This window comes from Scatophagus argus, chromosome 11 (assembly GCF_020382885.2).
Source record: "Scatophagus argus isolate fScaArg1 chromosome 11, fScaArg1.pri, whole genome shotgun sequence".
NCBI lineage: Eukaryota > Metazoa > Chordata > Actinopteri > Scatophagidae > Scatophagus > Scatophagus argus.
The window spans coordinates 5690480-5762361 of NC_058503.1; the positions used below are offsets into that span (position 1 = coordinate 5690480).

Here is a 71882-nt window from a genome sequence, read left to right on the forward strand (position 1 = left end):
GCGTGGGCTACTGTGAAAGACAACCATGAAGACTATAGACACAAAACTGAAGGCAGCGGTGGACAATATCAAACAACAAAGCAAGTGATATATGAACCTAAGAATGTACCAAGAATACACAGACACTAACTGCTGACACTATAGCAGTTTGTCTTCATGTGACGACCAAATAAAGACAGCCTTTTTTCTGCAAAACGTTCTGAAGGAAGACAGATTGGCTGAATAGTAGCTGCAAGGGACTGACATGCGCGCGCATGCACTCACACACCCTGCAGCTCTAAGATGGCTATACTTTTTCTTTCTTTCCCATTTGCGCAATAAGCTACATCATTTGCTAAAAACAATACATTAAAACTGCTTTGTTCTAAAAAGAAATGTATTGAGTGATATTTATTGAACTACTGGGCAGACTTCTGATGTTGTCTCCTATCAGTTCTGTCATGTTATGCGAGATAAGATGTATCAACTATTTCACCACACAGTTAATTATTTGAAGTGATACCCGTCATGCGAGCTGTTAGAATCGCTCTTTATGTCACATGACACTCTGTCAGATATATACGATTGTGCAATACAATTTATATAATGTAGCTCCTTGAAAAATATCATCACTTCCGCAAAAATAAGAGGAACCCATCCGGTGGCAGACGATAGTAAAGAGGAGGAAGGTCCATTGCTTCTTGTTTGACAGAGTTCTCTATAGCGACACACACACAGAGACACACACACACACACACACACAGACACAGCGTTCATTTTCCGGTTTGTCACTGACACTTTTTTCAGAATAAAGTTATTTAAGTGTCTGCAGTAATGCGATCTAAATCATACAGCAGTTGTACTGACATTCTGGTAAACTGAAGTTTAAGATTTTATATAATCTTTTACCACTGACATCCCTATAAAACTATCAAATTATATATATATATATATATGTATCATTATACAATATCGCCATAGCTCCACCTTTTGATTGATAAAGCAGGTATTTTTTGCTGATAGTGTCTCTGTAAATAAATTACAAACGTAGAAGTTTGAAAATTGAATCACAATTCTTGTTTGAGATGTTAAACAGTGTTTTTGTTTTTTGTAGGCATGGACTTTACTTGTTGTGAGGGTTCTGACAATTTCTCCATGAAAATACATACATGTACATAACTATAACAAACTAACCTCAATTATGTCCTAATTATTATTTTGACATCTTATTGTTCTCTTAATGTTTATAAATGTGCTACAAGTGTAGTTGTTTCTCTATTGTTCTCCTACTATAGTTGGTCCAAACATCCTGACCTTAAAAAACATCATAAAAAACGTACTATTTTTCACACCTTACTTTCGCCTACCTTGCTTGTTAAATACCTTTATTCTGAAGTCCACTCAAATTGTAACCGGAATAAAATTTCCGTTGTGTTTAGTGGGTTACTTGAGGTGTTTTCAGACGATGGGACCAGTGTCATATTGTTTAACCTGTTGATATCAACACAACACCCTGAAATATCCTTAAAGATAATATAAGTCTTTGTTTCATGTTAACACTTTGCTTGGATTAAACAAAACATAAGAATTTTAGTACAAAATCACAACCGGAAGTGTCATGTTTTGTTGTCAGAAGAGTCTTGATTATCGTCCGTCAGTAAAATGTGTGAAGTTACGAGAACTAACGTCAGAGATTTCAGGTTGTTTGTCTTCAGCCTAAAACCACCTAAACGTAGCGACTGCATGTGCCATGTATAATACATTGAGTGGGATACTGTCATAGCTGTTACTTTGTGACTTAGAGTTTAGGTTTAGGTTTAGTTTGGGTTTACATTAGACAAAATGACTAGCACAACAGACACATATTTGCATAAAAACTCATTAAATGTGTCTCTTCTAATATTAAACTCACCAACTCTAGCTAATAAAAGTTTCACGGAAGGGTGTCTTTCTAGAAATCTATAATAATAATGAGCTGCTATTTAATAACATTGTTCATTTGATATTCTGCTGCATGACATTTTAAAACGTTATAAACTATGTCCATATTTCATTGTATTACCACCAAACCTAATCATGTTATGTGAAAGTTGATGTAATGTTTGCGTTTCAGAGGTGACGCTTTTATTTTGAAAATATCATTGTATATCATTGACAGGAAGTCTTATTTTCTTAAGGGGAAATGATTGCCTTCTTGCTGTAGGCGAGTGTGTGTCTGTATTGTCAGCTGACTGGCAGCATCTCCAGTAGCCGTCACAACACCTTGTGCTCCCTGCTGACACCTAGCTAGCAGCTCTTAGTCGAGTCTCTGCCGTCGGACTGGGTTGGGTTATGTTTCCCGGAGCCAGAACCGTACACGGAGGTTTGTGCACCACCAAGCCATGGCGGCCGAAATTCAGCCGCAGCCGCAAGCACGGAAGCCATGTCTACTGAGCAAAATCGAGGCTTTTCAAGATATTGTGAGCGCTGCGGTCATCATTCCCAAGGAAGACGGTGTTATCAGCGTGTCTGAGGACAGGTAAGCTTTGAGCTGCACGGCGGCTATATAACAAATTGAGCTCCAAATTCACATTTTATAACTGTGGGCCACCTCGTTTTGTTTTCCGCTCGGACGCTTATTGAGCTCATGCTCCGGTCTGGTTTAATAATTTGAGAGCTGTTTGTATGGAAACAGTGCAACCGTTTATGGTTAGAGAAGAAAACACCCCTCACATATCATGGGTCAGCCGACAGTCATTTGAGCGCATTATTATGTTGGTTAACGACCGTATTCCCTCTCTCTCTTTTTTTTAAACCAATGACTCATGTAGATCAGCACCATCTTAAAGGTATTTTATCCTTTAACTGCTGGCTGTTTGTGGTGGCTAACGTTAGGTAACTAGCTAGCTGGTTATTATGAAGGAGTTAGATGATTAACAAGAGTTTGCTGTGGCTGTCATGCTGACCTTTATTTCTCCAAAATTCATCTTGGATCCTTATTAGTTGCTTCCCCTGTCAAAGTTAATGACTGATTAGAAGATGTGAGTTGGGGTGCTTGAACTTTTGTAAGCCTCTGAACGGGGGCATGCCAGGAACAGTTTATGAACCACTGTAGCATAATTTTGCCTTAAAGAACAAAGTTTCTCAGGTTTGGGGCTAGTAGATCTGCCCTCATTCTCCCAGTTTTACACTTGCCCAGGGGATGTGTGCGTCTGTCTGTCTGTCTGTCTACTTTTGTTGTCAAGTGTGTGTGTGTATCCAATCTATTGACATCTGCAAATGCCTGAGGGTGGGCGTGTGGCTCTGCGTGTTCAAAGGTTGTATGTCCTGTAATGCCTGTGTCATCCCGGTTACTGTACCCATTACATGTAGGTTTTCTTTAATCACTTAGATAGACTCATTTATGAGTACATGTGAATCTGTAAGTAAGATAATTTTATTACAATTACATTTCATCCAAAATGATGTTGGGTGTGTTTATTGTCTTACCATGGGAGTGTTGACTTGAATTTATTAACCACAGCCCAGAGTGACGGGAAAATGCAGCACATCGAGGATTTAGTTTTACACCTGAGATGCCTTGTGGGCTCTCAGTAATGAAAGTGTCATGGTTTCACCTCACAGGACGATTCGGGTATGGCTGAAGAGAGACAGTGGTCAGTACTGGCCCAGTGTCTATCACACAATGTCATGTGAGTATTCTGGTTACTTTTTGCTGATATGTGTTTATTTTTTGTGTACATACTGTTTGTAACTGCTTGATAGATGCCATAACTTGAAACAAAGATGGTGACTGAATAAGCCAGTTATTGTTGTTCAGTGTAATCAAATTAGTCGTGGGTATGACTATGTAACTTTGGCCAGAAAAGTTGACATCTGCTCCTTGGAACAGGCTTGTTGCTGATTCCTATTTTTGTTAATTCTTCCTCTGTGTTTGTTCTCATACTGTGTGAGCGTTTTCCCCTCATTACCATGTACATAATGAATTACACAGTCCACAGTCCACTTCTCAGAATGACATGAAAGCATGGAGTTTAATTGCTCCTGAAATTAGATTCAGCGTCCAAGCTCATTCATTCATCACTTGCTCTCCTCACTTCAGGACTGCAGTGCTGCATGTCTGTGACATTGTTTCTCCTTGTTTCCCTCCAGTTGTGCAACTGAAGGAAATCCCGTGCTACCATCAGCAAGATCTTTAGCTTACAAAAGCAGTACCGGAGGCTGCATATGTTTAACACTTAAGTTTACTGATAGAAAAACTGAAGTTAGATTGCAAAAGACAATACCATAATCACTACTTTCAGGGTTTACTCTTATGGCAATCAACCTTTGTTTTCATTTTTTATTTGAGTCAAAATCTTGACTGAAATGACTTAAAATTTGATAACATATAGGCAGAATGAATTGATTCCTAAATGAAGTTTAGATTCAGAGTTCTTTGGCCATAAAGGCATATGTGCTTCATCACAGTTTTTTTTATGTTTGCTGTGCTCTGGAAACTTTTGCTTGAGGTCATTTTGCAGGGACTTTGGTCCTACATTTATTATTCTAAACCTCGACCAATATATCCAGGAAATTGCGACAGCACACTGTTATCCAAAGTGGTTAAACGGTTGACAGAAACCCTGCTGCATTATAGATGATATACAGATTACTGCCCTGACGTTGCTAATTCAAATGCAGAGACCATTTCTGCTGCTCTGTAAGTATATGAAAATTGCAATGCAAAAAAGGTCGCCAATCACGCACAGGGCTGAGACAGTGTGACAGACAAACATTCAGGCTCACACTCGTACCTACAGACAGTTTATAGTCATCAGTTAACTGCACCTGCGTGTCTTGTGGTAAGAAGCTGGAGGAAACTCAAAGGGAGAGAGTTCAAATGTTTTAACCCAGAATCATCTTGGTGTGAGGTGACAGTGTTCTACACTGTACCACCATGCCAAAAAGACTGTTTCAGAGAGATGCAGACTTCCAGTACTCCACTAACAACAGAGCCAAAATGAAGCTTTGTAGATCACATCAGATAGGTGACGCACATCAAGCTCAACAATGCACTTTGAATCAGAACTCATGAAGCATGTGCAGTACTAGAACCAGGCTCTGGTTGATATCAGCAGATTTCGGCATATATGTCTGCTGATTAATGGCAAGAAAATGACACACATTACTGTGACTTTTGCAGAGCTTTCAGTTAAATCTCATTCTTTTGCACAGTGGAATATGTTTGAAACTTCAGTCACCGTAGCAAACTTCATCCACTGAGTTTGTATGTTGACCTTGAAATCATACTTTTTGTCAAACAAATCCCTCCAAGGTCAAGAATGATTTTGTTATAGGCAAGTGTTCCAATTTGTTTATAAAACTGTGAGAAACATGTGAGACATGTAAGTTTTTCCCAGAATAACAATAACACGCACACACACAGGCAGAATGTTCACTATTATTCTTGTATGTTTTTGTCTCCAGCGTTGTGCTCCTGTATGTCCTTTAACCCAGAGACCAGGAGGCTGTCTGTGGGGATGGATACTGGAAGTATCTGTGTAAGTCTAACCAACACGCTGCATCCCCTCCAGACACAACCCTCTGGCCTTACTTCCTTGTCCTCACTTCACTGAAGACTGCTTGCTTTTCATGCCGTTTCTGTAGCAGTCACCTGAGGGATATGTGTCATTCCAGTAGGTTGTGTTATCTTCACTATGTTGACAGGAAGATCTTGTGATATTTGCCATCTGCCTTTTGGCACACAAAGTGGAATGCAACTCTAATTGTATATGTTTTTGTGAAAGTGTTGGCTGCTGCAAGTGTAGCAGGAATGTTCTGAGTGAGTTTGTTTATTCAGTTGGAAAGAGAGTGTTGTCAGATCACTGTGAGTCACTGTGTCACTGGGAGAGAAAGGAAGCCTCTGAATTTTGTCTTGTACAGAGCTGCGTGGAGATGGTGCAGCACTGTCATTTTCAGAAAGGACAGAATTGTGGCTCACTTCTCTTAGATACTTCCTAATTTAGATCCTAATGCTCACTGAGGCTGATTTCCAGTAGTCTTGCGCCCATGTGTCATGTGTGTGACTACATTCTTTATACATGAAAAATGTGACCTGGTGATAGTACCAGCTGAGCAGCCAAGCGATGACCAATTCTTCCTGGGTGAACTTTTGTGTTTAGAGTTTTTGAGACAACAGTTGTTGAGAGACCTGATGGTGGCACTTAATGAAAAGCCAAGGGATCACCTAAATCTGTAGGATACTTTCTCTGGACACTGAGAATGTCTTAAAATAATTTCAGGGCAGTCTATTCAGCAGGTATCGAGGTAGGAGCCTTGCTGTTTGCGTGGCTCAAAAAAATCCCACTTAATACCCAAATCATGTATATTGAATTACAACATTTCTCAGCTCTGATAAAGTTTCAGAGTAACATTGATGTGGCTGAAGGTTGCCATTGTTGGTCACTCTGTTTGTTCATTCAGCATTTTGGTCATGAAATTTGACCAGGTCCTCAGAGGATTATTCTGAATGCTCTCTGTGACGCTGTGGTCCTTGACAAGCTATTCAAAAAAATAATGACTAAACTATCATGAAATGGGATGCAGCTATTCAAGTTCTTTTGAGAATAATACTGTGACCTTTACTTCCCTTGAGCCAAAATGTTAAATTTGCTCATGAGGTAATAGGCAGATTAATATACCAAGAACGGTCTTGTTGCTCAGAGCGTGATCCGTTCTGAATTTAATAACCCATTCTCTAGGATTTTTATCTCAAACAACGTTAACACTTCCTGCAGCTCTCTCAAGTGTTTTATTAATGGTGTTGGTCTGAGAGGAAATCACTCTGTCAGACTGTACAACTGTTCTTCTTTTTACAAACATATGCATACGCCTACAGTTTTTTTTTAACAAAGTAATTTGCATTTACATTTTAATAAAGTGAAGGTGCAAAGTATTTGTCTCTCTGCAGGAGGAAGGCCTGTGTTTCATATATAATCTGTTACCACTTACATACTGAAATTTTAACATATTTTTTTTTTTTTTTTTTAGATTTAGGACCCTTAAAAAAAATTTCGAAACACTAGTGAGTCAGTGTGAATATTTATCTGTGCTTCCTGTCTTTCAGGAGTTCATCCTGTCAGAAGACTACAATAAGATGACCCCAGCACGGACCTACCAGGGTGAGACCGGAAGAGTGTATTTGCGTGTGTAGGTTGTGAGTCAAGTAGTATCACACATGTTTATAAGAGAACTAAAAAAATACCATTGTCGTTTGTTTTGAAACCTGGAGCTTATTCTGAAGAACATTTTGAACTGGCACAAGAATAGTTAAAGAAAAAAATCAAAGCTTTAATTGTCCCTGCCATTTTTTAAATACTTGGACTTAAACACGCTAAATTAAACTAACTAAAACCTAGATGTAATACTGTAGTGTTGACCTCCATTGCATCACACATTCATGCATGACAACAAATGTATCTTTAAATTATGTTACTAGCCCCCATTGTGCTCATGACTTCAATTCTGTTCTTAATACCTTAAAACCTCTGCAGCCTGAGGAATGTTTGTTCTCTGGTGTTCATAAGTCATTCCTTTCTTTTGAGTGTAACTCACTCTGAAGTAACTCAAACCGAGCACCAGTGATCGATCTCCACATGCCTCCTCTAGAGCCTCAACTACATTCTGCGTTTTTTATCGCATGAAAGCACACACAAGCCTTGGAAAAATTGAGTCTTAGAGTAATATTTAAAGTTGACCTTTCTGGATATGTGTCTTGTGTGGCTGTGTATACTGTGCAACAGATATTTGAAAGATCTCAAATATCTCCACACCAGCGTCACTTTTCTTTTCATTTGTCGGATAAATCTTTCCTTATAGAAGGTAGTGGTGCTTTACCATTCTTCTGTGCTGTAGCAAAAGTCCTCTGCTTCTGTAAAAAGGGTTTTAAATGTGTATTTCTGTGCCATTTAAGCACAATAAATATGTTCATTATGATTTGAAATTGTTGACACCATCCTTCCCAAGATTTCAAGTGAGTGTGACAATTGATCTTGTGTTTTTCTGTGCCTGCAGCCCATCAGGGCAGAGTGACAGTAGTGTTGTTTGTGCTGGAGATGGAGTGGCTTCTGAGCACCAGCCAGGACAAAAACTTCACCTGGCACTGCTCAGAGAGTGGCCAGCAGCTGGGGACGTATCGCACTGCCGCATGGGTTTCAGGACTACAGTATCCTTTTAAGCCCCCCCCCCAATTCTGTTGTCTTGATTTGTTGGCTCCTTGGGTCTTAGAGCACGCTCAATGAACTTGACAACTAAGCTTCCTGCTAAATGGAGTGGAGTGGACATAACCAAGTGGGAAGTGACAAGCCAGCTTTGGGGCTTTGGACTGTGAAAAATCGCTGCCTTTTATTATGACAACACAGTCTATTTTAGGGCTGCAGCAACACAAGACAGGGCAATTGAGAGTAGCTTCCACTTAGTTTGTACTAATGGCTAACAATAGGCATCAGTCATGCTGTTGTCAAGGAAACGGTCTGAGTAGGTTCCTGTAAAGGCCAGATGAAAGGCTGTGAGTGCTCAGCAGCTACACTGATCCATACCAATGAGCCTGCCATGAGGTCAGTAGACTGATGGTATCTTGTGAACTTTTACGTGCTAACATGTGGAGTTAGCATGGCAAGAAATCAGTGAAGGTAGAGACACTGAGCACTGACAGAAACATGCTTTTGTTTGGGGTGACTTCAGATGTGATAATAAGGGCTGTTCTTGTCCTGACTGTTTAAAGAGAAGCCACACTGAAGAGAAGCTCGTGAGTGCTGTGTCTGTAATCAGCAAAAGGTGACAGGTTGAAATGCAGTTTACACTTGTCTCAACAGGCCCTCTCAAGGGAGGGGAGAGCCATTGCAGGCAGAGCAAATGTGACCTTGGGATATATAAGTACAGCAAGTCTAAAATAAACAGCAGAGATGCGTTTGCTGTGTTTTGAGTGTATTATGTTTTTTTATGCTTACAATTTCACTGGAATTGGGGAAGTCCTAACAGTTAACATTTCTTATTTGCAACATTCACATGTTATTTTCATCACACGTGAAAATTTCCAATTAATTTGCTTTTTTACTCATTTCCCAGTTATTGTTAATGTTTAATTTGTCTAGATTGGGGTAGAGGGATGTGTTTTCACTTGTAAATCACCCAATCAGTGCTCACTGGTATTGACACAGTATACTGCATAGAGAGAAAATTGAAAACTCCAATTGCTGTATTTAGCCTTATAATGATTTTTGGTTTTTAAGACAGAAGGGTTTAGTTTTGGTGGGATATTTAGGTTATTCCTTGCACAGTCGTTGCTTTCTCTTCTATGATGCAGACAGTGTTGTAATGATTTTGGTCTGTAGTGACTTAACCAGGTCAGAAGAGGACTGTGGCTAAATGGCCAGCGAGAGAGCAAAGAGTCATCCACTGACATACACACACACACACACGCCTTTGCTGCCACTGCTGAGGGTTTTGACTTAGATCTTACATTGTATAGTTTATGCAAGTTCAGTTCACTGTGAAAATTAGTTGTTGCGTTGAAATTGCAAATGTTTTTTGTTTGTTTGGTCTGTGTTTTTGGTCCAGTAACAGACAAAAATCCAAATGAATGCAGGACACAGTTTCTTTGACCTCACTCTTATCCCAGGTTTGATGTGGAGACCAGACATGCCTTTGTAGGGGACCAGTCTGGTCAGGTGACCATACTGAAGCTGGAGCAGGACAGCTGCAGCCTGGTCACCACCTTCAAGGGACACACCGGTACGCCACGCATACACAGTCTCCCAATAATCAATAATATAATCAACAGATTGATCTATACTGACTGTGCTGGTGAGTTGCAGCACTAGCGCACACATTGAGGAAGCTCTGAGGATCTTGCAGCCTCAGCCTGTTAAACACAACCAGAGCTACAAGCTGGTATTGATTTCTGCACAGTGTTTGTTCAGATGTTGTCTCTACGAATATAAATCCCCAAAATAGAGCTCCATGTCGAAGCTCAGATCATTTGTTGCCTCTGCACTTTCATACTCTCACAACCCTTTGCAGAAATGAGTTTGCAAGAATGAACAAGGATCTTTACCTCATGTGCCTCATGGGGTGCTGATGACCTCAGCCAATATGAGAAAGAGAAGCTGCTACTGGATACAAACCACAGAAACTTGAATTTTCTTATACTTACCTATAAAATTGCTCAAAGCTATGTTACACATGGTTTTACAAATAAGAGTACAACATAGTTTAAATGTATTAAATAATTCCAACTTTTTCAGCCAGGAACAGCTTTTTTTCAGAAGGGATAAGAGAAAAAGGAAGAGGAAAATCTTTATATCAATCTTTATACTGAAATTATTTCTTTTAATTCTGAAAAAGTTCAGGGTCAGCAATAACAATCTTGAATTTAGTGAAAGGTTTTCTTGTCACATTCAGGTATTCACTGACTGGTGTTAATCATTCACTCTCATTTAAAAGATCAGAACAACAGTAAAAAGAGAACCATATGTAAACAGATGATACTTTCACTGAGTTTGTTATGTTAACAGTATCAGTTCAAAAATAATCAGCTTTTAGGGTCAACACACAAAATCAGTTACTGAAGAAATATAGTTTTGAAACTAAATGAAACAAGTTATGAGAACCAGTGCATGTCAGCCCTGGGGACACCAGCCCAGTTCCTAAATTTATCGCTTCGAATAGCGTGATCTGCAAATCATAAACAATTCTGAGTGGACTCTGTGGTGATATTTTACGTGCCGGCCTTAGCCTTCATGTATGTCCTTGTGAACCGACCTTTGTGTGGGAGTGTGCCTTAGTGTTGATGGGTATCTCTCACATATTTGCCTTTGTGTGTGTGTGTGTGTGTGTGTGTGTGTGTGTTGTGCTTTGCTCCAGGTAATGTGATGGCACTGTGTTGGGACCCAGTCCAGAGGGTGCTGTTCTCTGGCAGCTCTGACCACTCCATTATCATGTGGGACATCGGAGGGCGCAAAGGCACCGCCATCGAACTGCAAGGACACAAGTAAGAATCACAACTGTCCACTCTTGAATGTGTCCCATATTCAGCTGGATGGACAACACTGAGTCGTACACTTGTCGGTTCTGTGCTAATAAACTGTAATGGTCTTTTTCTTTTGCCGTTTATTCTGTACTATTTTAGTGTTTTTGGTGTGTTGAATGATGAAAATTCTGTAGTTTTTTCAATGCAGAGACATGCACCTTCTTATATAAATGTTATGGCACTATTTCATGTTGTTCTCTAAATTTTATGCGCAGCAAGTACATCAGTCTAATGAACCATTACATACTGAGGAATAGCTAGCATAAAGGTGTTGACTCTATATTCTATTTTCTATATTCTAAGTCTTTATTTTGATTTCAAAAATTTTGCTTCACAACAATCCATCAGACCATCAGTCTTTTTTTCATCTCGTCTCATTCTTGCAAACTGTTCTTCCAACCACTTTTAATCTTGAGTCAGCTTTGCTGTTTTGCCCCATAATGACCCTGTTGTGTTTGTACAGAGAAATTGCACAACATTCATGTAACAGAGACCAATGTTTGCTTACCAAAAAGCCATCTCTTTAACAAATGAGCCCTTTTCAGTTACAGATAGGTACCAACAGGTCTCCATTATGTAAATGTTATGACTATATTCAGAGTTGACAGCATAGAAACAGTCACAATGTATGCACAATATTTGGTGCCTGGTATGTTTCTGTTCTCTCCCAGGTTGCATCAGTGATGAGATTTAAAACTTGTTTTGCCATTAAAGATTGAATGGACTCTCTATCCCTCTTTACAGATATAAAGTGATAAAGGTTTTAAGAGGATGTAACAAAACCGTGTGTGTGTGTGTGTGTGTGTTTGCATGTGCATGTGTGCGCATGCCCTCTACAGTGATAAGATTCAGGGCTTGTGCTATGCCTCACACACTCGTCAGCTCATCTCCTGCAGCTCAGATGGAAGCATTGTGATCTGGAACATGGACGTGACGAGACAAGAGGTGAGAGAGAGGTTGGAGAAAGATGGAAATGTTGTGTGTTTTCGTACCAATTTACACATGCACATAGCTGATAGAGATCAGTGTGTTGGATAAGTTGTTGGTGTTTGCTGTTCCTCCTACTCCAGAACAAATTATCATCCATCCGTGAAAGGTCACCAGATTGCTACAGTGTTCTTTCATTTCCACTCTTAGAAGAACACAGACTTCTGCTGCATTCACTTCTCTCTCTGTCAGCTCTCCCTAATCTTATTAGGGGTTGATTGCATCTTTATTTTCCTCAAGCCAGTTTCATGTTACCACAGCATTGTTCTGTTATGTCTTAGTTCCTCTTAGTTGGCCCAAATTCTCGATTATTGTTGCTTTTTCTAGAACTTAAGTGTCAGTCAGTTCATGCTTTAGAATGTAACTACCATGAAACGCCACTCCCTCTCTTCATTTGCTGTCTAACTAGTTCGAATTCTACTTATTGCATGTGGCAAATAAATTCTGCCCTGTGATTTGAATCCCCTCCAAAATGTAATTTTGCTACACCCTTCCACCAGGTTTCATGAAAATTTGGACATTAGTTTTTCCATAATCCTGCTGACAGACACACAAACAAACCAACAAACCAGACCGAAAATAGTGAAATAGTGGAGGTAATAACAGCTACTTACACCTCTGAAGCTCCCTAACATGACCACTAACATTTGTTCAGTTCATACATGAAATGTAAAAATAACAATTTGGGGTTTTAGGGAGAGTTAAGTGCTGGTATTGGAGTATTTTATGTGCGCAGCATCCTGAAATCTCTTTTTTGCTGTGAGGTTGCCAGGTTTGGTGCTATTGTGTCTTTGCAAAGACAAATCTGAAATATGTGTCCACCCCTTCTGTATTAGGGACCCTGTGAAATTGTTTCAGCACATGACTCTGCTGCAAATAGAATTTCTCTGTGGAAGTACTCTTTTAATCACTATGTCTTCCAAAAAATCCATAAATCTAATGAAAATATGTTTGCACAGACCCCAGAGTGGTTGGACAGTGACTCCTGTCAGAAGTGTGAGCAGCCTTTCTTCTGGAACTTCAAACAGATGTGGGACAGTAAGAAGATTGGTCTACGACAGGTACTGTCCTGATGTTTCTTTATTCATTTCACTTCTATACAAGCCCATCAGACATGAAAAGTAACATCACAGTTTAGACATCAGATATTTGATTGGTAGAGTCAGTTATGAGTAGCTCCACCACACCCTGAATTCATCTCTAACAGCTTTTCAGGAAAAATACACAACTCTGCCTTTACTTGAGGGCAGCAAACATCCTGCGGCTGTTTTATGGTCTCTCTGTGTGTGTATCCACGGTTTATGGATACAGTAATAGCCATTTTTTGACTACACAGCAATCTTCAGGGACATTCTGTAGCAAGAAGCAACACACTGTAATGTTGGTCTTTCTTGGGATGAAGTCAGTGTTTTTCTTTCATTTGCTCGTAAAAGGAAAACATTGAACATGCACAAAACAGCAGAATAAGCAGAATTCAGCTGATATTTCAGCTGAACTTCCATGTACATTAAGTTGTAATACTGTGAAAGTGGTCTTTGATCTTTTTATTGCTAAGTCATTTGAAAATATGGAAACAAACAGGAACGAACATGATCATGATAGCACAAATAAACAACAGTATTGTATGATCATGTACGTGTGTTTAAACAAGTGTCAATGCGGTGACTTTATATGTCGTTTTAGGTAATTCTTATCGCACTGGTGTTTGCTCAGGTGTTCATTCTTCTGACAGGTCTGGTTTTAATTCGTTATTTGATGCTATAAAAAGGGTTCATGAGTGACACCTGAGTGTTGCTTGTGATTGAGTCAGATTGGTGTATGGGCAGGAACTTGATCCTGCAGCTCCACTGCCCAATCACTACTGCACAGACTTTGGCTCACAAATGAGGTCACTAGTAGAAGATGGCAGCGCTCGTATCAGAGCTTCACTTTTGTGCAGTGGGAGGAAGTGGAGGTGCGTCGTCCATTTTTAGCCTCTGACTTGTGACTTCACATGCGCTTTCACCTTTTGACTTGATATTCCACCAGAACCCAAAACTGACATAAGTGTGCAGCAAAAAGGCTCTGTACTTCAGCAGTAGCCAATTACATTGCACAGAAAAAGGTGTGTTGGTTGGAACAGATCAGCAGAGAAATGATGCCTCAAATGATCACATTCACATGGGAACACTATACCGTTTGTTCTGTTTGCTCTGAAAAGTAATGAAGTTTGTTTAAAAGTAAAAAATAGAGTTACTGATTAATAGTTAATAGTTATTGATTTTAATTTTAAAATGGGATTCAGTTTGGTGAAGAGTGTATAATGACTGGCTATGCACTTGAAACAGGTAGTTGGACTGGATTTTGGACATTTTGGTCTTGACCCAGGATTTCATAACTAAGATGTGTGACTTGCAGAACAATGATTTTGGACCACCACTGACCAAAACTCTGCTACTCCTGGTAAGAAATGAGACCGTTGATAATCAAAACAGATATGTTAAAGTCCTCTTCTGTTCCTCAGCATCACTGCAGGAAGTGTGGCCAGGCAGTGTGTGGCAAATGTTCGTCCAAACGCTCCACCATCCCCCTCATGGGCTTTGAGTTCGAGGTGCGTGTGTGTGACAGCTGCCACGAGTCCATCACTGATGAGGAGTGAGTAACAATCAGCCTCTGTTGCTGTCATATACTGACCCTTTGTGCTCCCAGCTTTTTGGAGCGTTCACATAGAAAAGTAACCGGCATTCCCTTTGTGTCTTCTAGTCGAGCGCCCACGGCCACCTTCCATGACAGCAAGCACAGCATTGTTTACATGCACTATGAGCCCACCACTGGAAATCTGCTCACCTCTGGCACCGACAAGGTTATCAAGGTCTGCATGGGAGCAAACAGTATCTGTTCTATTTATGAGTCTTAGATAAGACATACAGGTACACACACTAACACCTACAAAATAAATGGGGTCACCCCTAGAAAGGCTGAGTTTTAAACAAAGACAGGAATGTTAGTTTTGTTTTTGTGTCTTTAATTTAGCATGATTAAGACTGGGGGGCCCTACTGCCACCCCTCTTGTATATTGTGTACATATGCTGTTGTATTACCTGTTAGTGTGGTACCTGTCAAATCAAGTGTCACATAGTTTATGGTGATTTGATTAAACACAAATTCATTCATTCAGATCCAGGAATCTTAAAGGGATTTCTTAACCTTGAAACACTTGGATTTTTGAACACATTCACTCCACACAGCAGACAGACATTGTTAGCGACTTGCTGGTGGACAAAGTAAAGAATTTAGCAGCTGAAGAATCAGATCTTTCTCTGAAGAGTTGTAGGAAAATAAGAACCAAAAGGAGGGCGAATACTGGATTTGCATTCATCAGATAAACAAAAACATGAATGTGATGATCATGTTGCTCTCTGTCTGGTGGTAGGTACATTTTTGCTATTATGTCAGCCACAGCTACTTAATATTGTATTACAAAAATCCTAATGCAGCTCCTTTCCTAATCCTAATCCTGCACCTTTTTTCTGTTTCTAAAATAATAAACTAAACAGAGTGTAGAGCCTTGGTGGAGGTATACACACTTCAGTTATGTTTTCAGAATATGTTCTATTTCATTACATACTGTATGTCAGCACCAGTAACCCCCATGTGGTTCATCAGGTTCTTCCATGATCGCAGCCAGAATGCAGAATTTTTGAGACTAAGCAGAAATGTCTCTTCATTGTCTTGTTGATCAGTGTCGTCTGTTTTTGTCAACAAACTGATTATGTCTCGTGTTTATCTGCAGCTATGGGACATGACTCCTGTGGTGTCCTGAGGTCTGTGGGTCACCAACAGTCAGCTTGAAGTTCCGTTCACCAAACTGTGATGGTTTCACTGCGGCAGTCACACGCAGAAGAGAAATCAATGTCATCTAGATAATATTTAACAGTTACTCAACAACAAGCAGTGGCTGTTGCACGTCCACAATGAGGACACTGCAGGCCAGTGAAGCCTGGGAACAGGAAGGCCTTGATTGACACAAGGTCACAAGGTGGTTGTGGGTGTTTATGTTAAGGAGCTGTCAGGCGGGGGATCTCTTTATGTATATGTGTATGTCTGTATCGTATCTGAGTGTGTGGGAGGGGTTGAGGCACTTGACTTTGTGATGAATTGACAGACCTAATTTACTTAATTTCCATGCATTCCAGCCATTTTCATACTGGAGACTCACAAAACATTAACCCTTAACACATTTCTGCACATGCCAGTGGGTTTTTTTTTTTAAAAGATGTGAAGCACGTCATGGAACTGGACCATACTTGACCCATAAACGTTGTAGTTTCCATTCTGCAGGCTGTAGATTCTCCACAAGAGGGAGACATATAAGCATTTCTTTGCCCACCAACCTGCACCACCTACAGGAAAAGAAAGCAGCAACAGTTTATGTTCATGTTGATGTTGCCTTCTACATGTGGTGTATGTTGAGTAATAGCTGACCCTTGCACCACCTACAGGCAACAAGTTTCATATGTGCTCTTTCCTCTGTGTTATAATATGATTTAAATTTGAAACTTGACCACCTGTTTTCTAAATAACACGTAAATATGATACATCAGTATCACAGTGATTATAATTCAGCTTGTGGATGTAGAACACCATAATATTGGAGTCACCTGTTGATAAAGTATTTCTTAGGAGTAAACAACAAGTATGTTATGAGTAACAACCAAGTTTTAATATTTTCAGCACCAAATGTGGTGACCCTATATTCTACTACTCTCTAATTTTATTTTTTGTCTATTTACTTTTCAATCTGTTGTTATTATTATTATTATTATTATTGTTAAAAACTGAAAATTTAAATCTGTAAACAGACACAACACCAGCTATGTAAAACTACAGTTGTAATTCACTGCCTGCAGATGGTGCTACTGTCACCACTGTAGAAATTCTTGCATTCTTGCCTGTAGGTGGCGCTCATGAACATATCTGCAATATGTTGAGGGATGCTTTCAGCTCTGATGCCTTGTTTGCACATAGCTTTGGAGACATATGTCAAACAGAAGTTCATTTATTCCTATGGGAACTTCCATGGTCTCTGAAGTGTTTAAAAACACACATAAAAACAAATTAGTAAACTAATTTAATGTAATACATTTTCCTCTAAGAGAAAAGTTTGATGGCATACATTAAACACACTAAAACTGTTAGTATAGCATACTAACATTAGTAGCATGCTAGCTGTATAACATGTAGAGTGCATGAATATGGTTCATATGTCTTTTCCACAAATATTTCACAAAACCAGCTACATACTTGATAGTTCATCCTCATCATGCATTAGTGGCCAGTTTTGTCTGTTATTCAAGTAATGTCCCATGCACACATTCCATTAGACTGGATAGTGAAAAAAACTGACAAAATTCTTCTCTCCCATGTCTGTGGTGTTTTTATCTGCAAAGAAGTGCATTTCCTTGTGTTGGACACTAGGGGGTGGACTCTGTACATTATACTGATTATGGATATAATTTAAAACTGTGTGGAAATGAGGCATTAAATGCTGTTACTTTTCTTAGTGGCAGACATTGGACTTACTGCTTTTTGGATGCTGGGTGATCCTTGTTTCATGTGCTTTACATCACTCATCCTGTGTGTTTCTGTGGTCATCTTCAAGAGGCGAAGAAATAATTTACTGTATGAATATGTAAAATTTATATCACTACATTTGACTGTAACAATAGTACAATCAAATGTAGTACTCCAACCATGTGACACAGAGGAAACTGTTCATGAAGTCCATGAATGTTACCACAAAAGCCATTCACATGAGTCTCTAGATGTATGTACCCCATATCAGCCACCAAAAGAGAGGACTTTAGGGAAGCAGTTTTAATTTACACAATTCCTGATCTTCTAGGTTTATATCGGAGGCTTGTGAAAGGTCATAAATGTTTGAAACTGAAGTTATGTTTCTTCTGTATTCACACTGGCCCAGGTGGGCACCACTTACAGTATAAAGATGAATGACATGTCTCCGTTTCCCCCCACTGCCCAAAAGTGAAGCCAGAATATACTGCGTATGAGTGTGGCCATCTTGTGCTGATGACTTAATTTGCAGCCTGAGTCTGTGCCGTAGTGATCTGCCAGTAGTGCCGCTGTATCACTTTCCTGACCAGACACCCATCTGATCCAGTCAGGAGCAGAGCTCAGCTGTCAATCATGATCTTTCAGAAAAATAAACACTTAATACATCAGTGAATAAGAACTATCCAAAATGTCAGAAACCATGTTTTATGGGTTTATGGGTTTATGACCTATACTGCAACCAGCCACAAGAGAGCGTTCAAGATGTTTTGGCTTTACTTTTGGGGAGCTCTCATGTCATCCATCGTTATTTACAGTCAACAGTGTACACATATAGGTTCAAGCTATGTGGATATCTACTGCTGGAGAGTTTGAGAAAAAGTGCATATGTGGCAAACCTCTTAGCCTCATAAAGATGGTGAATGACTACAAACTTAGCAGGAAAATACTGTCTGGATCTACAGAACTTTAAATTCTAGTAGAGGTTTTAAAGACACAAAATATGTTTGTCTGAAATTTGAGGAAATGCGCATACGTTGATCCTATTCGATTTAAAGGTAATGAATAAAAAATAATGTGAATGTTACTGTTTTTCATATGGGACATATCTGTGACACTTTCAAACTGTGTGGCGAAAGGTTTTGTTCTCTCAGTTTAAAGAAAACCTCATCAGTTTAAGAAGTAATATCATTACAGAGGTCATTGTAAATACACACACAGTTTGCCTAAATCCATAGTACACCTATGGCTTTGTAGGTTTTGTAATCTGTAAATTAACCAGATTCAGACTGCTTGCTGATCCTTGTGTGATCTCTGTTGTCAGGTGTTTTATGGGATTATTTATTATTCTGTGTTGTCTTCATGTTTCTGACATGCAAATACTCATATCATCGTCAAGCTAATCAGTGGCAGCACACATACATGTATCAGGACTGAAAGGAAACCAGTGAGCATGGTTGCTTTGATTCCCACCATTACTGTTTTCTACTGTATCCTGGCTTTTAATGTCAGTGCACTGGACTCAGAAATATGTCACAAATTGCTGCTGAAGAGAAAATATAAATCTGTGATTATCTTGTTTGTGCTTTAATGTTAACAGATGGTAACTAAGTTGAAATCCTCTAAGGTTCGAACCACATTAAATATTTTCCAAAGATGTTTGATAATTAGATTAGGGAGAGAAATGACAAATTATTGGCCTTGACTGTTCATGTCTCTGCTTTCACAGCTCCACATAAAGGAACATTTATTGCAACTCTTTACTCATGAATGTGAGCCTGTGGGTACTAACCCCTTAAAGGAACATACCAGTGCTTTTCTGAGTATTCAGCTACTTATTAATTAATAATGGACATTTCGGGTCTTTTGCAGACCAGTTTCAAATGGATGGTTTTTGGGGTGTATTTTTCCAATATTTCTCAGAAGCTGCAGATTTCTAGGTAACTCAACGGTCAAGCTGTGGTTGCCGGGTTAAAAAAAAACAAAAACAGAAACCCGACACCTGTGTATATGATTTAAATTGGCAAAAATGTGCAACCTTTTTGGAGTCCTTCAAGTAAAAAAAACAAGACAACACAGGATATAGAAAGCTAAAAAGATATAAACAATACGGTAACTTTGGTTAAGGCCAAAGGTAAATGACTTTTGTATTCAATTTTATTCATCTGAGGCCAGCGGCATATGTTTTTCTGTCACAGGAAAGATAAGAGACGTTGTATGTTTCAGTATGTCCATTAATATAACCATGTATGTATAAATGACATTAAAAGAGAAGGTTTGCCTATTTGACCAATTGTGCATCTCTTGTTGTGTTGTCTTGTTTATCAGATCAAAATCATTCTTGTAGATCTGCAGCTGTGAGCTGCAGAAATCAAAACCTCACATTTGAACAGTTGGATCGAGCTTAAGTTTGGTATTGAGAGATCCCATAAACCATGATTATTTTCATTAATTTAGTTTTTGCTACTTGAGTAGTCAGCACCGGGCAGTGAGCCCAGCTATTGAATGGCCTGAGGTAAACTAATTTGACTTCAGGATGATAATATATTAACATTAAACATGAAAGTGAAAACTACATTTTCTATTCCAAGTGCATATAATCTGGCCATTTTACTGAATTATATTATATATCTGCATACGTACTTTCCAGATGTGAAACACATGGATGCAGGTGAGGAAGAAAAATGTATACAAAAATTTAATTTGAAAACCTGAATCTTTTTTAAAAGTATTTTTTTTAGATTTTAGATTTTAAAAGTAATTTAAAACATCAAAGACACATTTCTCCCCATAGACTTAATTAATACAGCATTCAACATTTTATATTAGGTTAGTATAGGTTTAGTTGTGAACCTGGTGTGTAAAAGCTTCAACAACTGGACAAACTTCTTCTATCCTTTTAAAACTTCACTAAATGTTGAGTGTTTTTTTTAAAATGTCATATTCTATCAAGCATCAGTGAGAAAAAAAAATGGCTCAAAGAAGAATTATGTAAACATGAATAATTATTGAGTAGTGCATTGTTTTAAAAAGTGTTTATACAGATGTTAAGGTTTGAACTTGAGGGCGAACTCCTCCAGTGCAGTCAGAAGCTTCTCCTCCTCCTGTGGGGTGGACCTGGTGGAGGCCAGCGGCAGGTGTGTCGCCACCGCTTTACGATCTGAAAGAAAATATACGAAAATATGAGACTACGAGGGAGACAGTCAAGCTCGAAAACATGTTATGTAACTATCAGGGAGCTGATTACAGAAATCAGGATTGATTGAAATCTTAAAAAGAACGAGTTATCGCCGCCAAATCCTGAATAACTCATAATTATGTCACTGCACTCCCTTTACAGGAAGCATTCACCAATCTACATGGTTGGTGTCGGGTCTTGCATAATGTGTAAGCCTGCTTCTGACACACTAACGGTGAGAAATTTAAGGTTCCATCAGAACCAAACAACACAGGTTGGGCTTCAACAGTCTTGCCATGATGTATGTAGGTAGCATCATGGTAGCAGAGTGTGGCTGTTCCTCACCCAGTTTTAAGCTTCCCACACAGCTATTTCTGTTTAATTTAATGACTGTCTTTCAACCTACATGTAAAATTGATAATCATTAGTGCCTGTCTGGTATACCTGGTTGATCATACACCTGATTAAAATCCTATAACATCCCTGACTTTGTGTACCCAGAAGAATTGATGCTGTTTTGAAGGCAAAGAGTGGTCACGCCAAATATTAATTTGATGTCATCTTTTCTTTTGTTCACTCACTTTGCATTTTGTAAATTGATGAAAATAAACAATTATTATTTAGATTTTTGACAGCATTCTTAGTTTACAGTATTTTTTTACACCTGCCTGACTTTTGAAATGTGCACAACAGAAAAAGTCTGTACTGATTGCAGAACACTGACAAACAGGTTTTGAAAAGTTCTGGAAAGACTGAATGTGATTTGTTTCTGACCCTGGAAGAAGAGTCCACTTGGTTGCTTTATGGCGGCTGCAGACACAGCGAGCCACACCACAGTGTCAGCCCCCATGGCCTCCGTCCTCAGTTTGGACTGCATCTTGGAGTGGAACGAAGGCATGGACGTCTGGACAGCTACAGAGAGAGGAAAAAAGTAAACTGCAAACCACAGAAGCAACATGCACTCAGAGGGTATAATGCACAAGTTCTACTGTATAGTGAAAACAGGACATGCTGCTTAGGCTTACTGCTCAGAGTACAAAGTACAAAACACTAAGATTGTTTCACTGTAACTGGAATGTGTTCAATAATTAGAACTGATCTGATGAATTAGAACTTATTATGATATGGATATTCAGCCCTGTTTACAAAAAGGCCTGCTAAACTGCCACCAAAAGATTTGAAAAGAAGACTTATGAACATTTTCAATCTTTTGATAATGCGAGTAGCACAAATACAACCCATTTGCACCACACTGCACTTTGAGACTGAAATCTCAAAGTGTTTCCTCCCTTTCCTCCCTGCAGTGCTGAATGGAAACATCTACATGTTTCACGTGTCTGAAGAACTCCCATTTCCTCTGGCTGTTTAACACGTACTGAACGTCATCACCTTGATGTGATTTGACTTCTTTCAGTTTGTCAGACTGTCTACTGCACCTGTCCTGATATTGTACTCTACAGTCAGATAAACCTTCCTACACTGCTTTATTGCCCAGTAAAGTTGCATTCTAGCTCATGTAGAGATACTACAGCATTTATTGTGGGTACTTTCTACAATTTTCCAAAAATTTCATCATCTAAACATTTGCCAAAAGCAGACATAATTCACTCCGTGTACCCTGAATCTCACTTAGGTGACTGATCCATCTAGCTGACCAGACTGAAGTCACCTTGAAACTGCAGCGTAGTGAAAAACTAGTTCTGACAGATTTTTTCTTGTATTTTGCTTACCTGGTGTGTCGGCCCAGCCAGGGTGCATGGAGGAGAAGTGAATCTCTTTGTGCTGAGACGACCATCTCTCTGTCAGAATCACCTGCTGTCTCTAATGAAAAGACAACACAGAAACTCCTCAACAAAATGTGGATACGCGTCAGCTCTCTGCTGTACGGCAGTTGTATGTCGGTCTACCTTACTTTGTTCTGAGCGTAAGCCATGGTGCCGTCAAACGTCCCCTTCTCAAACTGGAGGTCGTCCACGTTCAGCTTCTGAGTGAGCATGCCGCCCGACGACACAGTGACCTGGAAGCAGGCAGAAGCAAATATGCATTCATTTACTTTTCGAAACTTAATTCTCTGTCATTATTTTTGATACGATGAGTGTTTTCTTTAGTCAAAATTTAACCCACCACTCTTGAGTCTTCAACATTCTTCAGCGCAGGTATCAATGCTGTGGTGAGGATGTATGTGCCTGAAAATAAAGCGAAGCACAGAAAGCAGTTCAGCATCATTTATCTGCACGAAAAACAAAACAATTCCGGGTCATACTTTTGATCCTCTCTTCTCATTATTTAACCTTATATTGCATGATTTAAACTTTTATTTCCTCACATTTATACCATACTTTGTTTAGGTTAAGTGCTTGCACACAGCTTTTGTTAAGACAGTAATTACTGAGATGGGGCTTAATTTGTTAAATAGGCAAGAAAGATTAGAAGAGCAAGTTATTGTCTGGTGTCATCAATATGTCTCTGATCTGACATCTCTGACTGAAATGTAGCACAAAGTTTTTGTTTATGCTAGCATAAAAAGCGTTGATGTCCATTTTAGGGAAACGTATTTACATCTGTCAAAGTGACGTACTGTTGTGGACTCTGTCCCTAAAGTCAGCAGCTGGGTTAGAACCAGTATCTAAAACATGTTACCGAGTGTATTTGTGGCAAAGTTCTTCTCCAGCCCCTCCTCGGTTACCTCTCTCTGGTTCACCATGCAGCCTGCATTGTTAACCTGGTGAACAAGCGATTCGGTTACAACACAGAACAGAGTGTTCATTAGAGATGAGCTGAAACATATCGACACACCACCTACCAGTACATGTACAGTGTTGTTTTGTGAGAAGCTTTGGGCGAACTCCCACACCTGTCTCGCACTGGACATGTCAACGACGTGGACGTGAACATTCTGGGAATACACAGGAAAAATGAATAATTGCTTTAAAGAGGACTTTATGCACATCATATTCTCGATGAATCTATTATTTTTTTTTTTCATGTAAGATCAAAACATGTGATGGATGGCCAGTACAAGTTCCCAGAACTGAGTGTGACATCTTATTGACGTACTGTTTACTGTAATCCCTCAGTATATTCAGTTTTAGCACAAATATTCAATAACACTAAAATGAAATGATTCCGAGGCATATCCATTCAATGTCTTAAAATACAGTATAAGCAGTCCTGTGAGATAAATATAACATGGGAAACTATTATCAATGAAAACTGTCAAAGAGCTAGCTGTACTGTTTGTACTGATGTTGCTCTGCTCTTACATCTTTGGTTGTATTAAACCACTGTAAGTTGTTTTGACCCAAACCATCAATAATGTAATGTGTTACAACTGTCCAGTCAGTTAAGTTTTTACATACAGCCCCAAATCACAAGTTTGTCTTCGTGTGCTTCGCAACCAGTACAACATATGACACCCTGTATCCTTTGACCTTTGACTTAGATAAGGAAAAATGCCCCCCCCCCCCTTCCTGAGGTTTCACTCGCAGAAAGAGCAACAGGGTGGTGATCTCTCCTCTAGAACAGACAGACACGCAACACATTTCTTACATGATTTTTACTCCGTTCCACGATTTCATCTTTAGCTGCGTCTCCTCGCACCTTGTTTCGACAGACCATGTGAACGGTTCCTCCTGCAGAAGCAAAAATAAACCGCATCAACAGACAAGCTAGCGTAACTTCCATCACATTACCCATACGACCTCCCCTTGTAACTGTTGTCAGAAACGGGCTGCACTGACAGGATGTCAGTGCATCAAGGCTTAATGGCAAACTTTTACAGTCAAATGACACAAGACAGCAGAAATATGAGGAGTACAACGGCTGGGAACAATAACACGCAAAACATGTTAATCAAACATAAACTATGAAAACATAAAATAGGTTAAAATTTTGTTTTCTCAACACGTTATAACAGATGGTCCAACATATGGAAGTAAAGAGGCTGGTGCAAAGGACCAGAGGTGGCTTCCTGGTTCATACATTAACGCCATGTGACACACGTATGTCGGCGCCACACCTTGTAGCTCCTACAGTTCTCCTTCTGTGGTCTCTGTACACACCTCTGTTGGCTATTTCCAGTGCTGTGGCTTTTCCTATCCCACTGTTGGCACCTGTTATCATGAAGGACCTCCCACTCAGGTTTACATCCAGGTCTGCAGGAGCAAAATGCTTTGCTGCAGCTTCATATCCACTCCTGTTAAATTAAGAGCAACACATTATATACACGGGAGCATCCATCAGTGATTTATGTAATCAGATGTGGCGACACAGATTTAAAACTGTGAAAAACTGCTTTTCAGCCATTTGCCCTCAACAGCGCTGATGTATATTTCATTCTTAATCTTACATGTGCAAATAAAGGCCAACTAAGCTGTTTGCAAAACAGTGAAGATGAAAACTGTTTACAGTTAAGGGACTATACAGTGATTTGTCTAATAACAAAGCATTTTCTGAACTAAAAGTATATACTCTACTTTGATTTTACAGAAATTAAGAGCGAAGGAAAAGCTTGGTGATAGAATTATGTTATAAGAGGGCCTTTGATTCACACAGCATGAATTTGTGTTCAACAAAAGCTGTTTCCTCCTGAAGACAACTGCAGGTCCGTCTTCATTAAAGTGCATAAAAGAAAATATAAAAATTGATGGTGATGGAAAAATTTGTGGAATAATCAACTATTCGTGGACAGCAATAGTTCTTCCTACTGGAGTGATCATTACAGTCACTGATCAGTCAAACACTGACTGCCTCTTGCTTCTCAAAAGTGACATTTTGCTGCTTTTTCTATGTAATATCTACAGTATGCTAAACATCTAAGTAAATAAAGATAAAAAAAAATAATATTATGATGTGGACCGTTAGTCACATAAAGCTAACAACATAAACATGCCACTTGAGCGCTGGGAGTGGACATCTCTGGTATTTTTGACATTTTATAAACTAGCTGCAGCACAACAGCAGCATTGTGTAACCACCGCTTGTTAACCAGTAACAGTCTAAAGACACTTCTCAAGGTTAAGACTACATAAGGAGGATTAGATTAGGTAAATGCTGTGCAGACCATAAAACTACAAGATATGACTACCTAAAGACGCAAGTTTTCAGTAGCAATGGTTCTCCACTTACTTCGTATACTCCTGGAGTCCCTTCACAAACCAAACGGCATTCCTGTAAATGGACATTTCTAACACAAATGTGCTTTCTCAGTCTGTCTGCGAACGGTGCACTGTTGAAATCCGTAAAGCGAAATCACTTCGAAAGATTTTGTTTCATAAGCATGACTGCTGGTGGTTATGTAGTAAGATGGGCGGGGAGTCACGTGTACGACCACCGGAAGTAATAACAAAATAGCTCTATAGCGCCCCTGGTGGATGTATATGTTTAATGATGTATGTTCTGTTAACGTCTGAGCAGGCGAACCTTTGAGTATAACGTATTAATTTAAGCTCGACGAAAGGATTCCCAAGAATTTGAAAGGAATGAGGAAAAACGATGACATTAACACCTAAAAACAGAAACAATAACTGTTGAGTAGCGTGTACTTAGTTCAGTGTTTCGATTGCGTTTGTACCGTTGTCAGGATGGCCGAGTGGTCTAAGGCGCCAGACTCAAGGTCTATCCTTCCAGTGAACTGGGCTTTCTGGTCTCCGAATGGAGGCGTGGGTTCGAATCCCACTTCTGACAACATGTTTTGTCACTCGCTGTGAGCAGAAGGATAATTTCACGAATAATAATTAAAGAAACTCTAACATTAAGACCCTCTTAAGGATAAGATAGCATATAGCGTAACCTAATTATCCTTCAGAGCAAATACTTTCAACACAAATGCAAGTTTGAATGAATAGGGGAAATGTTGTGTATGTTTTGTAACTACATGGACTCATACAGCAAGGCTTTATCTCCCCATAACAAACCAAAGCACACTGAGGGCACAAGAAATGTCAGCAATGTCATCTAACTGCTTAACTAAGTAATGTTCTGTTGTTTTGTTGTCATTCGTGTGTGATTTGTCCGCGGTGACGCTGCGGTTACCGATTGTGATTAATAAAGTAGTCAAACACAGCAGGCCATCCATGTAAGAAAAACTTACAGCACCTGGTATTCCCAGGCGGTCTCCCATCCAAGTACTAACCAGGCCCGACCTTGCTTAGCTTCCGAGATCGGACGAGATCGGGCATATTCAAGGTGGTATGGCCGTAAGCGACATCATAGGCAGCAGTCAATCGTTTTATATTTGCCATAATACAGCAGTCCTTCGGACAGTGCATATTGGTGAAATGATACTTTCTTTTCTATTTTCCTCGGGGTGGCTATATTCTGTATTTTGCCTCGTTGGTGTTAAAAGTACACGATCACTTCACTAAACTAAAAACTAATGCAGTAATATCACAGTCTGAGACACTACTCTTCTAACTTACGTCAAGTCACATAACAATCCAGGCCAGGCCTGTTTCTTTTCCTTAAAAAGAAAAAGATATAACAAATAGGTATGTAACCAATTAGTAACAGCAGTCAAACAGCCTTCTAGCCACACGATTGTCGTAGTTGTCAGGATGGCCGAGCGGTCTAAGGCGCCAGACTCAAGGTGGTAAACCTTCCTGTACATGGGACTTCTGGTCTCCGAATGGAGGCGTGGGTTCGAATCCCACTTCTGACAATACTTTTACAGACCACAAACTTGTGGATAATACTTCTGAATCAATATAGAACCCCTGTCTAAATTCACCCCGGTTGGACTTTTTCATGTTTTGCTTTTTTCTTAGCACAGTGAATGACAGTGGATGTTACAAGGGATATTTTAGCAGTGACTATACGGTGTACAGTGTAAAGTCCTTTCGTGAAAATAAATATGTACAAGCTGATAATAAACTAAAACGTCTATATTTATTGGATTTATTATAAATTACATGGAAATTATATTAAGTTAAGAACGTTAAAACTTTATTGATCTCATGGACTGAAATGTAGGCAAGGGTAGAAAATGTTTATTTGAAATATATTTATATCTATATATTTGGCTTTGCACGTTTGCACAATAATCATAACCATGCTTAGTGTGAAAACAAATAACTTTAATCAGAATCAGAATCAGAATTCCTTTATTTATCCCCGAAGGGAAATTCTTATTTATTTATTTATTTTTTTAAGTATAAAGTATAATATGAAAATAGCAATAAATATATTTATATGTGATGTATATGTATACATCACATCTAAATATAATATCCATTGAATTGAAATTAAATAGACTAAATAAAAAATCTGTAAAATATAAGAATGGTATGAAATATAGAAAGAGTTTATATGGGCTATTTTTTCCACTACTGACTAAAGAAGTAAGAGCGCCCTCTGCTGATGAGAAACTGAAAGCACCTGGTATTCTCAGACGGCATACTACACTTCTCTCTATAAAGTCGTTACAAAGAGTATTTGAGGATTTATTTATCTAAAACAGGACAAAGCTAACGGTACACAGTGAAAACAGCTCAGATACACTGTTTGTTTTCTTTTGTGTTTCCTTTGTCTAAGTTTTTATTCCTGTTGCTTTATAACCAGAGACAACACAGAGGACTCTTGTAGCATAAGAGGAGCACATATTCAAACTGTTCAACTTCCTCTTAAAATCTCAGCAAAAAGGACATAAAATATGTCCATTATCATCATTGAAAACAAAAACAAATATTTGTTAAGTCACAATTAACCAAACTGGCAAGCTGAAATGCTTACCTTATTTTGATGTACAGAAAAGAAACTTGATGTTCATGATAAAAAAAATTCAAATTAACGTGTTTTTAAGACATGTCAGGCAGTTTGAATAAAGACTTAAGGCTTTTACAAACACAACAGGCTTGAAACATTGAGTCAGGAATACAATTTACATGCAGATGGAATGAATGTGTTTGTTAGACTTCAAAATTGTAAGTGTGATCTCAACCATTTCACAATGAAATAAAATGTCAGTGTAATGCAGCTGTTTTTTTCCCCGTAGCACTCATATGATCAGTATTTCCTGGTCTGTACAGGGTATGTCACCACTTGACTGGCATTGGTGGAAAGTAGGCCAAGTAAATAAATGTATTCAACTATAACTTCTGTAACTTCATATTTTTACTCCACAACAATTCAGAAGGAAACTTTGTCCTTTTTACATTTATTTGGTAAGTAGGCCTGCTATTTCCTTTGATATTTTAACTATATTTTGATGCCAGTTCCCCTCTACTTTTACTTAGATAAATTGCAAAATGCAGGTCTTTTACTTGCGTTTTTACGCAAGACCACAGTTACATTTGTGGTATTGCTACTTCTCCTAAAATAAGTGAAATGATTTGAGCACAGGACACAGTGTTACTGTCTGTTTCTGGACAGCACATAAATGTGTCTACTTTGTATAAAATGTGAGAACTGTAGCATAGAAATCCAGCGGGTTAAAAGGTGTGAAATAAAAAGTGACATACACGCCCATAGGTAACCATACCGCTGTCTGTCACCAACCACCGTTTGTTCCGTATGTGTGCCTTTTCCACTTTGACTCTCAATGCAGCTGCACTGGGTGACATTCATGATTCCTTGATGAACGTGGACACTATTTTCAGTCAATCTTACCATGGTTAATTTCCACGTGACCACGCACCTGCGCAGGTTTCACTCTAATTAACCATATTTAAAGACGCAGCTGTGCGGTGGCTGCAGTTTCCCAGTCGGGAGCTTTGGTTCATTTGGGCGGCTGCTTAGACAAGCTGAGCGAACCGGAGCGCTGCCATGGCGTCTGTACTGATGGCCTGGGTTTGGATCGGATTAGCACTAGCCCGGCACAACAGCGCAGAGGGCCACCGCTATGCACCCGGACGTTTGGACGGCCAGGATGAGCTTTATAACGGCGGCGAGGAGCTGTTTGCTGCGGCTCTGGAACACAGGAGCGACCGCACTTTCTTGGTGCCCGTTTGGAACTTTTTCCAAGGTGAAGACCCAGTGCTTACACATGTTCTCTGTCTTTGTCTTTGTTCTCTGTCTGAATTTGTTAGGGTTGAGGAGGCATTTAAAATTGTTTGTGAACCTTAACTAATAGTGTTCCAATAAGAGGCAATATTGTTTTTCAAGTAAAATAAGTGTCCTAACGCCATGTTTTCATTCCATTCCACTCATAACGTCAGACCTCGGTGCAAAATTTAGCTTTTACTTTGTATATTACAAATTAAAATATATACTTTTCTAGTTAAGCTTCACTGGAAGTAAGGGGCCCAGCCCACCTCCCTGAAAAGCAGCCCCATACAGAGGTGTGTCTGGACACTTTAGTCTGTATGGTGTATTTACTGGCTCATCCTTCAAACTAATTAATGGCTTAACCAACATCCATTTGAAAGGTGAATAATTTGAGTAAAGAATTAAGGCTCCATGAATAAAAGCCAGTGCCCAGAACAGGTAACACGTCAGGAAAAAAGCACACACATCACCTGACAGAATCCCTAAAAGCCGTGTAGCTCATGGTGGTCGGAGTCATCGTCTCGCTGTTAATTTCCTCTTCATCATTAGATGTGCCATCTTTCCCATGACAAGATGTTGGTAAATGTTGTTCTGATCTAACGCTTGACTAGAAAACAAATAACAGCATTTCCCAGAATGTCGACTTTCCTTTTAACCCGTGGCAACATTTCTTTATTTTTGTTTTTTTCTTCTTTTTCCAGGAAGTGGAAAAGGGTCAGAGAAGTCGTATTTCAGCCAGCTACTGTATCGCTGCAGTAATGGAACACTTTCCCTGCGCATTTCACTTATTCGATACTCAAATCTGCGTCTTGCAGGTGTGTTTGCTTCATTCACCAACAGCTTTTTGGCTTTGGAGCATGGTTACAACTGTCAGACACTTGAAGTTTCACCACATGTTTTTCCACAGATGGGACACGGTTGTTGTCACTCTCTGACCGGTGTCACAGTTCCAGTCATATTGAAAGGTGGTGGTTGCTGGTGAAGCTCCATACTGGCTGCCACACAGCAATACAGGTACGATATTTATTTCTTTGTACGTATATAAATAAGTAGGTTAAAATTTTTACTCAAGTAAAAATCAACCCTGAACCTGCAAACCTTTGCTCACACTTGTGATTAATCTGTTTAAGAGAATCATTCAAGTTTCACAAAGCATATATAACACATTTTTGTTGGAACTGCACACATAAAAATATGTGTATTACAGCCTGCTGAAAATGGTCAGTTCATTGTTGCTGCCAGCAAATAGACAGTCGACAACAAATGTGAAAAATTTACTAGGACACCAAATGTGTTTTAATCCTCTGCTGAAAATAGTCCCCAGGAGACCAAAATGTATTATTCAGAGTGTGCTAAAACTAAAAGAAGTTTAAGATCTTGCCCTTTTTTTAAAAAAAAATCATGAATTGTTGTTAAAAGATTGACATCTGTAGTAGGAGCCTGTGTATTTAAAATGGCTCTAAGACTTGTAGTTGTACAAAGTTGCTTGACCTACAACAAGTGGAGTTCCTCAGCAACTTACAACAGGGTTATTTAACTAAACGTTTTTCTTTGTGCATATATTCAATAACTTCTGTTTGTGCTGAAAATCATGCTGTTGTAGAATTTATGGTAATGTGAGAACATTCAATTCAAACTAGTTTACAGAAATGTTGCTTGGTCTGCCCTGGTCAGATTTCACTGACTTCTCGGGGAAAATCTTTTAAAGGCTAATGCTTGAATTTACCCGCACATTTATGTAAAGAGGTGAATGTCAGAAATGGGCTTATGTTACAGGCCATGGCCCTTCTTGTGGAAGTGGAGGTGCTTCTGCTCTTGACCAGTCATGTTCAAGTACTTCAAACAGAATTTGGTGTCATGGCTGGAATTTCTTTTTACTTGCCAATAAACTGACCACAAAACGACCCTTAGCTCTGGAAATAAATGCAGTTGAACAGATGGCTTATTTACATGCTTCCTATAAATAATAATTATTATTATTCTTTTTTTAAATTCCCAGACTGGAGATGGATCTGTTCTCTACTCATTAACGCTGCATTATTTCGACCGTATGCTGCAGGAGAACATGACGGGGATGGCCGTCTGTGAGAATCCAGAGATGTCACCACGAGCACCATTGGTGACTTGTGGAACAACACGTATGACTGTGAAACTGCCACGTGAAACAAAACTTAAGAAAGTGAAAGAGCTTGGTAAGGACTTGTAACAATAACATTAAGGTAGATTAATGCAACTCTGCTTTATATACGTCCTGTTCAGGCATGCAACCCAAAGAACTTCAGAGTAAAAGCTGGGGTATAGTAGGGCTAAGAAAATGAGCTGCAAACATCAGCCAGTCAAACCCTGATCAAAACAATCGATGCAATGCCGAGTTCAGTAGACCACGAGACAGGGGAGCTGTTCAGAATTTCTGCAAAAATGGTGTTCTGCAGGAATTATTTTAATTTATCAGAGCTATTTAAGTGCTTGGACCACAATTATGAAGTGATGTCTTTTTTTTTTTCTTTTTTTTTTTTTTGCAGGCTTTCTGACTAACAATGGATTCTCTGTAAGACAACTGAGAACCCGCAGTGCATTATTTGTGGTGATTTCAGACATAGCAGACAGGGTAAGTCGAGGTCAAAACAAGTTAAAATACTATGAACTTTAACTTTATGTAAACGCTAACATTGTTGATGTTCACAGGATTCTGGCTTTGAACTGGTTTGTGTTGACTCGACTGGGAAGATGTACACAATGCTTGCAGCTTGTTCCCTTTTGTTGCCTAAAAAAGTTGGAAGGCATCATGTTAGGAGATCTGTAGATGACCCAGATGTATTTGACTTGTGGGGCTTTGATGATACTCCTACTGAACCATTTGATCCAGAAACGCCACAGACGACAGCACAGACAACTCAGCCAACAGAAAGCCCAGTAACTGACACGGACATAACCACAACCGTGGAACCTGATTATGATTCAGGATTTAATGACTTCTGGGGATTTCAAGAAATACCTGAAGTGCCCTACGACGGAGTAGACGTAGAGATACCTGGGACTACTGCTTCTACAACAACTGTCACCACTTCACCTGCCACAGTCTTGACAACCACAACTACCACGACAACCACCACGACAGCTGTGACTGCTGTGACGACCGCGACTACTGCTACAACCACCACCACAACGACGACCCCCACCACCACGACGCCCCCGTTTGTCACAACGACCACCAGTGGCACCACCTCCACAACGAGCACTGGATCAACACCTACCACTAGTGCAAGGAATACATAGTGAAGCAGCTGAACAATGGAAGACCAGTGCTGACTTAATGATTAAATGTATAACAGATGTAAAATAGTGGATATGTAATAAAATAAATGTTGGCAATTAAGATTTTTTTTTTCTACAATTTTTATGACATTACATTTCTGCTATTTCAATATAAAATACACTTTCTTTCTTGCTGTATATGGGTGTAATCTTAGCCTGAAATTTAAAACTTAGCTTAAACCTTCTTTAAAATTTTGCTTTTTTTTTTTTTTTTTTTTTTTTTTTAATTTTGTGAATGTTTTTCATACAGAAATACACACAAAACATGCTGACAGAAAATGTCTTCATGTTGAACAGATGATTTAGGCAGAGTATTTATTTTCAGTTATTATCTGAGTTGCTACATATATTCTAACTTTACATCTTTAGAAATGTGTTCTAGTAGTACTGAGATTAAAATGATGTAAATTTTTTTTCAGACCAAAATGGTTGGGGAAAAATGTTTTCAGACAAAACATTACTGATAAAGCTTAGAAACTTCAGTTTTCAGGAAGGAGAGCAGGAAAGCAGAAGCTTGAGTGACAGAAGTCAAATGAACACACAAGCAATGCTGTCAACTGCTGTTTTTAATAACATTGGCTGTGTAAACAACAGCTGCTAATGGCAGTTCAATAAAACAAAAAAAGGACAATGTGGATAAATGATGTGCCACACAAGCTATATTGCTATACCATTGCAGACAGTTTAGTTCCCTTCCATGTTCCTTTTGGTGGGGTGAATGCAAACAGGAAAAAAATGCCTTTGGAAGTATAGTTCTCTGCACAGTGGGCGGTTCCTCTCAGAGTGTCCGGAGCTGTTTGGTCTGAAAGCACCTAATACAAACGGGGTTTGTAGAACTGTGAAAAGGTTCCTCTGGTCCAAAAATGCTAAACCACGGCACCCTGTGTACTCTTGAGGTGTTTCTCTAGACAATTGTTTGCACTGAGTCTTTGGAATTTCCCATTGTCATGTTTGTGGCTCAGTCTAATGTCTGAGGTCAAACAAGCGCTACACAGACACAACAGTAGCAAATCCTAACCACTTATGTTAAAAGGCAATCTCAGAAAGGTGAATGCTATTGAATTTTCAGTGCTCCCATTGTTTATGACATACAGTGCTGTAAGATGCTATATTTCTGTTTTTGAGAATCAGTACATTTTCAAATAAATCTGTCAGAGAAAGTGAGCAGATGCAGAAGTAGTTGAAATTCCCTTTCTGCCATTACATCAAGGTCTTTGACAAATGTGTGTAAAATTTTGACCACAACTTGGTGTGGTCTCACAAAAACTGCTGAAAATGGCCATCAATGATGGTAACTGCATGTTTTGATATCTGGACTGGACTGACTGCTGGGACTCCTGAGAACATGAGGACAATGAAATCATTGTGCAAATGACCATGTTTGTGCTTTACTATGGAGATATCCTGTGTTTTCATGCTGCTCCTTTTACCTTAAAACAACTCAATCCAGTGTCTGTCCTGCATTTTATTACGTGAGATACAATATCTTTTACATGACTGTGTACCATATGGAAGAGCAGGCTGCTCCTCATCCCATATGGTGGATTTAAGGTGTTTAATTGTTTCATATACTGTTAGGTGCTTATATGTAACTGGCTGTGACTGACTGATAATGAAAAAAAGTTTCTCAATAATGAATGTTTGATTCATACAAATGTAAGAATTAAAGATATGTTTATTTCCCATTTGATATGGATATTTATTTATGTATATGTGCACATATATGAATGTATTACATTTATGTATTTGTTTTTTAAATGTATTATTATTATTTTACTTGTTGATCCATATGTCGTTTTGCATCATCCACATCTGAATGCGTTGTTCATGTTGTCAGTGCTGCCGTGTCTGCATTAAACAAGGAATCACTCTGGTGATGAAAGGACAGAAGAAAAAAGTAAGTGATATTCCCCAGCCTAACTCTGCTTAGCTTCACAGATGAGATGTTTTTCACAATGGTCTGGCAGGAAGCAGTCATAACTGATGCACACAGGCTATTTTTTATCCAATAAAGCATCACCAATAGTTGTCTAAACCTTTGAATCCTGCTGACAATAATGTATGTTTTCCTTGTAGTCAAAGAATCCATGACACTATCAAAAACAACAATGAACTGATCCTGACAATGTACCCATTTCTTGACAAAGCTCATTTTTCTGTGCTATAAGTTTAAAACACACCAAGTTCTTTCTTTTTCTCGAACAGACATTGTTGTCCATTTGGAGTAAATATACATATACACATGTACACGCTGTCCATAAAACACCATATGATGAAAGCACTCATTCTATTCATTCTAAGCAGTAGAGATGATACTGTGTATATGTGACATACAGATGCACACTCACTGTTTTTACCATTTCCAGCTGCTTACTTTGTTCCACATATTGCCACATAAAGTTGTTACGAAGTTATTTGCCTGTTTTGTCTCGTGGTCACTTTCTGTAGTAGTAGTAGTTGAAAGAGAACATGTGCTGTAAAGACACATGAAATAATTAACTACAAGAAAGCAGGAGTAAGGGTTAAGAGATGTAGGCCGAGATAAACATCGATTTAGGCCTACTTCCAAACACTGCATCTGTGTACTGCCATTATTATTTTGCTTACCTCCAAATGTAAAGTGTTGTTTGTCTCTGATATTTGATGAGCTGGGACCAAGTTCCCAGCTCCTCCAAAGTTAGTGGCAGGTGATGACCATGTAGAAATGAAAAGCATTTTTAGCATGACAAGAGCACTGTGGGCACATCAGAGACTACTTGGAGTAAGGTAATTCATATTTAATACAGAACAGTGGCACAAAATCAGTGAAAACAAAACTGCATCAACTAGTAAAATGAACAGAACAATTATCAGGCCATTGTTAGTATTTAGTTCAGTCTTCTATTGCACTTTTTTGTTTTCTTATCCAATTTCCCTCGGCTTGAATAAAGTATCTATCTATCTATCTATCTATCTATCTATCTATCTATCTATCTATCTATCTATCTATCTATCTATCTATCTATCTATCTATCTATCTATCTATCTATCTATCCATCCATTTAACTAACTAACTAACTAACTAACTAACTATCAGGCCCTATCTATTTGAGTTTGGTCCACTAAAGTGAGAGCAGTGACCTCTGCTGATGAAAGATGAGAAGAAAATGCTGTTATTTGTGTAGTTTGGTGTAATACCATCAGTGTTAGAAAAAAAAGCTCATTAACAGATACCTACAGAAGGTTTGCAAATAAAGATAATTTTCATTATCGATACATCTGGCAATTCTAGTCATTTTATTAATTGCTACAGTCGGCAGACATGTTAACTGCAGTACTCAAATTTCTGTAAAACAGTAGATATTTTTAAATGGAAGGCCAGTTTTAAATACATTTATTTCCATTTGAAATAGCTGGACTTGTCAAAAGCTAAATACATAATGCTGATGCTGTAATTCTAAATGAGCATTTTAATGCTGTGCAGCTTAAACCTGCTATTTCTGCATAGTTGTATAATAAATATACTATTTGTAGAAGTAGATTATAGCACAGGATTGTTTCTGACTTGAGTGATGATACTAAACAATATGACAACAGATATTTGGAGCGTCATGTGAAATCCTCGGTTGAAACTTTGACTGGAAAAAAGGCATTCAAAAAGGCATTCACTTCCAAAGTAAGTGCCATGACAGTCACCACAGCTGTCCCCGTCGCCATGACTGGAACAACATCCAATCTAGTCCCTCCATCATTTAAAGAAAGCATGTTCTTTTCTTCTAGCTCTTCATTAATTACCTCACCGTAACATCCCAACATACCAACAACATATTACCATTCAGCTCTGCAGTTAGTGACAGCCAACTCAAATCTAGTTTCCTGCAGACTGTAATATTAAAAACACTCTTGATTGTCCATATATCTACAATTTTGTATTCTTGCTCACTTCCTATACTCACCTTTTTAAATGAAATGTGTTCTCCTGTAGGGTGGCACAGTGGTGCAGTGGTTAAGCACTGCATTAAGTTTCTGGGTCGTACAACCAAACCACAGTCTAAGCAATGGTTAGATTCTTGATCAGGCACAGAATTAATTAATATATTTCACCAACGGGTTTTGAAAAGTGTCGGAAGGCTCATTTTCTGACCAGCACACATTATTTGCTCTGTTCCCATGAGTTGTGCTCTTTGGAGGGGGCATTCCCTGCTGCCCTCAAGCCCTCTCCAGCAGGCCAGCAGAGCTAGACAAACAAGACCCCGGGTCCAGTCAATTTGTCTGGACAAATGTGGGGATTTGGGGGCCACTGCAAGCTATGCAGGGACGAGTGCTAATTGTTTGTATGCCAAGCAACTCCCCTCAGTCCCCTGGACTCTCAAGACACTCTATTCACCCTGGTCTTTGTCTGCTAATAACTTGAACCTGACACGTCGAACGAGGGAAAGCGGAATTCAAGTAATTTCTTCTCCTCATTTATGATTACATTCTGTCTTTTTGGAGATCAGTCCATTGTCCAAAGAGAAAATGTAATAAAATGTGATTATTCTTTATTTCAGTGTGCAGCTTTGTCACCCTTACTTGTCATTTCTGTTCCATGCTGTCAACTCAGTGGAAGGGAGAGTCATGGAAGGAGGATGGACAGAGAGCAGATGGGTGGAGGTGGGGGTGGGGGTCTCCTTATACCTTGGTCAACAAAGAACTGAGGCCGCACTGCATGTGGCTGAGACAATCTGAGAAAGTGGCTGGAACCAGGCGTCACCTCAGGCCCCTGTCCTCCACCGGTCCCATCAGGGCCCCCCGCCCCAGGTCCTCTCCTGGCATGCTGATCAGAGGATTAGGCCCAGCTCTGAGTCAAGAGCACGCTAGAGAAAGGGAAAGGCATGCAGGGAAGATGAGGTACATGCTGCTTTCACACGCACCCACACCCACACAAGAAGGCAAGCGGACGTATATCATAGGGACCACACGCTCGGCTGCACTAGTGGCAGCCTGTCAGTAGAGGGTACCACAGTGCTGCCTCACAGTGTTTGCACAGGGGAAAGCTATCTGAAACAGTTAAAAACAGTTAAGAATATTTTAGATACTATTTTCCACTATGGGATAAGACACGGTATACAATATGTTATTTCTCCCCTGCTGTCAGTTCAAGTAGTCCAGAACACCAAGTCTTTCTCAGTATGAATCTGCAGCTCAGATGAGGTACTGCTTATTGTATCTAATCGGAATTTGCATGACAAGTCATACAATTCGTGACAAGGAACTTTCTGAACTCCAGCAGTGGTCACTATGTAAGCTTGGTTGCACTTGACAGATCATATATTTTATTCTGTCATCCTTGCTGTGACTGCCACATTCCCTTGAACACCGCAAATTTAATTCATGGACTGCTTTCCCTTCGCACAATTTTATTTGCATCCAGCTTGATTCAAACAGATGTATTAATGTATATATTTTTTTATTTAATACCATTACTGATGCTGTTAACTTTGTTGAGTTTTTGTCTGCGATGGACATCAGGATTTGTATAATTTCTTTAGTATTAATTTAAGTAAAAGTAAATTTACTGCCTTAAATACAAACACCAATACACCAATTACAGCTGCAAATAAGATACTTAGTTACAGTATTAGAATGAATGTAATTAGGTCCTTTCTCTCTTTCTGAATGACAGCAACACCCTGCACACATTGCAGTGTTTCATTCCAACCATTTTTCTTTGGCTTTTCTACTTGAAGTGAAAACACTGCTGGCACAATATGCTGTCTGGCTGAATTCCAAAATGTTTTCCTTCCTGTGCATACACCCTTCATTCGGGCCCCATTATGACATTAGCACTATTTGCTAAAGTGTCAGAAACACAGTTCAGGTGATAAAACAGAAACAAGCATTAAGGTTGTTAGCTCAGCTTTAATTAGTCCAGAACTCTGTAGAAAGTGGCTCTGGATCAACAGTCCAGGATTCTGCAGTGAAGGCTTTAGCCTGCATGGATCCACTGGATGCATTTACATGCTCAGCAACAGTGATAATCGCTGCACCAGCATGTTATCCACATTCCAAAAATGTCCTAGATAGATAGATAGATAGATACTTTATTCATCCAGAGGGAAATTCAATTCTCACAATGTCACTTTTCACGATGTCCTTTTTCTGAGGCTAATACTCAATTTCTGTCCTCCCAATAACTTCAGTCTGTGCAATAATTTTGGAAATTATTTTGTGTAGGTCTTATCTTTGTGTTATTTTGTGTTATTTTAGATATTTCCATACTAGTCATCATAGGCTAAAATGAAAATTTGTCCACATAACTGCAAGAGAACACGAGACCAAGAGCACATATTCAGAAAACTTTGTGAAGTGATGTCAGACAATGAGAACACTTTCACAAGAGGGGACATTTTACAAAGTCCTCACTATTGAAAAACATGTGCTTTCTAAAAATTATCTCAAGTTGTCATCAGTGTCCAAACATGCCCAAACTCTCGGGATGAGAGTAAAATAAGTTCTTAGAAGTAGAACAGTAGACAAAATCACTTCTTTGTCTTCTTTCCAGTATGTCATTACTTTCTTAAAAGTTCCTCACATTGCCAAAAATGTCCCGACCTTCTTAAGGTGAAACCTGTCAATTCCCACAAGTCCTCACAAGACTAAACATAAACCAAAATCACTTTCCCAAACATGGTAACACAAGTTCCTACAAATTACAGATTAAAAGGGTCATTAGAAGTGCTCCCTCCCACAAATTGCAGCCCATTCAGGCCTCTTGTGTGTTGTGCATTTGGTTCTGCCCACTGATCAGGAGGCAGGTGGTCAGCAGAGCTCAGACTGTTCTGCTGTGACATAAAGCCAAGAAAGTGTGGCCTCTTCCAGAGTGCAGCCCGGGAGTGACCCTTCCTCAGATCATCCTCACCCCCCTGAAATGCACATACACACACACACACAAACATACACAGACACACTCACTGGACACCTTGTTAAACTCAGCAAGGGGCTGCTGGCTCTTCTAGTGCTGGCCGTGGGGGGCCTTCTGTGTGAGTAAAAAGGGAAGCAGCAGGACAGTAACACATAAAACAGAGTCTGTGTTGTTGGCATCTGCGTATGCTTGGCCCAGGAGGGAAGTCCAAAACCCATCTTTTTGTTCTTCATTTTGGGCTTCTTTCTTTATCAAGATAGCTTTTCCACAACCAGAAACATTCTCCTAACAGCAGAGCTTCCCTGAAACCTTAATGTGTACTTTCTCTGTGTTTTACTCTCTTAAGCACATGCTGTTTGACAAAACCTTAGCTGGTTTCCTTCATAAAACGGTTTAAAACTGTTCTACAGAGCTCATTCCACCTGTTATTGATAATTTTGTTAGATATAAAAAGCAATAAAGTTTTTTTCATTGACATACTTACAACCTCTATGTTAAATCATAAAAAAGTGATTACTGACTATCTAGCCAGAGTCTAATATTCCTGCAGTATTTTATTTGACGTATGTTAGTCAAAGCAACCCCGGCAGATGATGTTTTGTGCAAACCTAAACTGAAGAAACGACGGTAGACACACAGATTTTCTTATAGTTTTTGGCATTTCATTGTGTCCGGTGATATTTGAGAAAATGATCTGAAAAAGTCAAAGGTGGATGGAACCACATTTGAGACATAATTTTCAAGTTTACATCTATTAATACGTACATCGACATGTACAAGGCGGTCTAGGGCTTGTTTAGCGCTGTGTGGGTGTCTGTTTGCAGATCCATGTGCATATGCTCCTGCTTTGGGAGTAGCAGGTTGGACACGGACGTCACAATATGGGCTTTAATTCAGACCAACAGCCACTCTGTCAAAAAAGAGGGGACGGAGCAATTATCCCTGCGAAGGAGAGGGAAAGAAAGAGGGAGGAACGAAGGGAATTGTGTATTTGACACATTAAATGGTGGTCGTCATTAGCATGTGGCTTTGTAGAGTTGGGGTGTATTCACTGGATCCTTGAATGCATATTGCTCCACTACCACGGCCATACCCCCACCTCTCTTCTTCTCAGTCTGTCCATCATCCCGATGGCCACCTTTCACTATAATCACCCTATTTTGCCTCCTTTTTCATTCAGCTTCTACAGCTTTTCTGTCGCCTTCATCTTTTTATGCCGTCTTGCTGACTGGAATAGAGTCCCTGGATTCCCGAAATCAAAACAAATTAAGCTTGATAATTAGATGTAGTAACAAATCAAATGTCAGACACTAGTTAGTAGGCTCAACACCAATAACAGCATAAGCTAATCTTCTTACCAGCAGATATACATTTGATCCCATCTTTAAAGAATGATGTCACTCAGCCGTTTCTGTAGGATTTCTGAGGACACATTAAAAACTCATTTTGACTTGAATTAGTGCTTCCTTTTCCTGAAGACCTGACACAGCCTCTGTTGGAGCTGACTTTCACTCAGCTTGTTGTCTCTGCTATATGAGCCTGGAAAAGAGCAAAGTAGGCCCAGTGTGGTGCCTTTTCCTCCATTGTGCTGAGATCACCTCATGCCAGCTTTCCCCTGTCACATTAGTGCACATCAAGACACTGAACAACGCACACACATACAGAGACGTTTGTCCTCGGAGTTTCACTCTGTTGGAAGTTTTGTGGGTTTTTTTTACATACAGAATGATAATTTACAAGTAATCCACAAGAATGGTCATTAATTAAAGACTAAATGCAATGAGCTTCAAGAGTGCTGAATTAACAAGGACTGGGATTTCCATCATTGTATTTATAAATGAACAAAGTGATGCTGACTCATTTTGTGCGCACGTGTTGTTGCAATAAGGGACCACCCAATATTTGTCATGACTAGTCATCAAATGGCTCCAAAAGCTCAAAGAAAGTACACTTTCTTCCGTCAGTATTCAGTGCTAAACCAACACTGCAACACACTGGATGCTCACTGAACTCCTGTGTCTCGGTGGTGTTCATGTCAACCAGCAACAGTGAACACGTCAGCTGTGCATGACCCAGTGTCTGGTATCCTGCCAGCACCATGCACTGGAGTACAAAAACTGGTCACTCACAGGTCTTCTACGTAGGTAAACACAGTCTGTTTGCATCACAGCATCACTAATGTATAGTACGCCCCTCTTAATTAGTCCATCTGGATCTGGATGGATGTTTTCCCGTGTAACAGGCAGGAGTGAGATCCAACTTTCACTCATTGGCATGTCTTTTGAATACTGAGTGAATTTTACTGTATTGCTGTGATTTGACCAAAACTTGCATGGTCCGTATTGCTCCATGTTTTGTAATTTGTAATTGTTTTGTAAGTAATAGATTAGATGTTGGGTCAGAATGCTTTGAAATGTAATCAGCTAGTGGACACAAAATATATGGCAAATTTTAAAATTACTAATGTATTCAAATAAAAAATGTAATGTAATCTTAATGCTTTCTGATTACTTCCTTATCAAAAATTTTAAAAAAAATCATTAAATATTGGATAACCCAGTCTGTTCTCTAGAAACTCATCATCAGTCTCCCATTAAGAAACATTGGGGAAATACTTAATAATGAGTAATTTGTTATCAAGTCATTTCCTGAATCTTTACACATATTTCACTTCTTGTCCAAATCACACTCAGATCTGGAATTATTTTTCATGGCAACGCCGATGATACTCAGCTGTATGTGTTGATAAAGGCAGATGATCCTTGTCAAACCACACATTTAGAGGCCTATGCTTGTCTACACTTGAGGCCTACACTACACTTGAGGTGAAAGACTGGATGCCATGTAATTTCCTGCTCCAATATTACGATAAAAATGTATGATAAAAGACACCACTTTAATCAAATCAGTAACTTTTGATAACTGCGTGAGTTTAACTACCTTTTCCTATCAGACAGTCTGACTCTATGGCTTTTACATCCAAACCTAAAACTCACTTATTCTCCTTAACTTTTAAGTAGTGCTCTGTTCAGACAGGTTCAGCCCTCATGCCTCACCATCGTCAGTTTTCTCTGGATTGGTTTCAGACACAATATATCTTGTAACCCAAGTACATGTCGTTCATGTTTGTTCTGCACAACGAGAATACAGCAAACTGTAAAGTTTATTTCCTTACTTTCTGTTGTTATTTGCATCTGTTTCCCTCAAGCTGCGAACTGTGTGTTTCTCCTTCTCTCATCCTCTCCTCCTTCTCTCTTTTGAGATAAAGTTATTTGATATTAACATTTGGGATCAAAAACAAGCTACAATCAAATCAAAAATAAACCACATTGCGTGAGCTCAGGTTAGCAACATGTCACTCAGTACAACAGCTATTAATGTGTTTTTAACATTTCGGACAACAATGGGGCTCTATGGCACAGAGGGAGGTGAAGATGTTTATATACATTTGTTGCAAATAATATTTGTATTATTTAAAATGATCCAAACCAAATCCCGTTCTGCTCTTTGCAATTTTCACTCCTTCTGCTGTTCCCTGCTAATCCCTCTCTTCCACTGTGGCCTTCAGTCCTCTTTTCCTACTTGTCCCCCACCCCCCCACACCCCCCGCCTGTTATGGCCATGTAGTCTGAGCTGTCAGAGCAGCAACAATCCCAGTCCATTAGTATGGTAATGAGTCTGCAGGCCGACAGGTGGCCTGCTAGACAGCTCAATTAAAGTGCTCATTAAAGAGGAAAGTTAACGAAGCTGCAGCCCGGTGCCAGTGTGGTTTTAACACACAATGTGATGTCACGGGCAACAAATTGCTGGTGAGTAGGAGAGTGTGTCACTCTGCGTGTGTACAAGTGTGTGTGTGTGTGTGTGTGTGTGTGTGTGTCCGTGTGTGCAAGTATATGAATGTGTGTGAGTGTAAATAGTGTGTGTATGTCTTTGTGTGGCCAGAGATTGAAATAACAGGTCAGAGAAAGTTAGATGGACGTTACTAATAAGGCCGAAATGCAGCTCAGTGATCAGGTGAGATGAGAGACGGGGAGGAGTTGGGATGGAGAAAAATAAGTCACTCAAACTTGGCCTTTTACTGTCCCATCAGGCTGCCAGTGGCCAACATCTCTGCATCATTAACTGGACAAGAACATAATGATGCTTTAATTGCCATAAAAACAGCCCAAAACATACAAAGATACAAGTCACTGCACATTATTTAAATATTTTCTCTATCCCAGTGTGTTGAGGGAAAATTCAATTTCTAACACATCTTAGACAATCACCTTAACTCATCTAAAGCACCTATTTGGAGTTCTAAACAAAGTGTTACCACAATAATCCCTCTCAATGGATTTTTTGCTTTGTAGAGCTGCATCTCAACTCTGTTGTTGTTTTTGAGCCAAGTCATCCACGTGGTTCAAACTGTCACTGCTGCTGGTAGAGGTTTAAATAAAAATTAATTTTATATTGACACTTTTGACCTTGAGATGCTTATGATCCATTCTCACTCTCTGAGAGAAGGATGGCGATGAGAAATGGAGCTCGATGTTGGGACAAACTTCTGATCAGAGGGTTTGAGTGGAGATGGGATCCATGTCTGAGGTGGTGAAGGGGTGGAGGTTTGCTGCAAAAGTGAAAGCAGAGAGGGGGTACACTTCTTAATTTTGACATCTCACAAGTGATTGGATAAATTGAAGTAAGATACGTTGTGATTGGATGAAGAGCACAATGAGCTAGTGGAGCTGTGACTTATGGGGAATGTGCAAAGACACAGGCAGGAGGCTGAACTTTTACCAAAATTCATTTTTGTATATCGTCTCTTTTTTTTACGGTACATTTCTACCTGGAGTCTCCTCCTCCCACAGCTCACACAGAAAACAAAAAAGCTGGAGAAACTGTAACTTGTATTTACTTTATATTTAATACATTTACTTTACTGGCTAAATTTCCTGAAGTGACACTCAACATGTAACATGTTTCTACAGTTTCATTCAGTTTGGGATGGAAGTAGGCGGCATTGTGTGCAAAATAGTCACTCATTGTTTATTAAGTATGAGAATAAAGATGTACCACGACATGGTAATCAGTTTGTAACCCTGACCAATTTAGTCTGTAATCCGGGGGGCGTGCTCTCTCAAGTGTGAAAATGGGGCCATATGTGTGTGTGTGTGTGTGTGTGTCTCCTGTGTTTCGATATCTGTGTCTGTGACATGGAGGATCATGGGAGTTAATGGAGGAGGACTTCGGTCAACAAACGAGGTTATGTATGGGCACAAACAAGAACGCAGTGAGAAAACAGACCCGCCAGATTCGCTCAAAGCTGTCTGAAAGATGTCTGCCCTTATGAATATGCTAATCCCAGTTTACCATGAACAAAAAAAAGCTCATTAATTAATCAGCAACAATGACCTCCTTTAATGACATACTAGCTGCCGTTGGAGATGGAGACTAGTTTATGTGTGTTTGAAAGGATGATACAAAACATTATTAATCCCAACCTTTTGGTGGGTCAGTAAATATTTCATAGTCACTGATACAAACAGTGGTGGGTACAGAAAAGTGTATTCAGCAAGAGAGTGTATGACAATCAAGCATAAAAAAACGACAGCAATTGACTTGCAGACGGAGACGGACGGGCCAGCAGACAGACACACAGTCAGAGGTGTGTTTTGTCTGAATAAGCTGTCTCACTGCATTGGGTATTAACCTACATAACACAGACCTCCTCAGCTCTGAGATGATGTGAACCGAACTGGATGAATACAGGCCATTTTCACCAAAGGCTCAAAACTAGACCAAACCTTCTAACAGTTACCAGCAGCACAGAGAGACCTTCAGGCCACAGGACAAAAAGTGTCAGAGCCCTGAGGGACTGCTTTTGGTAATTCTGTTGCTCCAAAGCACTTGCTGCATCTGGATATTGTATGAATAAGAGAAAAATAAGCTCATACATTGCAGGTAGGAGTGTTAGTGACTGAGACAATCTGGAGCCTATCCCAAGTCACTACAGGCAACAGATGGGGTACACACAGTCAGTGGTAGGGTAGAGTAGCCAGTTAACATGCATGTTTTTAGGACTGTGGGAGGAAGCGGGAGTACCTGGAGAAAACCCACACAGGCACAGGGAGAGCATGCAAACTACACACAGAAGATCCCAGACCGGGATTCAAACCTGGAACCCTTTTGCTGTGAAGCAACAGCACTAACCACTGCACCACCGTGTGTAATTTAATTGACTGCGTAAGAAATCGCCGTACACTACCTACTCAGCACTGAGCAGACACAATTAACAACTAACGTTTTAATGAGGAAGTTGTCAGTGAAGCATGTTTTTCCCAAACTTAAAGGAAACTTCCCAAACTTGTTTTTAAAGTTGGGCCCCATGTATACATACTTAGATGGACATAACTTTGGCAGTCAGAGCTGGTCCGAAGTATTACTCTGCAGCTGCTGTAGCCATGTTGTGGCTGCCAGCCAAGGTGATCTGCTGGACCAGTTACAAAACTTCTGACATTTAGACATTACAATGAGAAATAGGGCCCAACTTTAAAAACACCAGAATTTCTCTTTAACTTTTGAATTCTCCTTGAGACTCTTCCCTGTTTTCATGGTGTTTTCCACTGAGGTAAAGAAAAATTGCTTATGAACAGATCAAGCATATTTTGAGGACCACACCCTTTGTTTTCCTCTGTTTTTGTCTGTCCTTCCACTTTATAACACCTCTCTCTTGTCGATACATCTGTCCTGTGTCCCTTCAGCAGCACTAAGTCCAAGCAGTCAGCAGCAGCCTGCTGGTCTATTATGTCGCTAATTGGTGGCATGAGTCAAATGGCTACAATATCAAAAGGCAGGAAGCAAAGGTTGGAGGGACTGGAGGGGGGTGAGGAGATGGAGAGAATGAAGGAAGGAAAGGGACTGAGAGACAGAGGGAGAAAGGGAGCGATTTGTTCTCATTAGAGGTGGGCGTGCCCATTCTCCAAGTTAGAAGCAAATTAGGTTGACAGGGGAGTGACAAGTTTCATGCATGTGTGTGTGTGTGTGTGTGTGTGTGTGTGTATGGACATGTCAGTCCAAGGGGTTCTGGTAAGAAGTGTTCTGTTGGAGCAGTACAATGGACTTACCAGGTGTGGGTATGAGGCTTCCTGATAAGCTGCTCTCACAATAGAAACTCTGTTGGTGGGAAAAAGAAAATGTGGGAAAAGTAAAGCAGAGATGAAGTGAGAAAGATTAAGACAGAAATGAAAACAACAGTTTGGTGATTCATTGGTGAGTAACTGTGAATTTAACTGAACCACCAGAGGAAGTAGAGGTGCAATTTTGGTGTGTCAGTAAAAATGTGCTACGTCTAAAACTGAACAACCAGACTTTTTATTTAGTTTTTATTTATCTTGTTTCTTGGAGTGATCGATTGGTATTGGCCATTTTTTCTAAGCTGTCAAGTTCACTGCCTCATTTCATCACTTCATCACTTCAAGCAAAACTCGTAACATTGTATAACAGGTTCCTCAGGAGGGAGCTTTCATCAAATAAATAAATAAATAACCCTGATCGTGTCATAACGGGATCATCAGGGTTATCTCAGTCTGACCCTGAGAGGTAATCCCTCATTCAGACCAAATCAGTGACTGCAGCGATTAACGCAGGCTTGTGCGGCGGTGTGGGAGTGTACATCGTTTGGACTTCACAATGCCTGGTTTCCGGCTCCCAGCTTGAGAGCAACAGGTCCTTCATGAAGGCCTTCCTCATCCACAACAAGTTTGAGGGGTATTTTTCCTCCCCTGCTGATGCAGGCTCCTGGCAACACGATGTTGCAGCATTTGATGGACCTCCAAATGTGTGTCTTTTTTGGAGTTTATGAAAAAGAATGTGTCATGAACCAGGATTTATAATGGAAACTTATAATGAAAACTTCCATTCTAAGCATCATAGTAGCAGGCTATATTAATAGTGTCAAAGGTTAAAAATAAAACAGGGCCAAGTGTGTTATACACTTCATCACGGTCTCACACAGGTGCAGTTTTTGGCAGCAATGTGCCTATGAGCTTGTTTTACTACAATCAATAATCAACAGATATAAAGTTTGTGATGTGCTGGATGCCATGAATATTATCATTCGTGTCCAAACATGCAGTTACAGAAGAACCTCTACAAATAGTCACCACATATTATTAACAATCCATTCTTCCAAATGAAATGGATGAGAATAATTCCAAATCTGACTTCCTTTAACATAAATATTAAGCATCATCATTGTATAAATAATTCTGAGAAATACATTCCTTCCTTAAAAGTTGTACCCGACACAAACCATTCAAAATAATATCATGTTCTTGTCTCTTTCATGCATAACAGACCCGTGGAAAACAGGGGTTAATTACCCTGATTAATTATTAACATCCTCTGAGCTCTTAAATTTGTGGTTTGTCATCTAAATCGAATTGTAATACTTCATGGTTGATCATATTCATTATGTGAAAAATAACACTAAATAACACCAAATGATTGATGTATAAATAAGCTAACAAGTGCACCAAGTCAACTTGCAAGGTGACAGTGTTGTGTTCACAACTTGTTTCCACTGTCTCCAGGTGGCCAAAAGAAATCAGTTAGTGCAGGTTTAAGCAGATCTATTCATCATTCTTCAGTCTATCTAAACTGCCTTTAATTTTAAGTAGCATTACCAAAGGGGTCACTTCTAAATTCTAATTATTTGAATGGCAGATACACAAGATTAAATGAGCTAAATCAGAGCGAATGACTAACTAACTAACTAGCTAAATAAATAAAGGCATTCAAAGTAACAATTCAGTAGTGTAGTTCAAGTTTGGTTGCAGGGACTGGAGTTTGTGCTTGGATTTGCATCTGCCTCCTCTCCTAAAAATGCTAAAACTTTTAATTCAGTGTGGTTCTTCAGTGTGTGTCCTTCTTTCCTCACTAAGGAAAAATTGTCATTTTAACCATAACAGTTAGCAAATCCAGTCTGCTGAGGAAGATCGTGTGACATAGTTGAAAGTTGTGCACCAGGACAGCTACTAAATGGACAACTGTTTTGTCATCTCCCAAGATGAAGTCCTCAATGGGCCCTGAGCCTAAAAACTGTGTGTTATAAAACAGTCATATTTTAACTTAGAGATGATTAGGCACATTTTGGACTAATGTATTACTACAAGTGACATAACTGTGTTGATCACCAGTCTTTGTGTTGTGTGAAGCATGTCACTAACACCATCATGCCCAACATCCCCTCTAGCCTCGCCCTCCTTTGCCCCAAGGGCATTTTCTGCAGGCTCATGTGTCCTAATCGTCCCCCTCTCCCCGACACTTCCACTGACCCCCTGTTGTGGACGGAGAGAGCAACATTACATCTTAATCTCACCCGCTTGATGGAGAATGCAGGTCCCTGAAAGGCAGTATTTTCTGGTTACATGAACCCATTTGGGGTGAATCAACCATATGCCAATTGACATGGCTGGGGCTGAATGGCCAACGTGGATTGTAACAGTGGTCCTCGGACAAAAAGCCCCCTATGGGCTCCCACACCTCCACCAGAACTGAACAGACGTTCAGGCTGCCGCTGACTCAAGGCCAGATACACACACACACACACACACACACACACACACACACACAGGCGCTGATGTTCATGTTTTTGATATGATGTTGGGAGTACAAGGATTTGACAAAATGAAGGTAGCACCTCACAATACAATGCAGTTTAACAGAGCAGAGCTTACAGCTGATGCTGTTATGGTGGATTGCATTATGTTGCAAGACAACTATAGACAGGTTATTTGTTTTCATTGATCTGTTCAGCTAAAAACTTTTAGTCATGTGTTTAAAATAAATAGCATAATATGGAAGGGTTGAAAGTTTTAATTGGCATTAATTAGTCTTTAAGAGTGTTTTATGTTTTATCACATCACGTTTTTTCTATTTAAACTGCAGTGGCTTAATTCAAAAAGACATTTCTGCCAGCTTCTAAAGACAGATGGTAATGGATACTGATCATAATTTCAGTCAGTATTTTGTCCAAAATAATTAAGATGATATAGCCAACAATAAATAAATAAATGAAATTCAAAATTGTGCATTTGTATACCCGTTTTTTACTAGGAAAAAAAACAGACCCACACGAAAAACAGAAAATGCATAAAGACAGAAGAAAAAAGATTTTTGCTTAGTTCTGACCGTTATTGTCTACTTTTTTTGTGTGTGGTTAAATCTGAATCTCAAAATTATTTGAAAATCAACCCTTAAGGATTTTTCTCTTGGTTTGATGATAACAGTAAACTTTATTTGCTTGACACTTCTTGAAAACATTACAAAGCGTATCCACAAAAAATGAAAAGCAAATGCAAAGCACAAACTACAAGTGACATCAAAAGGTGACGATAAAACTGTAAGGCAAATGAAAACCCAAAACATTTCCACATTAGACTAGAGATTTTTATGAATACATTTTTTCAATACAACCTCATTATTAACTGTCAGAAGAGGGAGAATTTCCTTTTATCATCCAACCACACTGACAATTCTAATCAATGATTTACATTAATAATACATCCTCTGGGTGTTCTTTAAATACCCTGAATTATACAGGAATCCTGTCTAAAATAAGATTTTTGTGCCTATTTTGTAATTACTGTACATTAGCTACTCTGCAGTAGATTAAAACCAAATACCAGCATATATAATACACTTTATAGTCTTTTATCCATAAACATTTTACGTGTTGATAACGATTTTGCATAGGATGATATTGCTGTCAGATGGCAGTGGACTCTCTGCGACTGTGAAACCAGTCGTCGTCTTTTCTACACCAGTGATCCCACATGAGAGCGTGAGATGTCGAGCTTTAGTGAAAATGTGCCCTGATTGGAGAGGCAAGCTGGCCCCGCCACTCCACTGACTGTAACACTGGAGAGGCCAGTGCGTTCACCATATGGGACAGGGATGGTCAATAGGATTACGTCGTGCACCTCTCCTTCTCCCTCTTCTCTCCACCACAAATAATCAACCAGGGGATGAAGTCCTGGCCCACCAAGGCTCCGCTGAAGTGATCCCAGATCCCCTTTCCCCTACTTGGGAAGGGAGAGTCGGGTAGTGGGGGTCTCGTGGGCAGAGAGAAAGAGCAAGGGGACCACCAGATGGATTAACATATTCAGCAGAGGCAGAGATCAAGCCTTTATAGAGAGAGGACAGAAGGGGGCTTTCTCTCACACATACAGAGTCTGAGAGAAAACAGAAATGAGTGTAAGCTGGATTTGTTTTCTTTGTCATGGAAAAACAGCGATGGGCCGCTGATAACCACTCACATGCAGCCCTCTGCTGTTTTTCTCACAAATGTGGGCAGGATGTGGACATGTGCACATAATGTCATGGTGCAAAGTAACTAAATACATAAATTCATACGCGAGTAAATGTAATATGAATTCAATGTATTCCCATTACTTCATACTGCTACATATTTAGAGAGAACTGTTGTACTTCTTTGGCTCATAATTAGACTTCATTGGGAATTTTATTTCAACTCATTATTCAGTCTGACTTTGTGTTCTACTTTGCCATCTGTTTCGAAACAAATAGTTGCAGTAGTGATTGTTAGGAAGAGTTCATATTTTTATGTAAACTGAAAAAAAAAACAACAATTGAAGAATGAGCTAAAAAATGATAATATAGACAGAGAATTAATTGACTGAGAATCAACATTATATTGTATTGTTGTCTATTGTATGTATGTTTCCAGCTTCTTAGGGGTGAGAATTTCCACCAAATCAAATGCAAGACACATCATCCATCACCGTTGTGGTCACAATACGCAACCACTTGGTTAACCAATTAATGACTAATTATCAATATATTAAGAAGAAGCTCCACAGATATTTTTGGGGTTGAAGTCGGGATCACAATATTTGCTGCAGAAACTGTCAGGACATGTGGCTAAGCAGGAAATTGTTTGATTTGACAATTATCACGTCTTGCTCGGTGCAAAATCACAAAAAAGGTGTTTTAAAACTCCTTTGAATGTTATGGGCAAAGGTTCAGATAAACTTGCACTGAAGCCTCATAGTTTGACTGATTTGAAATTTTCCAATGAATTTGTGCTTAGCTGAGCAAAGTGCTGGAAATTAAATAATAAAATTAAATGTTGGAGATCAAATCAGTGAATGGCTGTGATTGTGGCAAAAAGAGTTGATGATTGGAAAGTCTGAGCAAAAGTCCATGAGCCTTCCCAGTGAGGAGCCTGTGGCTCTGTGTCGCTGTCACCTGTCTCCCCCTCATGGCTCACAGCTCCGAGGGCCATAGAGGACTTTGTCACTTGAGCTCAAACATACACTAATTCTTTTCGCTGAAAAGACTGATTCCATTGTTCTTCTGTGGAAGACAGTCTCTCATTTTCACATTTTCTCTGTTTCTATCATTGTAAATTGAACATCTTCGTGTTTTGTTCGATTTTTCAACCAAAATAAATTTCACTTTGGGATTTTGGATTTTAGAGCTTTTTTTCTGTCAAACCCATTAATTAAAAATACAATAATTACTCAAATGATTGATCAGATGCACTGCTAATTTAGGAGTGCACGCACCATATATTCAACTACATTTTTCTTTTCATTAAATCATTGGCAAAAGTGTGCACTCATTAAACAAAAAAAGAACATTTGTGACAGTTATATGGCAATTCAGTCAAGTTCTCTTTTGCTCTGACCTCGATGGATTTCTAGAGACTAAATACAAAAATATATAATACTTTGCAAAAGGCCATTCTGCGTGATTAGTAGTTTTAATTTTGATACTAAGATGTGTTTTGTGTCACTTAAATGGTTTGATTTAATTTTTATTACTTGTAATATGAGCATCTTTTATAGTCTAGTGTTGCTACAGACAAACCACACTCATGCACACACACACACGCACACACACACACTCACACTCACACACAGCATTACCACTGTGCGGTGAGCGAACTCATGGCCCTGTCCCAGCATGGGCACCAGATTAAAGAACCTGTTATTTCACTGGTTTGCTAGTTCTCATGACATGTGAATGGCCAGTGAGATAGTGGACCAACATTATCCTACACATTCATCTCCACATCAAAGATGAGCCCAACTGCCAGTGGAATACCACCCTGGAAGAGAGCAAAGATCCTGCTACTAATGTTGGATTAGAGTCCCGATAGTAAGAAAGTAGCTTATGTAGTGTTTATGAGTGACTGCTGATATCTGATCAGGCTAAGTTCTCTTTTCTTTTGCGTGCATCTTGCCTAAAAGCAAGACATTGTTCAGCTGGCTCGGTTGTGTCCCTCTTGCTGTCATAGTGTGGTATGTGTACTTATTGTCAGACAAAGAGAGATAAACATGTGAATATCCTATTAAATCCAACTCATTACACCTCTGTTCTGCCAACTCCAACCGTCACTGATATGTTTTGTTTAACCAAGTTTAACCAAACACACAACATAGACAAATGATAGAGACTGTACAGATAAAATATTAGGAGCATCCCAAGTCCATGGGCATTAATCTGCTGCTGTGACAGCCTCCTCACTTCCGGTTTCAGTCTTTATAACAGATTTTGAACCTGGCTGCAAGGATTTGTTGCTATTCAGCCACAGCAGCATTAGTACAGTAGTACAGTGATGTTGGGTGTCAGGGTTTGACTCATTGTCATTTCTTTACACAACTGGCTTTGCCTTGTTGAAACAGGAAAGAGACAAAGACAAACTGTTTAAACAATGGTGGAGACTAGTTATTTTCTAAAATACCACTGTATGATAGACAATGAAGACTTCTCCTAATTAGGACTATGAGGTCCAAAGTAGAAACAGATCAAACAAACAGACAAAAAGACACAACAATAAGGACAGGAAGGTCCAAAGCAACAAGTCCTGTATTCGCAGTTTTGTGAGAAGGTGAGAGGCTGAACAAGTGAATAACAACAATGCAGTAATAAATCAATGTACATCAAAGAAATTAATGTGCAACAACAGGTGGGAAGACTGTAATTTGTCAGGTTTGGCAGCCACACACTAAACAAAATCGTGATGAGACTTGAGGGTACGGAGAGAGAAAAAGAAGGGTGGAACAAGAGAGAAAGAGCGACATATCGATGTAGAGAAGGAGACAGAAAGAGGACAATGCAGCAACAGCCAGAGAAAGAGGGTGAACCTGCTGCCTGACTGCTGGTGATGTGATGGATGAGGTCACTGAGAGGGCTTCCCCAAAATGCAGAGTGTCTTCAGGGGGTCAGTCAGAGGTTGGGTAGAGGTCAGAGTGCAACCGAAGGGGAGACGCAGAGTCTGAAAGTACCACAACAAAGGTCAGTAAAATAATTCTCATGAAAAGCAGGCTTCCCTGTCCCCGATGGCCACTGTATGCTCTCTTAGATTATATCAGCTGATAGACTGTATGAGTCCATCATGACATCAAGAAGCTCTTTGAATGAAAGTGGCTTCCGAGCTGGCTGGCTTGGTGCTCCTCATGAGATCATACTGTAAATATAAACTTCTGCTTCTCCACAGTGGAGACCAGAGTGTATCAACACATTGCTGAACTTGCGTGTCTCCTTTCTGTCTCTGAGGTCTAATAGCTTAAATGTTGCTGATATCTTAAGGTGCATTCATATTAGCAGCTTGAGTTTTCTTTCCAATGCACAGACTGTACAAATGGGAGGCCTTCCTAACAGCTAACTGTGTGTTCTGATCTGATCTTAAAACATACGTTCACTTCACTTGAAACCTTTTGTTAACTCAAGGGAGCTGTAAATATTGAATGCTTACAAAAATGATGATTGTTGTATCTTGATGTGGTCAAATTACTATCCACATATAACATTAGATGTTTATCTTGCTGCAGAATTATATTTCAGCTGGGCAGAAAGAATGATAAAAAAACAAATAAATAAATCTCATCTTCTATGAGAAAAATGCACTGCACACACAGTGCACAAAGCACTTTCCAGTGTTGTCACTTTGTGTCCCTGGGTGGGAGGGCCAGCAGTAGAGTAGTGTGTGAAGGTAACCTTTTCAGCTGTTTTGGAGCCACTTGGTAAACACACACTATAATTACTGCTTATTAGAGGCTATAGGGGCCCATTAGTGGCACCGGCCCTACCCCTCACTGCCTGCCACCTCATTATAGAAGCCAGTACAGCACATTCTGCCTCATTACCACCTGCCTGTTAAACTCACACACATGCATCTACACAGAGACACGCATCCACACACAAACAAGTAAACATGTGCACATGCTTTTTGAGGACCCACCCGGGCAAACTGCAGGTGCTGCCAGACTGAAGTCAGGTGTTGACTTGTTAACCGTTTGATAGTGGAAAATAGCTTTGTGTGTGTGTGTGTGTGTGTGTGTGCGCGCAAGTATGTTCATTGCATCATGTGGCGTTTATGATCATCAGTCAGTTCAAATTACTGTGAAATGTAGTCAGTTTCTCAATAGAAATGATGTTTTACATGGCAATTTTTGTAAAGCTAACTTTATCTGCTGGATTAAACAACAGTGTGATTTCCCCAAATATTCGTTGCACGTCAAACATCGCATTGCATTTTCAATGCAAATACAATTCAATTTGCATCGTGAGCATTTACACATGTCCTTCACAAAAGCAGTACTGGCACAAACTACAGGTGTACTGGGTGTTTTCTACAACACATGGGATGTGGTTTCTTTTGTGTAAAATCTTTGGCTGTTGTTTGTTATCAGAGGCCAAATACAGGACTTTGTCTTTCTCAAAATGGTCATTGTCCGCTTTCAGTGTCAATAAAAAGGACTAAAAACTCCATTATCATCATTTTAAAAAACAAATATTAGTTAACGTTATAGTTAAAATAGTTATAGTTAAAAAATATTAGTTAAGTCACCATTAACAAAACTGGCAACCTGAGATGAGCAATTTGTTTTGATGTACAGTATCTATAATCTAATTACCCTTTTTTATTTCAACTGGGCATCTTGGACTGATTGTAGCAGACTGTACTTGTTGCTTGTAACTGAAACTTCAGTGTTTTAGGTGCTGACTTAGGCAGCATTCTTCTCTTTTCTCTTTTTCAGACTTTGTCAGACTTTTTAAAAATTATTAATAATGCCATTATTTATTTGTGACACATCCATCTTGTATTTAGTAAAAAAACATTGATGCACAAAAGCAACTAAGGTAACATTTATTAATGAGGTAACATTTTTTTAATGACAGTCAGTTGTTAGTCTCTAAATTTTTGTTACTAGTTTACTAATATTTTATCCCAACACGCTGTGACAACGTTTTGATTTAGATCAGTTTTGGTGGTAGCAATTATGTTTCTAAACTAAGTTTGACCTAAACTTTGCTGATGCAAGAAGATGCAGGTTTCAGGTTTTTGAGTAGTACTGCTTACAACTGGCAGATACACACACACACACACACACACACATACAAACAAAATGTCCCTCTTAATTGCCCCAGCAGTGTGCCCCATTCTGACCCAGTCTCTCTTTAAAAAAACAAAAAAACAAAAAACAAAACAATAATGTCACATTCCAGACCATGCCACCCTATGCTGTTCACTGTGCCGCCTGTGCTTCAAACAAAAGCCTCCTCTCTGTCAGTAGGCACTGAACTGGGTGCAGCTGCCACTACCGTTTCTTCACTTTATTGGCAAGCTGAGCTACTCAACAACACTGATTTACTGGGGAATACAGACGCTATTTTCTTTCCCAACAGATCCTAGCCCTTCCATTTCTCCCATCTCTCTCTGCCCTCCCTGTGCCCCTTGTTAGGGTTACAATTTCTTGGCTGAGTCTGTTTGACTGTGCTTGTGCTGCCATGGCAGAGAGAAGGTGCCAGCACACTCTTCTTCTCTTTGATACTTGCCCCCCCCCTTCTTTCACCCTGTCAAGCTACAGTAGATAAGTGAATGCCACCGCTGGCACTTTAAGACTTGTATCTGTCTCAGTTGCACTGTCTCTGTGTGTTTTTCATTGTTGTTCTCTTTCTTCCGTTCGCCCAGGTGAATGTCATGCAGGCAGTCATGCCAGGGAAGCAGATGGCTTCAAGAGAGAGAAAGAAAGCTAAAGTAGAGAGGAAAAAAGCAAAACAATGCAGACCCTGTGGAGAATACCAAGCACTATAGGGGATGGAGCAACAAGTCCTCTTATCTAAACTACCAAAAATGACCCATGTGACCATCCCGAAACTCCAGTTAAGATTACTTGACAAAAAATACTTGCCTTACAGATAATTCTGGTTTATTGCAACTTGGATCTTACTTTCATAGCTTTGGTGATCGTTTATAGGAGATATGAATACAGAGTACTCAGCAAAGTGAATGTGAAGTCCAGTGGGTCAAGAATCAAGCTGTCAGAAAATCTATTTATTCTGATAATCTAAACCTGAAATGTTGGGGAAAACCCCTTATCACAGGAACACAACTATGTTACATATTGATGGTTAAATTCAAATTCAGTTTATAGATTATACATACACATATGCATATATATATATATATATTGTCTATAAGCTGCGATGTACCGTTTGCATTTATTTTTGTCTTTTTGTCGTTTTTCTAACTTTGACTCTCAGAGCAAACACTTTTGACGCCCATCCATCCTCTCTGATCTCCTTGTTTTGATATTTTGCTGCTCTGTTATTTTCAAGAAATACTCCTTCCTCCCATTTGCCAGCTGAGGCACAAACAATGTACAAGCACAAATTCAGAAATTCAGAAAACACAAGGTATTTCCAGGCTGAACAGCAGACATTGTGATTACATGATCTGTGTCCTGTCCACTACACCAGGACTCCCCAGTTCATCTTCATGGTGGTAAAGAGTTTCAGAAAGTTTGAGTGAACAACGTATTCTGTATACTTTTTTCTTGTACACATTGCATTTATCCTTGTTTTGATTAAAATATGATCTAGAAATTTATATATCTGCTATTATCAGCACATAGTACGACTTAAACCATTTGGAAGTACAACTAATTAATTAATCAAGTACCAACATTAAAGCAAATTTAACAAACAGGTTGTTTTATCGGTTTGAACAAACTCTGACCCACAGTTAAGAAAGAAACAGAAGAACTGCTAGTCTCAGATTTAATTAAGAAAGAAAGGAGTTGGCCCTCTTCATCTGCAAAGGGTTACTCCTATAAGAATCCCTTAGAATCTTGTCATGTGATGAGCTGTTTTAGAGGTGGCTGATAAAGGAGCATGTGTGGCATTCAACATATAAGCATATGTGTATGTGTGTGTGTGTCCACTCCAGGGTGCTCCAAACTTTGAGGACAGCCCCTCCAGAAAACACAGGCCTGGCCCTCCAAACTCAAAGGACAAGCTCCATTCACCGCCTGGCAACGGTGCTGAGAAATGGAGAAGAGATGGGCAGAACGGAATGGGTGGGCAGTAAATTATCAGCTTTTAGAGGAGAAGACACGATATTTATTTATAGCATTCAGCCGGGCACTCGGGGAGGGTTGAAATGGAATGGGGGTGCTTGTCTTTTGCAAGGGGCATCCTAGGTGGTCAGCATTGACCTGCACTAACCCCTTGTATCCTGTCTCATTCTCCCACCCTTCACACTTGTCTTGTACCCAAAGCTCCCGAGACCTCCCTGGTAATTAGGGAACGAGTCACACCCACTCCCTGCCCCCAAAAGCCCTAAATTTTCCTCCTTCTTCTGGCCTTGTGACACACGCACTCACACATCCTCAGAATTGAGGTTTCAAGACACCATTCAGCCCAATTCCTACTAGCTCTATCCCCCACTCTACATTTTATCACCACCCCTTGTTTTGTTTTGCTGTCTCAATCCATCAATCTTCCCATTAGCCCTCCATATTACGGAAACTGTGGGGAACGCCCCCTTTACACCAGCCCTTCAAATCTGTCTTCCTCTCCGTACCTCCCTCGGCTTCCTCCACTTGCTGCAGACTCTTTCCCTCCATCCTTCAGTCCAGCCTCATTAGTCCTACCTGTTGCTTTCAAACAATCATACTCTTTCTCCTCCTGTCTTCATCTCGTACGGGTTGCTACATCACCCCCAACTCAAGGTTAACATCAGACTGTCCTTGGGCAAGGGAGGAAAAGATGGAGATGGACAGAGAAAGAGAGGGAGAGGAGGACTGGGGATGCTGTGGGTGGACGGTGGTGGGGGTAGCAGCACTTTGGGTGGTATGTTTCCTGTGAGGGTGGGACACAATGCCTCCAGTGTTCAGACAGGCCCACAGGAGCTTGTTTTACAACAGGGGAGGGGCGGCCATCAATGGCCAGATGATGTGAACCACCCTGAGCCAATTCACAGTGACAAACAGCCCCCTCCAAGCAGACCCCCACCTCCTCCTCCTCTTTTCTACTTTCTCCCATCACCTCCCTCCTTCCCTCCACACATTCTGTTCTGTTGGACCAAAACCAGGGCAGCAGAGAGTATGCAACGGCACCGCAGCTCAATGGACTGGAAGTGAAGGTACACACCCACACAAATACAAGGACACACATACTCAAAATTTCTCACATACATAATGGGCATACATGCGTGCACTCACGCGCACTGACACACACAGGAACAGACCCTTTCTGTCCTTCCTCTCCTAATGATGCCTCAAGCAGCTTGCTGGAACATGAATTGGTATTAGTTTAATTAAACCAGCATGGCCCTTATTTGTGCTCCTCTCCTCATTCTCCAAAAGGCAAAATGGCTTGATGACAGCATAATTGCTGAAGAATTGAAGGAGAGCTAGCTGCTCGAGTTGCCAAGTGGGCCCAAAAATCCCCCCCTCTTTCTCTAACTCTGTGGGCCCTGTGGCCCTGGAGACCTGTCCATTCTCTTGACCCCAAAGTCCGTTAGTGTCTGTTCAGTCAGTGCCATACCCTGTCTGTGCAATCTGCCCTTGTACCCAAGAGGGCAAAGCAGAAGGTTGGTGAGTGAATTTCAAAGTGACTGTTAATTGAGTGTAAAGGTCTGGCTTAGTTTAGGTAAATTACTACTTGGTTGAGGTTCAGAGAAAGATCCACCAGGGTTAAAATAAAATGTGCTGGCTGTTGGTAGGAGAAGGACACCTGAGATTCCTGATGAATGTCCACAGTCAAAAAATCGTGTCTCCAATTTGAAAGGGAATGAGACATTAGAATGAGTGTGGCTTCATCCACATGCATGCCAGTCATAGGTTTTTGTGGCCTTATGAGCAATGTTTTATGTATGCCACTTATTTGCACATCTGCAGGAAGTCGGTGATCTGGAAAATTTAACAAAAGTCATTTCAAGTCTTTAAACAGTCGGTCTTATCATCTTTCTGATGAAACGTCACTAAGAAACGTTGCCCTTTTTTTTCCGTTTTGGTCTATTCTTATTGGATTTTTTTTGTCTTAAACTTAAACTTAGACAGATGAGAGTTCAGAACATCAAACGTGAATTCAGTTTACTGTATCCTTGCATCCATCCATTCATCCAATCACTGTCTATTCTTGCTTGTCTTACTGACAGTTGAAGGAGTGTGGGGCCCATCCCAGTACCACAGTGGTGTTGAGCAGGTTGCGCAGTAATCCCCAGCTTATCCATACTGTTCTTGCTGGGAAATGAAACTGAAAGTGAATGAAGAATGGCAATTTTAAATGTCCAGAGAAAGCTACTCGAATTACAGGTTCAGCTTTGCCCTATATTTACTGTTGTTGCACTTTACTGTTATCTTTTCAAGACATGCAAGTGCATGCTGTCTAAAAATAAAGGTCTTTATTTTGAACTTTGAACAGAAATGTTTGGTCCCATCCTCTGTACAAATCCAACCATTTCTGAACATTTAATTTTACAAGTATTATGTTTTTATAACTGATAAAATTCAAACAAAAGCCAGACTCAGAAGGATGTGACTGTTATATATTTAGGGAGTCATCTGACAGAAATATCAGTGTTTGACTGTGACTGTACTGACTGGTTAAGTTTCCCCTCTATATCACCTTCCCAATTTGCTTGACTCTGAAGTTAAAAAATGTTCAATTTTCAGTTCCGGGATGGTAAACACCCGTTGACCTCACCATAACCACTCAGACAAAAACATCTGTAACTACACCCGGAGTCGACCCAAAAAGTGTGAAAACATGTCTGTGTCTGTGTACATGTGTGATGGGGGTGTGGCAGCTGGTTAGCAGTGGGGTGATAATAAAGTAGTCCGCCCCTGATGATGAGCTAGTTTAATGGGACCAGGAGGCTGGTAGTGAGAGTGAAGGAATGTAACACAGCCTCTCAGCCCCTCCATATGACGCTAATTGCAACAGAACGGGGATGGCCTGTGCTGCTTGTGTACACCATTGTTATTCCTCAGCCTATTGTCTCTGGCCTTCTTGACAATTGTCATCTCAATGAGAGCCTGTTAAGCCAGGCAGATCCCCATCATTAGACCCTTTTACATCCATTGTGATGCAGCACTGAGAATACTGTAGGACTATCAGTGACTTTCAGCAGGAATGATACCACGTCCACAGTAACAGATAAATTTTCCTTTTTGTTTAGGCTGTCCATCCACACAAAGACAACTTGTTCCACCTTTTGATGCTTCTCATAGACCCTAAAGTCTCATTTAATTGAGGATGTAAAGAGAAATATTTATCCTTTTACCACTTATTGTTCTCCACACAAGACACTGTAACCTAATGGGTACTTTCATGTACTGCTCTAGTTATAAAAAGTACATGAACAAAACAATGTGATCCATAGCTGAGACGTTCATCTTTTTGGTCATTTTGGTCAAAGAAAAAGAAAAAGAAAAAATGCTAGCAGAGCATAGAATTGTATGCATCAAACAGTTTGCCACTCCAGCAAGGTCATCAAAACTTTCAACCAAATTTATTTCATAGTAGCAATCCGATGATTAATTATAACGACTGACTGTCGTTACCAGTCTGTGTTTGTATTTAGAATGAGAAATGATAAAATACGAAGCGTATGTTTGGCAGATATGTACACATTAATCAAAGCAACACATGTGGAGTTTTATTTTTAAGATTCATTCTTTGATTGTATGCATGGGTGTTTGTAAACCTGACGCTGGAAGGAAAAAAACAAATAAACAAACAAAAAAAACAATTGAAGTACGTCATCCTGCTTCAAGATCTCCTGATCAGATCAGACCTGATAACAATGAAAATAGTGCATTTGTTTAAAACTAGGAATCTCAAGAGTTAATATGTTTTCAGTACAAACTTGTAGAAGTACTGACATATTTTTATGACATAAGAACATCATGCAAAACCAAGAAGACTACAGATAGTGACCCAGCAACGAGTGGAAGAATAGCCAGAGTTGAAATACTGTGAGTTGATAAGCTGATGAGAAGCAGGTGAGCAGACCTGGAGAGATGATGAGTCGCCTGCATCTAGTGAGAGAGGAACGTCCGTGCCCACATCCGAAACACAGAGAAAGACAGAAGGGGCTGACCGGGGAACACAGAACACACTGTGGGGAACCTGCTGGAGTACAACCACAGCTGGACCTGATAGAACACCATCTGACACGTTCGAATTGAGCTGTGTCAATATAGCCTCAGTCAGGCACGTAGCTGTTTGCCAGTTTAAATATATATTATACACACAGAGATAAAACTAATGCAGTCTAAAACCGCACATATAATAAATTACATATTTAGTGAATGTAATACATTTTCCTCCTTTATCTCCAGTTTTTGAACCTGTTTTAGTTCTTTCAACATTCGGGGGTGTAGTTTGTGATCCTGTTGAATTGCTTTGCATTTTACAGAGAGGTGTTTCTTTTGCCTGCCTTCCCTGGTAGAAATGAGGCGGGCAAAATAACATAAATACCTGTCAGCATAACACAGTTCTATGTGTTTGCACTATTTTCATATTTGAAAGTGTGTACTCTTTGCCCTGTGATGCAAAATGACCTAAAATACCCGATAAGAAAGACACCAAATCAGACTGTAAATGAAATGCTTGTCAGCAGTAGTCCATTCACATTGATGGTCAATATTTTCTACTGATGACTGGCATGATCTTAATTAGCACGAACTTTAATTTGGAGGAAAAGTGTGTTTTGATTATTATGTGGCTTTTTGAAAAAAAAAAACTTTCATTGTCTTAAAACAATCTCACCAACTTTTCCCCAGGCGATAATTGACAGCTTCACTCCAACGAACGTGACACTTTTTTGTCCAAACAAGTTTGGTCACGGACGTACTGTGGGCACAAACCACCAGCTGGCCTGCTTTGCGTAGTCTGCAACTCAGTCTAGTCTTCGTCTCCCTAAAACAAGCATCTGGAGGCCCGGGGAGTGAATACAAGTGTGAATATATTCATCCCCATGCTGCTTTGTTAAATCTCTGGGCGTAAAGCCGTTGTACCCCCGTGCCCTCCACGGTGACCCCTGAGGATCAGAGACCAGGTTGTCGAAACATTTGTAACATTTGGCCAAAGCAAATCTCAGGCTGCCTGTTGAATTGAAGCTCAGACCAAAGAGGAGAAAAAGAAATCCCCCTGGAACCCTCAAAACACTCCTTACACTGGACCGAGACCCCCCTCTCGTTCCTTATCCCTCACGCATACACACATACACACACACACACACACCGAGCATGGAGACTCAGCCCCTCACAACCTCCAGCAAATCCCCTTTATCTTTTTCCAGCCAGATGGGGCCACTGGAATAATAGCCAAAGCCCAATGAGTTCCATTCAATTTGTCATGCCGTCTAAAGGAGCTTGTAAGCTTCCCATTTGCAGTTATGTTATAGTAACCATGGGATGCTCTGCAGTGTTAGGACTTAATTACCTCCTAATAGCTGTTGTAGAGATAAAGCCCCCAGCCAGCATAGCCTAACACTGTCCAGCCCCTGAGACACAGAGGCCTGAAGACTCCCTCTGCAGCCAGCATCCACATGGCTCATCATTTGTCAGATAGCATGTGCCTGCCTACATTAGTGACCTCTTTTCCCCACATGTACCTGTACAGATGTCACGGGAGATACAGATTAGTCACAAGGTTGACTAGCTCTCCGAAGCATCTCTGGTTAGGCTGGGCTGTAACTGTTTGTAAATGACCTTAATAGAACTACTTTTGTTTTAAAAGACATTTTTAGATTATTTTTATTTTTACTGTCTGTCAGTCAGTGCACCCATTCAGGGGCGCTTGTGGTACAGCGAGTTGTCCACCAGACAGTCTGTGATTCAGTCCCTGGGCACACTTGTAAGTGTCCTTACAAGGGCAGGATGCTTTTGAAGGGTGTACTTATGGGTGTATCATTCATGATGTGCAGGTCGACACTGTGCATGGCAGCCTCTGTCAACCGTGTATGGAAGTATGTGTGTGTGTGTGTGAATGTGATGTGTGCTGTAGAGCTCTTTGAGGGGTCATTAACCATTAAACCTCAGTTATCTCAACAAATATTGAATGGATTCCCTTGAAAGATGGGCATTCCTGGCCCCCATAGCATAAAGCCTATTGACTGTGGACATCTTCTGACTTTTTGTACCATGAACTTCATATTTTCTGGCTTTAAGTGAAACATCTCAGCAAGACAGTTATGTTAACCCCAGGGTAATTTGTGATCACTTTGATGATCCCATGACATTTCCTGTAGCACCATAGTCAGGTCGATTACGCTGGTTTATGATCAAATACCTGCAAGAGCTAATGACATCCCCATCAGCCTCAGGTACACTTTGTGTTTAGTGCTAATTAGCAAATGTTAGCTTTCAAAGACAAGTTAGATGGTGAACATGCTACTAACATAGTACTTTAAATTGATTTATTTTCTATATATCATCAGCATATCTTGGTCAGTGTACTGAGAGGTATTTTAGATTTTATGATTTAAGTGTATTTCATAGACATTTCATTTGGCAAATTCTCTCCCTCAAACAGCTGCCTCAGGATCTGGATTTTCCTCAGGATTAGAGCCCTGCAGTTCTTTTTACACTTTGGTAACAATTTTTTGAATGAAACTTGCCCCTAAAAACTTTTCCTAAACTGAGCTCTTGTTTTAAGTTAAGGGATATGGATTATGTTAAAGATCACTTCTCACAGTCGCCTCCTCCTCATGTACAGGTGGTATTCACCAGGCTGAAACAAGCAAGAAAAGTTTGTGCAGTTAAAAAAGTTTTCTGAGTTTGACTTGAACTGCACATATAAACGAATGCACAGAACAAACCCACAGAAAAACAAGATAACAGTGTTTCATGGTAAGAATAGGAGGTGAAACTGCCTACACTACAGACGTGACGGAGCATCAGCAGGGAAGATAACGAGACGTCTGTGAGTGTGTGAGTCAATCAATGACTGTCAAAGATTTGTCATCACGTAACTAGCTGTTGCTGTTTCACAGTACTGCTACATCAGCCTAAAGGAGGTCTGATGAACAGATTTTAGTTTTAGTCTAAATCTCTCAGGCTCAGAGCAGAAATGTTACTCTCTTGGGGGCAGCCGTGGCCTAGAGGTTGGAGAAGCGGCTTGTGATCGGAGGGTCACCGGTTTGATTCCCCCACCGGACGGGCAGGAAAAAATTGGGTGTGGTGGAATGATTAATGCAATAAAATGCCCCCCCCTTCATTAGCCGGCTGATGTGCCCTTGAGCAAGGCACTTAATCCCCAATATGCTCCCCGGGCGCAGTGTGTGTTTCCTTGCATGTAATTTGCCAGGAGTTGCATGTGTGTGTTCAACTAAGGATGGGATAAATGCAGTAGTCAAATTCAGTATGTGTGTATGTAAAAATATATATACTGCCAATAAAGTTGATTCTTGTTCTCTACTTTCCTTTAGTTCATTCTGTAATTTTTTTTCACTTTCATTTTGAAAAACTCTTCTGATGATTGTGGCATGTTTTGCTTTACTCTGGTCACCTTACTTTCATTGAATGACTGAAGTGACTACCTTTCTCTGATTTTTCCAGTTCTAGTAGTCCTAGTTTCCAGTCTCTGAATTTCCTAGTTATATTTTCTGTGATTTTTAAATTTTTGCCTTCCATAATGTGTTTTCCTTCACAAAGAACATTAAGAACTTTAAATCTTGCACTAAATATAGCTACAAAAATAGCTACAATTCTGATGATTTGAACAAGACTGAATGCAAACTTAGGACACTGACGTAACGGCACGTTTTAAGAATATCACTCCACTTCCTGTACCAGTACTTAACTTTGTCATTAAATGTACAGTAAATTGTTACTTTAAGAGAGTGACATGTGAATCTAACTAGGAGGAGACAATGCTGCACGCACGCTAACACACAGCCACAGTAACAGCAGTGGTGGTGGCAGGCGGCATCTCACGTTCCTCACGACAGATTTCAACAAAAGCGAGAATTTTGCTTCATTTCGTTCCAAGATTTCACAGAGAAAGGGATCGAGGGGGAGAGCCAGGACATTATTCATGTCTTTCAGTTCATTTGGCCTCAGTTGGTCAGCTCCTCAGACAGAAAGAGAAACCTTCTCTCGTGTTTTTCCACCCTCCTCTCTTTTCTGCTTTTTTTTGTTCCCTTTCTCTTTTTTATTTTGGAGGCAGATTAGCAGGATTAAGTATGGCTCACATATGCTCCTCCTCACTATTGGTATTCAGCACGGCACCGGGCCTACCACCACTGAGACTGATGGACAGAGAGAGGAGGAAAGATGGTGATGAAGGAGATGCTGGGAATGAGGAGCGTAGCCTGTGAGAGTCAGAGTGGGAAATGTTAAAAACACTGCTGTCCGAATTTTGGTTTGGTTTGGGGGGTTTAGCACAGCTGAGACATTGATACATACATTTTTCAACAATACTGCTTCTAAAATCTCTGGGAAGTCTCAGCCCTGTTTCAACGTGAGAGCGCCCCCGTGCGAAAAGCCAACTCCATACAGAAACAGTTTCCCCAGTTTGTTGTGGAAGAACTTGACCGGTCTGCACACAGCCCTGAACTTAATCCCATTCAACACCTTTGGGACGAACTGGAACACCAACTGTGAGCCAGGCCTCGCCCATCTTCAGTGGTGGACCTCGCTAATGCTCTTGTGGCTGAATGGACGCAAATCCCTGCAGCCAGGTTCAAAATCTGGTGAAAAGCCTGAAACCAGAAGAGTGGAGGCTGTTAAAGCAGATGAATGCCCATACTGTGGGAATCTGGGTGGATTTTGTTGGTGTTGTTGTTATTGTTTTCAGATATTCTAGAAAATAATTTTTGGCTTTATTCAGGAAATTTATTTGCACTTTGCACTTTTGAGTTTTCAGTTTGAGATTCTTTGGTCCCTTATTCATTCATTCATTCATTTATCCATTCATTCTGTCATTGTTTCATATTTATTTATTATTTATATGTATTTATTGTTTGTTTTCAGTGCTGCATTATTGTCTAGCTTAACTGGAAAATATTCCTGATTCCTGTTATGACTAAGGCTAACTGTACTACAAACTGCTGGATAAAATGTCTGACATTTCTGTTTTCTCAGCTTTTATTGAAGAAACTGACCCTCTGATTGTTTCTTTTCTCTCTTTTAGATAAGACTGCCAAAAAAAATCACTGTGCATTAGTGCAATGTCTTCAAGTGGCTTCTCATAAATGACACAAATAAATATCACAGGTGGATTTCACAACCCAGAATTTCCCTACCTGCGTTTTGGGACCCCAGTGAGAATGTTTTTAAAGCTGATTATATAAATAAATCATTTATTAGGTTTATAAGAAAAGTTTGGAATGTATAATCTTTTACAGGCTATAAAATCCAAAACGGAGCTCCTTACGGGATTTTAAAAACAGAATAAGAGCATTTCTATTGTGTGTCAGCTCTGTTACACCAAATAACTGGACCTAAAAAAGAATCAAATACCACTGAAGGTTGACAGACTCTTTACATCTGTGATTGAAGGTTAAGAGATTTGTTAGTATTTCTGACTCCCACAGAGTCATATTATTTTTGTAATAGGCCTACCTGACTTTTAAAAATACTGATGCTTAATGTCCTGCCGTCTCCTTGTCTCATCGTGAGACATCCAGCGCAACACTGAGACTGTGGGAATGTCTAATGACACCAGCCTCGTGATTTAAAATGCTACTTTGCCCGCGTTCATTAGCATAGGGCCTCAGTCTTATTTAACGGGAGGACACACGCGAGCTCATCTCAACGATCGTGATGCTGTAACACCAGACTGAAGGTTATGGTCACGAAAAATACTCGTTTCTGATTGGCTGACAGGTGAGCGTTAAAATCGACAAAGACGCTCCTGGACATAGTTCAACTATTGGTCAACTATTTAACCAACGTTCTAAATCCGCGCGCATGAAACTGCAGGTAACCATGGCAACAGCCCACTGGCTTGTCTTAATGTGGAAAACCAACTGGAGCTGAAGCCTAAAATTTTCTTTTCCACGCATTTTTTAAGATTATTTAAATTTTTAATTTAAGAAAATCATTCAGTCACCCTTCCTTTTAATTTCTTTTCTTTTTTTTGGAACAAACACAATTAAATTTTTTCTGCATTTTCAGTTTATCTTATTTTTATTTATTTTAATTTTCTGATCGCAAACAGTTATTCTAAGTCAAAACCCGCCTGTTAAACTCATCCCACAGTGAAATGAGCCTGCAGAATGAGCTGTTAACGGAGTTATCGCAAACTCTTTTCATTTTGTCCACAGCCTGAAGACACAGACAGGACATTCCGAGCCCGGGCTTATGAAAACAGATCAGCGTGTAGAGGCAATTAGCGCTGATAGCGTCTGACTGCACACTACAACTTGTCATGTTTCAGGACAATGCTGCTGTCAGTTCCACTTACGTCCCAGAGCAAATCACCGGTTTGGGCCCTTATGTCAGGCCGCTGAGCGCCAGCAGCAGGCCACACTGCTATCGCTCACGCCAGCCTAATTGAAATGTTACGGATCATAACCGTTAAAAACAATTTTGCACACTTCATTAATTAACGTTAAAGATGCACTTCAACAGCAGCTGCTGGCCGACAGCGGGTAAAAACGGAAAACACCATATTAACACCAAAACTGAGAGCAGGAAACATATTGCGCCGCTTATTAGTCTTCGATCCGTTATTACTGTTCATTTGGGGGGGGGGGGGCTACATCACAGAGGGTTTAATAGTAATAATAAATGACAAAAATGAGAGATGAGGAAAGAATTTTCAATTAAAATACTGGCGCAAATGTAGGTAATATTAAAATGATAAGATACATAAAAATTGGCATTTCTATTTTTTTTTTTTTTTTTAAAAACGTTATTTAGTTACAGATTAAGAACTACAGGAATTAATTATTATTTAGTCATGAATACATTTCTTTTTCTTATTTATTGTGGAGCCTGAATATTAAAGAGAAGTCACATATGAAAAGGCAGAATATACTGCTTATTGTCTGTTATTATAATAAAATCCCTCCACACGCGGGCCAGCATTTTCACAAGAAGGGGCCATATGTAGGAGGGAGTGTGTCTGATTTCACTTAATGCTGTGTGTTGCTAATTACATCAGGCTGGAGGACCCTCTGTCACCCTCCTCCCCTCCACCCCCCGCCTCCTCCTTGGATGGAGCTTATTGGTTGCAGGGGAGGCAGCCGGGACAGAAACTGCGTTGTCCTGGTGACCCGGCCTCTGTGCGCTTCAGCCCGCTATAAAACCCCGCGGTCGCACGCAGGCGTGCCAAATGGGCTGTCAGATGCGATTTGGAGTAACAAGTGGATTTTACGTGTAGGCTTTCTCACCATCGCGCTTGGAAACGCTCTTGGTACGTGTTTAACTTTTCGCATTTAGGCATCCTGCTAGACATTCAGTGTAATCTTACGCAGATTGTATGGATATTCTTCTTTTTTCATTTTTACTGAACCAGAGGCAAGTAGGAATACAGTGCAGAAAAGATAACCCTGATTTCTTTCTCCAGTAGGTATAGTAGAAAGATGAAAAGGTCGAGCAAAGGTGGAAAAAATTATACTTTTAAGTTGTGTTTAGCCTAACTCTTCACGTTTTGCACCATTCTGGGTAAAGAGTTAATCCCAAACCAAACTGACTGAGGCCCACTTTTAACTCTTAACTGCAGTCATGCTGACCCCCCCACCTCCAAGAGTGAATGTTGTTTTTTGTGGTCGTATATGTAGATATTTGAAGGTGATATAACTTATAAACTTAAGTTTCCTCCCTCTCTCTCTCTCTCTCCTCAGAGCACTGTGCTGGATCAGGACCATGGACTCAGATACGAGCCGCGTGTCGAGCAGACCGTCATCTCCCGAGGTGGACGACATCTTCCTGTCCACCCTGAAGAAGTCCGTGCACGGCTTCTCCGGCGCTGTGTCCTCCACACAGAGCGACTCTCCGTCGGATATTCCCAGCCTGCGCGGTCTCTCCTCCGCCGACGAGGAGTCGCTCGCCCTCCGACTGGCCAAGAAAGACCGTAAACTCCTGTCAGAGACCGAGCTGCAGTCGATCCGCCTCAAGATCAACAGCCGCGAGAGGAAAAGGATGCACGACCTCAACGTGGCCATGGACGGGCTCCGGGAGGTCATGCCCTACGCGCACGGACCGTCTGTGCGCAAACTCTCCAAAATCGCCACCTTGCTGCTGGCTAGAAACTACATCCTGATGCTGAGCAACTCACTGGAGGAGATGAAGCGGCTGGTCAGCGAAATCTACGGCAGCAGCGGACACCACGGTGGCTTCCACCCGTCAGCCTGTGGGACTATGACACACGCGGGCCCTGTGCCGGGACACCCGGCGGCTTCCCACGCCTCACACCCAGCGGTCCACCACCCACTCCTCCCACCGGCAGCCGTCTCCACTGCCTCCCTGTCCGCGCCAGGGATCGCCGCCGTCACATCGGTCAGACCCCATCACGGACTCCTCAAAGCGCCCGCTACCGGCGCAGGGCCGCTGGGCAGCAGTTTCCAGCACTGGGGCGTCGGCACCGGGATGCCTTGTCCGTGCAGCATGTGCCAAGTCCCGCCTCCGCATGTGTCCAGCATGAGCACCGTCACCATGCCGAGGCTGACCAGCGACTCCAAGTGACTCCACACTCGGTGGAGACGAACTTTTGGGGCAGTCACAGACTCTCTCTCGTTATTACGCTTTTTATTTATCTCTGTTGCTGAATCCGTTGCGTCGACGGAGCTAGTGAAGACCAATGCATTGATTTTCCTCATTGGGACTTTGGGGTTTTGCAACTAACTTAGTGTTTTATGGTTATTAACCTCAATTGTAACAGGTGTTTCTTCACAGAGTTCCCAAAGCACGACAAAACTTGCATCTCACTGGAAATGCTGATGGCCCAGACATCTGTGTGTCTGTACAGCTATTTAAAGATCAAGTTGACTCATTGGTGATTAGTTGCTTTCCCGTTCTGTGGGCCTGTAGGGGGAAGAGGTCCTAAATCACACCACAAATATAGAGTGTAAATATGTAGATGGATAATTCTGTTTAAATAGCGGGAGATATTATATATTATAGTGTCATTAATGTGTGGGGAGCCTCCCCCACCCCGCACATGTTGCACCTGTTTTATTCTATCCGTCTTATTCAATGCTTGTCTCTTTATTTTCTCTCCAGTAGGCTGTAATTCCCTGTCTGACGCGAACAATGACCACTTCTTTATTTTTTTAATAAAAAAAAAAAAAATGAAAATGATATTTATTTACTTATTTTGGACTGGAATTTCAGATGAATCTCTGATTATGTTGGGCTTTGAAATGTAAAATAAAAACCATTAATTGAAAAGGGAAAAGTCTTTGGTGATTTTATTTAATCTTTATGTAGTTTATGGAAGGACCAACATGTCTCTGGTTTAAAGCAGCACTGATCCTCCAACAGGCTTACAGATGACAGGAATACTGAACACCACCTGTACGGAGACATTAAACAAACAAACCTCAGCATTTTGAATGACTGATACCTTCATCATCAAAGTGCTTTTTGCTTACGTCACACTCACTGCAATATTGAGCAACGTGGATATTGAATGCATTTTAGGCTTTGACATGTGAACATTGTAAGCGAGGAGGCTTTCGAAGAAAACTTGAACAAGTG

At 40.2% G+C, this 71882-nt stretch overlaps 4 protein-coding genes and 3 non-coding genes across 7 annotated transcripts; 5 read left to right on the forward strand and 2 right to left on the reverse strand.

Moving 5' to 3' along the window:
- The first annotated feature begins 2153 nt into the window (after nt 1–2153).
- Nucleotides 2154–19864, forward strand: wdfy2 (WD repeat and FYVE domain containing 2). Its single transcript, XM_046403803.1, has 12 exons — nt 2154–2497; nt 3583–3650; nt 5428–5501; nt 7067–7121; nt 8014–8164; nt 9620–9732; nt 10864–10990; nt 11869–11974; nt 12976–13077; nt 14520–14650; nt 14759–14867; nt 15789–19864. The coding sequence occupies exons 1-12, from the start codon at nt 2361–2363 to the stop codon at nt 15816–15818; spliced, it is 1203 nt and encodes a 400-aa protein (XP_046259759.1). The 5' UTR covers nt 2154–2360; the 3' UTR covers nt 15819–19864.
- A 722-nt stretch (nt 19865–20586) lies between these two features.
- dhrs12 (dehydrogenase/reductase (SDR family) member 12) lies at nt 20587–26076 on the reverse strand. The gene is made up of 10 exons (XM_046403805.1): nt 25872–26076; nt 24806–24939; nt 24294–24376; nt 23548–23640; nt 23385–23466; nt 22869–22930; nt 22657–22761; nt 22475–22565; nt 21519–21656; nt 20587–20726 (listed from the first exon to the last, which is right to left on the reverse strand). The coding sequence occupies exons 1-10, from the start codon at nt 25925–25927 to the stop codon at nt 20614–20616; spliced, it is 957 nt and encodes a 318-aa protein (XP_046259761.1). The 5' UTR covers nt 25928–26076; the 3' UTR covers nt 20587–20613.
- A 244-nt stretch (nt 26077–26320) lies between these two features.
- trnal-caa lies at nt 26321–26429 on the forward strand. Its single transcript has 2 exons — nt 26321–26358; nt 26384–26429. It is a non-coding gene; the product is annotated as a tRNA-Leu (tRNA).
- A 399-nt stretch (nt 26430–26828) lies between these two features.
- Nucleotides 26829–26947, reverse strand: LOC124067689. Its single transcript, XR_006844796.1, has one exon. It is a non-coding gene; the product is annotated as a 5S ribosomal RNA (ribosomal RNA).
- Nucleotides 26948–27292: 345 nt separating this feature from the next.
- trnal-caa lies at nt 27293–27402 on the forward strand. The gene is made up of 2 exons: nt 27293–27330; nt 27357–27402. It is a non-coding gene; the product is annotated as a tRNA-Leu (tRNA).
- Nucleotides 27403–29419: 2017 nt separating this feature from the next.
- LOC124067376 lies at nt 29420–33100 on the forward strand. The gene is made up of 6 exons (XM_046404686.1): nt 29420–29703; nt 30428–30541; nt 30634–30740; nt 31726–31918; nt 32249–32334; nt 32412–33100. Exons 1-6 carry the CDS (start codon nt 29505–29507, stop codon nt 33000–33002), a joined length of 1290 nt encoding a protein of 429 aa, XP_046260642.1. The 5' UTR covers nt 29420–29504; the 3' UTR covers nt 33003–33100.
- Nucleotides 33101–69492: 36392 nt separating this feature from the next.
- Nucleotides 69493–71436, forward strand: olig2 (oligodendrocyte lineage transcription factor 2). The gene is made up of 2 exons (XM_046404326.1): nt 69493–69597; nt 70028–71436. Exon 2 carries the CDS (start codon nt 70050–70052, stop codon nt 70866–70868), a length of 819 nt encoding a protein of 272 aa, XP_046260282.1. The 5' UTR covers nt 69493–69597; nt 70028–70049; the 3' UTR covers nt 70869–71436.
- The last annotated feature ends 446 nt before the right edge of the window (nt 71437–71882 follow it).

Coding starts and splice junctions, on each gene's coding strand:
- wdfy2 (XM_046403803.1), top strand. CDS start 2,361: ATGGCGGCCGAAATTCAGCCGCAGCCGCAAGCACGGAAGCCATGTCTA. Junction 10,991..11,868: donor ATCGAACTGCAAGGACACAA/GTAAGAATCACA, acceptor TGCCCTCTACAG/TGATAAGATTCAGGGCTTGT. Junction 14,651..14,758: donor GAGTCCATCACTGATGAGGA/GTGAGTAACAAT, acceptor TGTGTCTTCTAG/TCGAGCGCCCACGGCCACCT.
- LOC124067376 (XM_046404686.1), top strand. CDS start 29,505: ATGGCGTCTGTACTGATGGCCTGGGTTTGGATCGGATTAGCACTAGCC. Junction 30,741..31,725: donor GCTGCCACACAGCAATACAG/GTACGATATTTA, acceptor TTAAATTCCCAG/ACTGGAGATGGATCTGTTCT. Junction 32,335..32,411: donor TTTCAGACATAGCAGACAGG/GTAAGTCGAGGT, acceptor TGATGTTCACAG/GATTCTGGCTTTGAACTGGT.
- dhrs12 (XM_046403805.1), bottom strand. CDS start 25,927: ATGTCCATTTACAGGAATGCCGTTTGGTTTGTGAAGGGACTCCAGGAG. Junction 23,467..23,547: donor ACAACACTGTACATGTACTG/GTAGGTGGTGTG, acceptor CTTGTTCACCAG/GTTAACAATGCAGGCTGCAT. Junction 21,657..22,474: donor TGGCTGGGCCGACACACCAG/GTAAGCAAAATA, acceptor CTCTCTCTGTAG/CTGTCCAGACGTCCATGCCT.
- olig2 (XM_046404326.1), top strand. CDS start 70,050: ATGGACTCAGATACGAGCCGCGTGTCGAGCAGACCGTCATCTCCCGAG.